A 72,089-nucleotide genomic window follows, 5' to 3' on the forward strand; every position below is an offset into this window, starting at 1 on the left:
GACATGGAGGAAACTTAAGTACTTAATTACCAAACAACAGAAGCCAATTTGAAAAGGCTACATACTGTCTGACTCCAACTCTGTGACATTCTGGAAAAGGCAAAACTAAAAGATCGGCGGTTGTCAGGAGTCAGGGGAGGGACGGAGGGATGAACAGGCAGAGCACAGAGGATTTTTAGGGCAGTGAAGATTCAGTGTGATACTGTCATGGCAGATACATGTCATACATTTGTCCAAACACAGAATGTCCACCACCAGGAGAGAACCCTAATGTAAACTATGGGCTCTGGGTGACGATGTGCCAATGGAGGTTCACCAATCATAAACAGCACCACGCTGGTAACTGGGGAAGGCTGGGCTGGGCATGTGGGTGGGGCAGAGGATACATGGCAAATCTCTAACTTCTCCACACTGCTATGAACCTAAAACTGCTCTAAAAATAAAGTCTATTAAAAAAATACATGTTAACTCAAAAGTGGCAGGAGTTTCAAATACTCATGAACTGTTGAGGCTTCCTGCAGAAGCCATGAAGCTGGAGTCTGGAGGGAGGTATGGAAAAGGGCCAGTCGTCGGTGAACAGTCTTTTTAGTACCCAGTTTGAAGAAGGACCTGGAAGAGTCAGAAGTGCCTCACTCAAGGTGCCATCAGCAAGTCAAAAGATACACCTTCCCTTTTGTGGTTTAGCCCTTAACACCTGAAATCTATCAATTTCATTTGAACTGTGTTAATGCCAAGTCAAGAATAGAGGGCAAGCCAAGGAGCTCAAAAAGCCATCATTCCTATGCAGGTCCCATGGCCCACACATGGCACACCCACCCACGTCTTCATCCTGGCAGAGCAAAATGAGAAATGGACTGCTCTGCCTGATGTAGCCATTATAACGAAATTAATCTGCCATTTCTGTAGGCTCAAATTGATGAGCACACAAGAACTCATTTATAATTGCTTGTTTCTACTTCACAACATCCCTTCCAATATTTCTATTCTCTAAAATAAAGTCCATTAACACTGCATTATTTTTTAATAACTTTTGAAATTAATGTTGATTGGAAATATGCCCTTGTATCAACTTAAGTAAATCCGGCCATCCCCATACACTGGCTGAGTTCCACCCTCCAGGCTGAGTGGCAGACAGGAGCCCTTGGTTTGCTTCATTCCAAGTTCTGCTGCAAGGGCTACGCGGCCTGCACAGCGCCTGGCGGCTGCACCAGTCAGAGAGCAAACACCTCTGCGGCAGAACCAGAGCCACCCAGGGGCTGGGATGGGAAAAGAAAGAGACACATTCGCTTTAGAGTTAAAAGAAAGGAAGAAAGAAAGAAAGAAAACAAGGTTAAAATGAAGTTTATTATTTTTTTGATTTTTTTGTTTTGTTTTTTAAATAAAACTGTTTGTGAAACAGCTATTTTATCCCCACGGCAGAGTGACCCCTGAAAGATGCACTAACCCCTTCTTAAGGCCTTAAGATTTTTTTTGTACTTTTTTCTTTTTTTTAAAACTCAGATATTTAAAAATTATACAATTTACAAAACAAAACAAAATACAACATAAAGAATCATGTAGCATGGGGCTGCTCAACTGACAGACCCCCTTTTCCTTTATAAAAATGAAAGCAAAAGAGAAAAGGGTGGAGTGGGTGTTCCTGGTCAGCTTACCCCACACGATCACACCCAACACTGCCCTTCCCCGTGTCCACCCCTACAGCTTAGGCTTCCGTCCTGTCCGTCCTGGGAGTCAGGGCACAGCTGCTTGAAGTGTGCCCAGAGGAGGCCATCCCTTGACCCTGCTGGCTGAGCCACTTAGTGGGATACTTGGGGCTCTCACTGGCCACAGTGACCCGGGACATAGCTGTGACCTTGGGGCATCTGCCAATTTCACCTCCCAAAGAAGAAAAAATTAAAAAATAATAAATAAATAGTGTTTCTGGAAATGAAAAAAATTTATTTTTGTCTTTAAACATCATTCTTCCACTCCTGAAAACACAGACCACCTCCACTTCCCTCCCCCTCAACTTTCTCACTTTGAGACAAATTAATGACAAAAGAATGGTTTGGTGTGGTTTGTCCGTTCTTTCGACCCTGGGTCTAGAGTCTCTGAATTGTGTGAGCTGGGCTAAGGATTCAAGCCACCTCTGTCCCTGTGAGATGAGAGTTTGTTCAGTTCAATTTCACATTTAAATTTCACTTATTGGAACAAATTTGGAGTTCTTTAACTAGATAATTTTAAAATAGAATCAAAAGGGATAGCGCACCTTTCATTTAAACAAAGTCTTTCCAGACTAAAAATAGATTTATATATATATATTTTTATCCCTCCCTTTTAATTCCCCCCACCCTTTCCCATCATCCCAGCCCTCCCCCCTCCCCCCAAATTGTCACTATGGAGATTGTGTCCATGGAAACAGCCATTCCAACTTCTTGGGTCTTTCTTTCCTGTGGTGTCACCGGTTTGAGTGATGTAAGAACTTAGGAAGGAAGTGCTGGCACGGGCAGGCACGCGGGGTGGGGCAGGGTGGGGTGTGGCTGCACAGGAGGACCATTTCCATTCCATCACGAGTGTCCACCACCTTCTCTCATCTCCACAGTCTCACCTGCAAGACAGAACAGACACTGGGTGCTAGGGACCTTCACGCGGTGCTGCAGCCAACAGCCCTTGCTCTGTGGTGGTCCTGAGGTCGGGGTGGGGAGGCTTTCTGTAGGGTCCAGCAGCCGCAGACCCCTGTGAACATGGTGCTGGCACTGCAGATCCCCAAGGCCAGTGGTGGAGTCACTGTGTGGCTCTCGGTCTGGGACAGGGAAAGGCAGCAATGACCTGACCAGCTGTGCAGGCCCTGGACTCTGAGTGCCCCTCATTGCATGTCTACCGCCCCAGGCATGGAAGGAATCGAGACCAGGAGAGAATTCCCTGACTCCCCAGTGAGGCGGCCCTGGAGTGGGGCAGCTCTCGAGTGACCCCCACTCAGGCCCATGCCTCCTGGGGCCTGAGGCTGGGCTCAGCACTTGGTGGCAGGGACCAGTGCTCACAGAGGTGGCTGAGCACCCAGCCCATCTAGAAGAACCGGCTCAGGACCACTTCACGGCTGCTTCCAGTCCAGGTAGTCTTTATCCATAACAGAGAACACTCCCCCAGGGGCTCTGACAGGGAGGGCTGGTCTCAGCTCATCCTCTGAGTCTCCCCAGGCCCTTGCTGCTGGCGTCTCCTCTTCCAGCCCAGGCTCCAGGCTGAGGAAGACTATCGTGGTGACTGTTGGTACGTGGGGTTGTACCAAGGGCCTCCTCAGAATGCTTCATGGGTCATTTATGTGCAAAAGTCTCAGAGAGACACAGCAGTTTCTTAGGAATTCAGTCCAGAAAAATTAAGCCAGAAGCCAAGAGTGGTGGCAGCCTCACCCTCACTTGTTTTCTGCCAGTCACAGAACTCTTAGAAACTGTGTGGGGCTCACCTCGCTTCTTCCTCAAACCCTCTTTGGTGCCCTCCTTTAACAAATAAAGCTCAGGAAAATCCAGGCATCACTATCCTTTTTCTGTTTCTGTAAAAGTTACTAATATGCAAAATAGTTAAGAAAGTTGGTCTGTCTGCACGAGCTAAGAACAGACATACTTACCTGGGCCAGAAAGATATTGCTAACTGCTTGGCAGAAAACACAAATAAACAGAAAGAGACTCGTGGAGACAGTAGGACAATGGTGCCACCCTCAGACAAAAGCAACCCTGGGACTCCAGGTGCCAGGGCCTGGGGATGTGGGCCAGCGGCTGAGCCATCCATCCTGCCATTCTCAGGATATTCACAGTGACAGCGTGGCTCTCCTGGTACCGAAGTTGCCTGTGGGCCCAGGAGGTTGCCTGCATGATCCATGCCTCCTCCTGCTCTGGCACACTCTCCACCCCTGACTCTGGTTTCCTGAGGCCACGGCTGCCAGGAAAGGGGAGAGAAGCAGCCTTCTCTGGTGCCACCCCAGGAATCAAAGGCCTTTTGTAAATGCAATGACAAGGGGAGAGCTAATGGGGCAGCTCAAACAACGACCAGAGGGTCAAAATCTTGCTGGGGATGTGGGCCACTGGCATCAACAGAGGACAGGTGCCACGCACACTCTGCAGGGAGGGACAGCACAGGGCAGGGTTTGCCCTCCCCCCAGTGCCCGGCACAGTCTTTGGTCTGCACCCTATCCCGCTCATTTCTCAGAACAGCAGGCCCCCATCCTCAGAATGAAGGCTGTCTCGGCACCCAGGGTCCACCTGGCCAGTAGGTTCTTGCAGGCTGCTGACTCTGACTCCTCCCTTGGTGCCACAGGGGTGGCTGGTGGTCAGGGGAGCCCTGGCCTTTCCGCACCTCCTGCCTGGGGCTCTGTCCTCTCACCTTCTCAAAGGGTACCTCCCCCCAGGTTCTGCTACTAGACTGGCTCAAACACATGATACGCTGAATGTTATGAGACCCTAACTTCTCAGTTACTTCTAAAAACTGTTCCTTCAATGAGGAGAATGGGAAGAAAATTCTTTAAGCATCTACTAGATGCCAGGCACTATGCTAGGAGCAGTATACACATTATTTCATAGTAACACTGAGAGGCCTGACCCCCACATCTTGGAGATGAGGAGGTGGAGGGAGGTGACACACATGGTCCAAAGCCACGTGGCTGGCTAGAGCTGGGACTGGGCTCATATCCAACAGAGCTCTTCCAACTGCCCCAGGAACTCTGCCTTTGAGCCTCCATTGCCTCAGTCCTGTCCAAACGCACAGGACGTGGCCGAGAAGGCAGTGGCCTGAGCAGAGCCACAGAGCAGCCAGCGGGAGCCGGGGAAGCAGACAGCTCTGAGGACTTTAACGGTTCTCTGTGAAAAGGCAACCACATGTCTGGCTGCCTCGGAACAGGATTTCATCTCAGGCTAGAGCCTTCTGCCACCCGCCCCTACCCTGGTCGTGCTCCCAGCCTCCCTCCTGCTTCGCCTCTGCGGCCTGAACCCGGCTGTACTCCCCATCCTCTCCACCTGCAGCGACTCCGCCACCTCAGCCACACCCAGTCTGGCCAGGACTCCTCATCCTAGGAGGCACTTGTGGTTGTCACTGCGGTGGGTGTGGAGGGGCCTCCTTCTGAACCTGCATCCATCTGGGCTCTCCTCCCCGTGTGCCCCTTCCTGTGCCCTCTCTGGGCCAGCACACAAAGGGGCAAAGACAGCGGTCCCTGTCCTCAGGGGCAGGAAGTCTAGTGGAGATGCAGACAGTAAGTGAACGAACAAATGACTCAAAACTGTGGTGACACCAGGAAGGCTGCAGTGCGAACAAGGGGTGCTTTCAGTGGGGACTTAGCAGGGAAGACCACTGTGAGCAAGTGACACTGAAGTTGAGACCAAGAGAGGACACGGAGGCACAGAGCTCAGGTCCAGGGAAGTAAGTGCACGTGCAAAAGCCCAGAGGGAGATGCCGGGCCTCTGAGGAGACGAAGGAGCCTGGCCGGAGACTACCGCAGGCCTTCGGAGGCTGAGGAGTCTGGAAGCAATTCTAAGTGTGATGGGAACCCCTGAAGTTGAGAGGAGACAGGAATCTGAGCTGAGCTGCAGTGCGTGGGAGGCAATGAGGGGCCACCTGGGCTGCGGGTGGGAGGGAAGCGGGCGCTGGAAGCCCCCCTCCGAAGGTGTAATCCCAGGACGCCCCCCGAGCCTGCCTGGGGGAGGGGGGCCCAGGACACGACACTTGCTTGTACATGTGCGGGCCGGGTGACCATCTCCAGTGTGACATTCCGACCACAGAAGCTGCTCAGGGAGGCCCAGCTCCAGGGCAGGGAAGCTGCTGTGTGCAGGTGGCACTGCCTGGCACCCAGGACCAGGCAGCAGCTGGATGGGGGCTACAGGGGGCTGGCAGGGGAGTGGGGTCTCCTTGCTTACTAAAAGCAGCAGCAGAAGACAGGTCTAGGGGTTCCGCTGTCAGAGCCCTGCCCACGAGCTGCCCAGAGCCAGCGAGATGCCGGCAGCACAGGGCGAGGGTGGGCACCCTGCCCTCGTCCTCAGACCCGCCCACTGGATGCTGCCCAAGGACCTTTCCCCTCTGGCACCGCTGCCCTGTGCTGGACAAGTATCAGGCACCTCACATGCTGGCAGGAGGGTGGAGGAGATAAGAACTCACGTCTCCCGCCCCCAGCCCTGGGGCTCTCTGCTAGGCAGGGCAGCTGAAGCGCCCAGTTCGCGGCCTTGACCCCGCCAGTGCCTGCTGCGTGAGGCAGACAGGCTGAGAGGGCAGTGCGCCCGGCACTTGCTGACACTGCACCCCAAGCCAGGCTGTGCTGGGCATGTTGGAGACATTCCTTAACTGAGTTCTCACAAGGTTGCCCATTGTTACTTCCCTTTTTACAGAAAGAGAAAGTGAAGCAGAGACATTAAGTGGCCTGACTCTGGTCACGCAGCATTTTCCACACCACTCTGTGAGAAAGTGGGGCACCAGGAATTTGGACTCAAATGTACGATCCGTGCCCCTTCCCGAGACCCAGCGTCCCTGTCCCTGATCACTGGGGCTCCCGCACCACCAATGGCACCTCTGGGCCTGAAGGATGGCAACTGCCCCCCGACAAGTGCTGAACCGAGAACCCAGGACAAAAGGTCCAGCCTCGTGGGGAAACATGGATTTGAAAAGCACTTCAGGTGGACAAGCCTGGGTGCGTACGTCTGCCCTTTTCCCTACAAGAGGTGTGTGTCTGACCTCAACAGACTCAAAATTACCCCAAACTGGGGGTCAGGCCACTTAATCACTCAGTGCCTCAGTTTCTTTTGTATAAACAGGAGCAGTAACATTGACCTTCTGAGGAAAGAATGATGAAGCTTATTGCTCCACGAGAGCTCAGGAAGAGGCAGAGAGGATGGAGATGATGAACAAAATTAAAATTTCCAAGAGGAAATCTGCCCACCAGGCCAAGGGCCCAGACTTCATCTTCTTCTCAAGTACAGGCTGGGACTTCAGGACAAGGACAAAAGGCTGAGTAACAAACGGCTCTCTCCCTACCCGGCTCTTCCCAGACACTGCCAGGAATATTCTGCGTGGCCTCTTGTAGAACTTGGCACTAACTGCCTGGGCCAGGAAGGTGGCAGAGCCGCCTAGAAACAGTGACATAGTTAAGACCAGGGTCACGCAGAGAGGCCAACAGAAACATTCTGGAAAACCACGCAGACTGCTGTCTTGCCTGCGGGTCAGTGCCCCCTGGCAGATTTTAGAAGTCCACAGGGCTCCATGTGATCGTTTGGCTCCTGTGGCCCAACCACCGATCCTGCTCTGCTCCCTCCCTCCCCAGTCCCACTCCCCGGAAGAGGGAGACAGAAAAGCTCGAGTCCAAGGCCTCACTCGACAGCCCCTCAAGAAAGCCCAGCAACCCCCGCTGGCCCCACAGACTCATCACACAGCGGAGGGGAATTCCCTGGAGGTCGGGCCTGGGACCCACCTAAGAAACAAATGACTTCTCAGAGGAAAACCTCCACATTCTGAGAGGAATTCCTCAAATTACTGTTAGGTATTCCAGAGCCAAGCAGACCCCCCACCCCTGCCTCAGCTGTAATAGGAGGGAGGGAACTTTCCACAGAGTCGCAGGCGTGTGGTGCTGCCCCAGAGGGCCAGGCGGAACACACCTGTGTGGGTCTCAGACGGCTGGAGTAAACCCAGAAGCCCTCATCTGAAGAGAAATTAATCCTTTAAGGAACATTTGAGACAAGCGGCCCCCCACCCCATCCTGTAGAAGCAAGTGCCTCAAGTTACATTTCAGGTTTTCTTCTCATTATAACCTGTTACCCTTTTCCCTCAGTGACTCAGTGAGGACGGGGCAGTGAGGGAGCCAGCGGGGGCACAGGAGGCCTAAGTCCTACAGTCCTGCTCTCAGCACAGGCTGCCAGCCCTGACCACGAGCCCACAGACACACTCACAAAAAGCACAACTCAATCTCTTAAGGTTTTTGAAAGTAAAATTAAATGGGATGCTACAGTCTACTACATTTTTGAGGGAATTTTCCTTTCCTTTGTACTTCTGTGAAAAGGAACCCTTCACAGTACTGGGGGAAAAAAGATTTCAAACCACCAAACTTGAGGAATTTTTTGTCTTTCAGAGAAAACCCACCATAAGCTTTAGAGATACTGAGTAAATTGAAAAGAAGAGCCCTCTGGCAAGAAGCCTATCTGAGCCTGGGAAAGAGCGAGGGCTGCTGGCAGAAGCCCCCCTCCCGAGGGTCCGACTCGGAAGGCGCTGCATCCTGCCCTCAGGAGCTCCACACACAAGGCCCAGCTTCAGGAAGTCACCATGAACCCCAATGGGCGATGGTACCATTTTACAGCGCCACACCACCTTTCCACACATATTCTGGGGAGCTAAGCAACAAATGGGAAAACATTTTATCCACCTGTGTCGGCAGTCCACGCTGGTAGATGCTGCTAGTGCAGCCTGGCCTGGGCTGCGCAAGAGGGCACAGGCCACGACACCCCCTGGAGTCCGGCAGGGGCGGCGACCCAGACTCACCTGTGCTTGCTGTACTTTCCATTCCCACGAGCACACTGCCCCCCTCACCCCCGCTCCGACTGCTCTGTGCTCAGGCTGCCTTTCGCTGTCTTGTTCTGCAAGGAGGGGAGAGGGCATGGGAGGGGAGGCTGACTCCGGCAAAGCCAAGGAGACAAGACAGGAGGGACGAAGAACGAGCGTGGGGTCAGGGTGGGCAGAGGTGAGGAGAGGAACGCACATGGAAAAGGAAAGAAAAAGCAGAGAGTCAGTACTGAATGACAAACAGGAGATACTCAGACAGGGTTTTCTGAGGCAAAATGTGACCATTAAAAAAGGGAAGCTTTTTAAAATAAAAACATGTAAATTTAAAACAGAGAAAACTGTAAGATCCTATGATCCACCTCTGGAAATAATCTTTAAAGAAAAGCGTAAGTAAGCAAATTTCAGAAGCATTTGAGAGCAGACCCAACAGGATGACCTCTTTCTAGTACTTTTTGGCCCCACTTGCAGACCGAAGGCTGTGAGCACCAGTGGCCACCAGGTGTCAGTGTGACCTCAGCCAGAGCAGAGTGGTGCTGCAGAGATCCCAGGTGGTCCTTCTCTACATCCTTCCCTTCCCCCACACACGAGGTGTCTCAGAAACAGATCATTCACCCCCCCTTATCTTTCCTTTCCTAAATTTAAGAGGCAAAAAACAGACCATCTCCTGAATCAACTACAGAGACACTACCAGTTGCTTCTGCTGAAGTAAAACCTGGAAGAGACTGCATTTCCCCAAAAGCCTGGAGTAACTCTACTTCTAGTCAGGGAAGATGCCTTTGCTCCCATTCAAGGCGGACAACCAGTCTTACGTCCCGTCAGCCTGTGAACTGGAATTCCATTACGCTAAGGGGGAGCCGGTAGTTTTACTGCTTTTGATCTTCCAATTTCCCTTAATAGACAAAACACCTTCCTCTCCAAAACATTTCCCCTAGTCCCCCCTCACCACGGGAGCACCGATACCCACGCCACAGGGCTCCCTCCCCAGGTGCCTCTCCTCCCCCCAGGCCAGGAGTGGGTGGCAGCCCCCCAATGTCTGGTCTTCAGGTCTTTCAGGAGAAGCCCCCTGACCCCCTAGCCCTGCCGGGAGTGTGGGCTCTGACTCACCTTGTGCTTGGGGCACCTCACCGAGAAGTTCTCTTCATGGAGCAAACAATCTGCAAGACAGAAGGGGACAGTCAGGCGGGGGCTGGCGTGTGGCTCAGCCCGAGGGGCGCGGGGCCGCACTGGTCAGGACTGACGAGGCCAGACATGGAGATAAGAGGTCCGCACTGTGACTTCTAATAGGAAAACATGAGATACCCCCCAATAAGCTACAGTAAGTACCTCAACACGATAGAGTGTCAGTCCAATGTTAAACAATGAACATTTCAGACTAGTTACTGCTACGGGGGAAACACAATGCAAATTGTTCAAAAAGCCATAATACACATAAATGTGTAAGTACAATCTCACTTTTATCAAAATGCTTTTTAAAATTTATTTTTGGGGGGGTCATTAGGTCTACTTATTTATTATTAAGATTTTTTTTAATGGAGGTACTGGGAATTGACCTCATGCATGCTAATAAGCATGAACTCTATCATTTAAGCTATACCTTCCCCCCTCAAAATGCTTTTTATGCATTAAAAAAAGACAAAGGAAATCTACCAAAATATGACAGTGGTTCTCTTGGGTAGTAAGATTATAGGTGATTTTAATTTTCTTTATTTTTATCTTTATTTCCACGATGATATCTTTATTATTTTAATAATGAGAAACAATCTCCAATAAATGTTATTTTTAACACCCCGTATCCTAGGCCAAGTTCACTCCACAGGCCACAGCAAAGCCTCCTGATGAAAACACTTCAGATCTGCAGGCGTCTTTTCTCCTCATGGAGAGCCACACGTCAGAGAAAGAAAGGAGGCCTGGGGCCCTGCTGCCACGTTGTCCTACAACCCATGGAGTCCCGGAAGCCCTGTAACCCACGCTAAATGCTCCAGAGGAAAGTGAAATCCCATTAGGAGGCTATTCATCCTTGGAGCAAAATGACGCGTCCCAACTTTTAACTCGGAGACATCCTCCGTGACAGCGAGGATGCGCGTCTGCCTCCAGGTGAGCCGTGCTCCGTGGCACAAGCATGGTGCATTGAGCAGGGCGAGGAAATCTAATTAACGGGTTCACTCCGCACACCACAGCTCCCAAAGACCGACAGCTGGGTCGCTGGTGCAAGAAGCAGTGGCAGAATGTTAATAAATATTGATCACACGTTCTCAGAGAGCTCCCAGGTACCATGGCGGGAGGTGGCCCTGGTACTTAGCCTTGTTAAATTCATAATTTAACTCAGGTTTAAAGTGAGGCCCAGATTAGCTGCCTGTGTGCCCAAAGATTTCAAGTGAAATAGTAATAAGCAAGGGAAGACACAAATGAAACTTTTGAGGTCCTATCTTAAATACATGAAAAAGAAAAGAAAAGAAAAAAAGACCCTGCCATAACCTGGCTAAGTCTGTACCATCACCGCTGTGCCTGCTCCCCCAATCCCCTAGCCCTGGAATCTCTAAGATTGGGTGGGTTCAGCCTTCTCTGCTCTGGGCCAGCCTCAGGGCACAGGAAACTCAGCAAGTCCTGCTAACCTTTATGTCCCTCCCCACCAAAAGCAAATAGCCTGGCAGTAAGTGAAATGTGTTAATTTAAAATCCACAAGTACATGGCGTGACCAAGACTCCTGCTGCTCCAATCTGCCAGAGAGCTTATGAACAGCGGGAGACAGACAGCTGGAGCTCGGGGGAAGCGCCTTCTCCTTACCTGGGCTGAAGCAGCAGTGCTTGCTGGCAGAGTCTCTAGTTTGGGCCAAAGAGAAACAGCACAGGCCATGTGGGGCAAGGCCACCCTTATGTCACAGGGGTTTACAGAAATGAGGAGGGGGACCGTGTCAGCTGGAAAAGATGCCATTAGAAAGGTAGAGGTGGCTCTCAGCCACAGAATAATGACCAGCTCTGATGCACCATTAGTAAAATTGTCTTTTAAAGTTAGGAAACGTATCCCCTCTAAGCTAGAAAGCAGAAGAGATAAAACAATGTAGGTACACACTAAAGAGAACTTGGAACGAACGCCAGGTACTTCTGAGAGGGAAATCTAAACAAATCTATGAGACAGGGCACCCTCTGGCAGGGCCTGCGTGCAGGAACACTGTGAAGGTGCCTCTCCATCCTCGTGGTGCCCACAGGACACCAGCAACTGCACTTCCCATTCCTGGCAGGGCTGAGACCCACAGCCGGAGAGCTTGGCCACCTGGAGGCGGCATGGGGAGACTAGGCTGCCTCCAACCAGACTCTGCTGGGGAAAGAGTGAAGAGTGGTGGCAAGTGTAGTAAATGCTTCTGAGGTCTCTGAACAGACTCTGGCCCCACACCACCGGCCAGCCGGCCCCTCACTGGTTTTCTCCAAGCCCCTGGCAACATGCTGCATGGTGCAGAGGACCTGGTCAGCACTTCCCTACAGTGAGGTCAGAGTAAACAGCTCGCTGGACCACTGCATAAGGTGGAGGAGACTCACAAGGTTATCAAGTCAACCTGGTGGCTTCCAGACACAAACATCACACCCCAGAAAAGGACCCCACTTTCATTTCTCTCTTTAGGCTTAAAGACAGGACTTAGCTGGGCTCCTCATAACAAGCTATCTGAAGCTTCAGAGACCCACATGCATTCACACATAACACTTAAGACTCATACTGGCAAAATCCAGGCTGGGACTCGGGGACTCGCCAGCCTTGCCCCCGCCTCGCTGAGGGGCAGTCTCTGGAGAGGCAAGCCCGGTTCCTGGGGCCAAAGGAGGGACATAAGAGGGAAGAAGCAAGACCACCAGCCGTTTCATAAAGACCCATCCTGGCTCCGGACCCTCGGCCACAAGATCAAAGTCAGCAGCAGAGAGAGCAGCTTGAAAATGCTGTGGAAGGGTGGCTGTAGAAGTAAAATCCCAGCTGTGTTTCTTCATGAGGGTAAAAGAAAACGCCTCTCTAGGCAAGATTCCTTACACACAATGAAATTATTAATGAGCCACCACAGCTCTTTTCCCCTTTAGTCTTAATTGCTATGGCTCATTGCATTAAATATATTAATTTTTTAAAAACTGGTACTCATGTTCTTATTACTGCATCTGCCACCTGGAGCCAAATCCTGTGCCTGTGACATACAAGGAGCACAGCACAGTGAACCACAGTGTCACAAAAGTAGGGTCAGTATCAGGTACGGGAAAAGCTGCAGGAGCCACCGCTCCTCATGAAACAAAGATTCTGTTTCCATGGAGATGTCCCTAGTGATAAAAGTTTTCCCTTAAACATCAATAGCTCGCAGCTGACAGCAAGGCACAGAAGAAAATGTCAAACTGTTCCTTACTCCACACAGAGATGGGGGACTCACAAACTCAGGAGCTTATTTTTATGGTAACTAGAAAAGTCAATCAATGAACGCCTTTCCTGGATACAAAGATCTACCAGATGGAGAACAGAATTCCTGAGAAGACCATGTGGGATAAATACAAGCATCAATCCGCACAGAAGTGAAGACTCTGGATCATTGTGACTCAGGTTGTCAAAGAGATCAACAAGCTGCTTTTTTGGTCCCAGCTCCACGTGGAAGAGCAGAGTATGCAGCAGCTGGACAGCAAAGCCAGAGGCCAAGGTCCCACTGACCCAGGCAGCCTCCCTCTTGCTGGATACTCGGCAACCAATTTCTGCCAAATAGAGATGTGGCCAACTTACCTGGACAGGCCACGGAAGACAGGATCAAACGGAGAGTGACAAGTATCACTTACTTCCTAACCCTCAGCTGGTACAGCAGGCCCTGCTTCCCTGCTGGTTGGGGGCCGGGCGAGCCTCTGCTGGAGGGAAGAGGGCCTTTCCCAAAAACCCCCACTGCCCGGCTTGACCAAGGCGGCACCAATCCTGTGCTGCCAGCCACCAGCTGCACATGGCTCCAGGAGTTGAGGTTAAAATAACATAACATAACATAACATAACATAACATAACATAACATAACATAACATAACATAACATAACATAAAAAACTCAGTCCTTCCTTCTAACCAGCCATCTTCCAAGCGCTCAGTGGTCACACATGGCCTGTGGCTACTGTATTGGAGAGCGCAGATGTAGACCACATCCATCACTGTGGCAAGTTCTACCAAGCAGCACGGCTCAACCCCTGGAGAAACCGTGGCTGGAGGCGGATGCCCTGTGTACAGAGAGGGAACACACTCCCAGGGGGACGGAGTTCCCTGCCTGCTGCTTCCGGGCAGAGCCTCCATGCAGGAGACCACCTTTCACCTGGCCACTGGCAGGAAAGCCAGTGTTTGCAGTATTCCCCATGTAAAAATTACAAACAACTTCATTTAAAACCCACAAAGCTTAAAATAGAAAAGGAAATAAAACATTCTGGTGTAACTTGGGGCAGTATCAGGAAAATGAGAAAAGGCAACACTTGGCTCTTAAGAGAGGAGGATTTAATGACTGTACTGTAGAATATGCTAGACCACGACCCAGGGTGAATTACTGCTCAGACTCAGCTTGGAAACGTTCAGGGGAGGAAAGAGAATGTAAGGGACAGGCAAAAACCCAAACTCCCTGAACTGACACTTCAAGGCTGTCTTCTTACTCGCCACTTATCCTTCTGGTCAAATAGCACCCTGGCCACCAGTTGCCCCTCAGCACAAGCAAACACACTTTTATGAGACTCTAACTTTGGTATAAGCATTATCTTTCTGTACGTTTCTTGCTCTTTTTAGCTGCTGCTCCAGCAGAAACCTGGAAAAAAGAGGAGAAAAGAAGGGACGACGAGAAGGACATGAAAGGCAGGGGGGACGTGCTTAAGCAAATGTCAGGAGCGCTGGAAGGAAGGGAGGTGGGGACGAACTCAGATTCCACTCCACGTGCTTTCTCTCTCTGTACCTGCTCCCATCACCCAGTCAGCCACGGCCTCTCCCCTCACTCCTGCCAAATCCAAACTAGACTCCACCTCCTGGAAAAGTGAGGCTGCCCCAGGGAAAGCCACGTTTCCCCCCGGAACCTGGGAAGAGCTTAGAGAGAGCAAGCAAAATGCGACTCTCATTTATCTCCTCATTTTCTCTCCCTCCTCCCTGACTGCAAGCATTCTGAGGGCCTGCGAGGTGAGCCTAGACCCATCTCATGTTCAAAAAATAACTGGTAAAAACACCCACCGAAGAGTCAAGAGTCCAGTGGAAGAAAGAGGATTTTCCCAGGCTGCTGAAGCTGAGTCAGAACTCAAGTCTGCATTGCTAACTGATGGCACTTCCTGGACAAAAGGTGTCCCTTCTTTCAACAGTTACCACACCACAAAGCACTGATGTGATCATCTCAAAAGACCAAAAAAGACAAAAATTCAACACCTCTGCCTGATAAAAATGCACAACAAACTAGGAATAGAAGGGAAGTTCCTCAGTTACATCAAGAACATCTATGAAAAACCCACAGCTCTCGTAAGGGTCGGAAACAAGACAAGGACATTGGCTCCTGCCAATTTTGTCCAACACTATAAGTTCTGGCCAGGACAATCAGGCGAGTAAAAGAAAAGGTATCTGATTGGGAAGAAAGAAGTAAAACTGTCTATTTGCAGATGATATATCATATATAGAAATCCATGAAACAACCGTCAGAACTGATCAATGGTTTGAGTAAAGCTGCAGGATACAAGACCAATATACCGAAATCAATTCTATTTCTATATACTCACAGTAAACAATCTAAAAGTCAGATTAAGAAAACAATTCCATTTATCATCACACCAAAAATAATAAAATACTTAGGAATAAATTTAACAAAAGAAGTGCAAAACGTGTACTCTGAAAATTACAAAACACTGTTGGAAGACATGAAAGACTGAAATAATGGAAAGACAAGATACCCTGTGATCACTGGTAGAGAACATACTATTGTTAATATGGCAAATCTCCCTAACTTGTTTTGCAGATTCAACACAATACCTATCAAAGTTTTAATGGCTATGTCTTTTTTTTTTAAAACAGAAATGGACAAGTTGATCCTAAAATTCATATGAATAGCAAAGGATCCAAAATAGAGAAATTAAGCTTGAAAAAAAGGAACAAATTCGGGAAGACTCACACTTCTCAATTTCAAAACCTCCAGTAATCAAGACAATGTGGTGCTGGAAAGAGTCCAGAAATAAGCCCACACATATACACTCAACTGATTTGCGACAAAGGTGCCAAGAATGAGGAAAGAGTAATCTTTACCACAAACGGTGCTGGGACAACTGGAGTCCATATGCAAAAGAATGAACTGGACTCCTACCTCACACCATATAAAAAATTAACTCAAAATGGATCAAACACCTGAGTAAGAGCTAAAACTATAAAACTCTTAGGAGAAAACATAGGCATAAATCTTTGTGATTTTTAAATGTAAAAATAGCAATAAGCAACAAAGAGATAAGCAGCAAAAGAAAAATGGATAAACTGGACTTCATCAAAGATGCTCAATATCATTAGCTATCAGTAAAGTGCAAACTCAAATCACAGTGAGACATCACCTCATGCCCACTAGGACGGCTATAATAAAAAAGACAGATGAAAACAACTGTTAGTGATGAGGTGGAGAAACTGGAACCCTCACACACTGTTGGAGGGATATAAAATGATTTAGCCACTTTGGAAAACAGTCTGACAGCTCCTCAAAAGGTTAAACACAGGGTTATACATATGACCCAGGAATTCCACTCCAAGGTTTATATTCAAGAGAAATAAAAACATTAAGTCCACACACAGACTTGTATGTGAATGTTCATAGCAGCATTATTCACAATCAAAAAGTGGAAAACAACCTAAATGTGCATCAACTGATGAACGATAAATAAAAAATACAGCATGTCCTTACAATAAAATACTGTTTGAAAATAAAAACGAATTAAGTACTGACATGTGCCGGAATGTGGAAAACCTGAGAAACAGGTTGCTAAGTCAAAGAGAAGCCCGTCAAGGAGACCACATGTTGTGTGATTCCACTCATATGAAATGGCCAGAATAGGCAAATCTACAGAGATAGGAAGTAGATAAGTGGTTGCCAGGGGCTGGCAGCGGGGGAGAGAGACCACCAATGTGTAGGAGTTTATGAGGCGATGACAAAGCTCTAAAATTGCTTGTGATTATGGTCGTACAACTCTGTGAATATAATGGCAAAAAAATTACTGAATTGTACACTTAAATAAATGAATCTTTTGTGAATTATATCAATAAAACTTATAAAAAATATCACCCTATTTCATTCCTTTTTATATCTTTTCTGCATTCCTTCAGAATTTACAAACAGAACAGAGTCAGAAAAGACAAAAGGAACCATAAAGAAGGGAGAGAATCAAAGCATCAAAGGGTACATCCTACCCTTCAGATGCTCTGAACAAGGGTCTGTGGTTCCATCTTACCTGCGTCAATGGCACACGGGTAATGGTATCGGAAGGAGCAGCCTTTGTTGTAGCAGCCCAAGGTGGCGCCTGCCTCCTGGCAGTGGGAACATTTCTGAAAGGAAGGAAGAAATCAGGTGTGTCAGCATCCCAGACTCATCCCTCTCCTCCAGGCCTCCCCTGGACCCCACCAGTCAGACCTCGGCACATGTCTCTGTGGTTACAGGAGTCTGTGCGGCAGGACAGGCTGTCAATTTCTAATCGCCACTCATGGACCACACCATGGAAGGAATCCAGCAGTAACGTTTTAGGCCAGGCCTCACAAATAAATTAAACGGAGCAACACAGTGGGGCGAGGGTGAAGCACCCAGCTCTGCCTCTGGTGTTCCTGTTGTCCAACTGCTCACATGCCTGCCTGTCCTTTCCTTACTCCTCACCGCTCTGGTGAACTGCCTACAGATCCTGCCTGTCTATTTCTGCTGTGGAAGTCTGGGGTAGGAGGGGATGGTAAGATAGTAGAGTTATATATAAACCTTTTAGAATTAAAAGTGGAATCAGGATTCTAGTTCTTATATTTGTAAGATTTTATTTTTATTCTACTTATCCCAAATGCCCAATACAAGCATATTTCTCTTTTCAGAAAATATGGGCTCCTGTAGGCAAACGGTATTTTTATACACAAATCCTATTTTAAATGCACTAGGAAACCTGCCATGAATTTCTGGCTGAGACGTTATTCTGTAATTGAGATGCTCCTCCTTATTTGGTCAGGTTTTCGTAAAGTGGAGCACATCTCTATCGTCCCTGTGATGTGGCTGCTGTGAGCACTCAACCCCATGTCCTACCGCAATATTCCTATTTCTAAAATGCAACCATACTGGCCCTACAAAAGATGGATGCAGACTCTTGTGGTGGCAGAGGACACCTGGAGAAGGCTACCTGGATGATACAGACCCTCGCTCCTGATTCTAGGAAAGATAAAAGTGCTCCGTAAGCAGTTACACTTATGGAGAATTCCCCCTTCCCACTCCTCGCCATAACCTTCCTGGGACAAACTGACTAAAGGGCTTCCCTGTCTCTTCTCTTTTGCCTCTGATAGCAGCCTGTTAGGGAACGTGTGGCCGCAGGCCTGTAGCAGTCAGCCTCACCTAGTGGGGGTGAAGCCCACCTGGACGCTGCCATAAAACAAGCACTCTAACCCAAAGCAGCAGGAGCAGGATGACAGGGAGCTGGACCAAGCTCCTAACACTGATGCTGTTGGAAAACCACAGGAAGACCGGCAGCAACGCAGCCCCCGTGCTGGCCCTGCGTCATGTATCGGACATCACCTGATGCAACTGACGTGGACCAGCTCGCTTCTAACTACCTTGTGACATCGCCACTCTACAGGAGAGGTGTCTGAAGCACCGGAAGGTGAAGTAACCTGCTCCAGGTCAGAGCTGAACTCTGCAGACCAGGCCTGGCATCCTCCAGAGGTAAATGGGGCAGGGACAGGGCTCTAAGACAGTCGTTCAGGAGCCCTGCCTTCCCCTAGAAGACCATCCTTCTGAGTGCTGATAACCAGTAAATGTTTACCATGTGCCCTCACACCCTGCCAAGAAATAAAAGACTACTTGGCCTGGAGTGAACCAAGGACAGGTGGCAGCTTCTTGGGCAGCCTGAGGCTTTATCTGCTTTTGTCAGTGCCACAGGGCACCTTCAGAACAAAGGTCTCATCATCAACCAGGGGAACAGACATGGCTGGTTGCTCAGTGGTCACCCACAGCCATTCCTGCTACACCCCTTGTTCCTAAAGGAGCCCTGAATGGTCAGTTATCCAGAGGGCTCAGCTACTGCAGGCCCTCCCCACCTTGGGGGATGAATCTCAATGGTGGCCGTTTAGGAATGGGTGTGTCAAGCATTTCTGGTAGGAAAGTCTGCAGGGAAAGGAACTTTTGGGAAAGTTCTACTCCTCTTAACAAGTGACATGATGCAGGAACCGGCCGTCTTCTCACTTGGCCTCTGTGAGGATGGGATGGTGAGGTCTGTTGCAACCATCTTGTCACCACAAGGGGACAGCTCTGAAGACAGAGCCCAACCCACTGAGGACAGCACAGCAACAGGATGGAGTGAACCCAGATTTCTGTAACATTGTTAAGCCCTAAAGTAACCAACCCCAGGACCACCCCATCTCCAGACTTGTTAAGGGGGAGGATACTCTTCTTTAAAAAAAACAAAAACAAAAACAAAAAACAATTTTTAGTTTAATTTTGTAACTTGCAATCAAAATATCCTAACTGATAAGAAAGGGACCTAGTACCTGAGGTGCCCTCTGCTGTTTCAGGTGAAGTGCAGGTGCCCTGGAGCTTAAATAACTCCCTGTAAGGGATTCCACCACTTCCTATCTTTGTGTTACTCTTGGCCAAATTCCTAACCTTTGTTTCTTTAGCCTGCAGACATAGACCTGATGATGTGATCTACTTCACAGAGATGTTGTGAGGGTTAAACGTGTTCCTCCAAGCTTACAATAGTGGCTGGACAGAAGTGCTCAGTAAATGTGACCCAAGACGACCACAAGCCAGACACATGACGCGGACCATGAACAAACAGCAACCTGCACAGCAGGCCGAGTCATCACCTGGGTTTACAGACAAAGAGAGGCGATTAAGCTCAGATCCGAACACTGTCCATTTCCTTCCTACCTCAACACATGCCCTGCTGCCCCTGGCAGGGCTTCTCAAAGCTCCCTGCCCTGAACCAGCCTACAAGCCCCATTTTTCTCATAAAGAAAGCAAACTCATCCCTTACCAGGAAATCACATCAATAAAATGATGACTGTTTCTTTCAATTTGAAAAGCGCAATTAATTTACTATGTTACATTAGAGGAAAAAGGCATATTAAGGCCTTAGAAAAAGGGCCTTAAAGAGTTTAGGCCAGTGGTTCTCAAAGTGTGCCTTGGATCAGCAGCATCAGCATCACCTGGGAACTTGTCAGAAATGCAAATTTTGGGATTCTGGGAAGACTGCAGAGTAGGTAACACCAGGAATCTGTTTCCCCACCTGGACAACAATTGCACTGGCAGAATCTGTCTGATGTAACTGTTCTGGAACTCTGAATCAGTCTGTTCAAGGCCTGCAACTTCCAGGGTTAAGACTTGGATGGTAAACTGCAGTTGTTTCTGGTCAATTTCAGCTCTTAGCACAGCAGCACTACCCATCTCCTACTCCTAGCCAAGCAGGAGGCAACCTAACCTTACAACTAAAGGAACAACAAAAAGAAGAACAAATTAAACCCAAAGCTAGCAGAAAGAAGAAGTAATAAGGATTCTAACAGAGATAAATGAAACAGAATAGACAAACTATAGAGAAAAACCAATGATACCAAAAGTTGGTTCTTCAAAAAAGATCAATAAAATCAACCTTTAGCTAGATGGATTAAGAAAAAAGAGAGGACTCAAATTACTAACATCAGAAATAAAAGTGGGCCATTACTACTGATTCTACAGAAATAAAAAGGATTATAAGAGAGTACTATGAGCAACTGTACACCAAGCTGGATAATCTAGATGAAATGGGCAAACTTCCAGAAACACAAAACCTATCAAGACTTAAATCACAAAGAAATAAAGATCTGAATAGACCTACAAATAGTAAGGAGACTGAATCAGTAGTCAAAAGTCTCTCAAAAAAGAAAAGCTCTGGATCTGATGACTGCTTCACTGGTAAATTCTACCGAACATTTAAGGAAGAAGTAATACCAATCCTTGTGAAATCTTCCCCCGTAATTTAAGAGAAGGGAACGTTAAAAAAAAAAATCATTCAAACAAGGCTAGTATTACCTGATACCAGAGTCTGAGAAAGACATACGGGGAAAAGAAACCCTACAGATCCATATCCTTTATGAACACTGATGCAAAAAATCTTCAACAAAATACTAGCAAACAGAATCTAGCAGCATATTAAAAGAATTATACACCATAACCAAGTGGGATTCATTCCTGGAATGCAAGGATGGTTCAACATACGGAAATCAATCAGTGTTATATGTCACATCAACACCATGAAGGAAATAATACACAACCATCTCAACTGACGCAGGCAAAGCATCTGACAAAATTCAACACACTTTCATGGTAAAACAAAAACAAAAAGAAAAACAAAAACACACAACAAACTAGGAAGAGAAGGAAACAAAAGCCATATATGAAAAACCAACAGGGAATATCATATTCAATGGTGAAAGACCAGAGATGTTTCCCCTAAGATGAGGAATAAAAGCAAGGATGCTTGCTTTTACCATATCTATTCAACACAGTACTGGAAGTTCTAGCCAGAACAATCAAGAAAGAAAATGAAATAAAAGGTACCCAAACTGGAAAAAAGGAAGTAAAATGATCTCTATTTGAAGAAGATATGATCTTATATGTAGAGAACCCTAGAGTTTACCAAAAAACCTGTTAGGACTGATAAATGAATTTATTTAGCAAAGTAGCAGGATACAAAGTCAATACAGAAAAATCAGTTGCATTTCTATACATGAACAATGAACAATCTGAAAAGGAAATTATAAAAACAATTTGATTTTCAATACCATAAAAAAAAACACCTTAAGAATTAACTAAGGAAGTGGAAGACTTGTACAATGAAAAATACAAAACACTGCTGAAAGAAATTAAAGAAGACATGAATAAATGGAAACACATCCCATGCTCATGGATTAGAAGACTTGATATTATTAAAATGCCTACAGGGTGATCTACAGAGTTAATGCAATCTCTATTAAAATCCCAATGACTTTTTTTTTTTGCAGAAATAGAAAAACCTATCCTAAAATTCATATGGAGTCCTAGGGACCCTGAATAGCCAAAACAACCTTGAAAAAGAACAAAAGTAGAGGACTCATACTTCTTATTTCAAAACTTACTACTAAGCTACAGTAGTTAACAGGGTGGTACTGGCATAAAAACAGAGATACAGCCCAAAGGAATAGAATAGAGAACCCAGAAATAAACCCTTCCATATAAGGCCAAATGATTTTTGACAAGGGAGCCAAGACCGTTCAATGGGGGAAAGGACAGTCTTTAAACAAACAGTGCTGGGAAAACGGGAGATCCACACGCAAAAGAATAAAGCTGGACCCTTATCTAACAGCATATACAAAAATTAGCTCAAAATGGATCAACGACTTAATTGTAAGACCTAAAACAATAAAATTCTTAAAAGAAAACATAGGACAAAAGCTTCATGACACTGGATTTGGCAATGATTTTTTGGTTACGACACCAAAGGACCACATAATATAACAAAAAGAGATAAATTGAACTTCATGAAAATTTTAAAATGTTGTGCATCAAAACACACTATCAACAGAGTAAAAAGGCAACTTACAGAATGGGTGGAAATATTTACAAATCATATATCTGACAAGGGATTAATATCCAGAATATAGAGAACCCCTAAAACTCCATCAAAAAAACCTCCAAAACAAAACCAAACAACTCATTTCCAAAATGAGCAAAGGACTTGAATGAGACATTTCTCCAGAGAAAATAAATAAATGGCCAATAAACACATGAAAAGATGCTCAACATCACTCATCATTAGGGAAATGCAAATCAAACCCACAATGAGATACCACTTCATACACATTAAAATAACTACTATCAAAGAGAAAACAAGTGTTGTTGAGGATGTGGAGAAACTGGAACACTTGGGCACTGTTGGTGGGAATGCATAAGGGTAAAATGACTGTGGGAAACAGTATGACAGTTCCTCAAAAAATTAAAAATAGAATTATACAATCCAGAAAATTCCATCTTTGAGTAAAAATTCCCCCCAAATGAAAGCAGAGTCTGAAAAAATTTGTATACCCATGTTTATAGTAGCATTATTCACAACAGCTAAAATGTGGAAACAACCCAAGTGTTCATCAACGGATAAAGGAATAAGCAAAATGTGGTATATGCATACAATGGAGTATTATTCAGTCTTAAAGTAAGGAAATTTTGGTGCATGCTACAACACAGATGAACCTTGAGGACATTATGCTAAGTGAAATAAATCGGTCAGTAAAAGACAAATACTGTATGATCCAACTTACATGAGGTATTTAGAGTAATCAAATCACAGTTACATAAGTATAATAGTGGCCGCCATGATCTGGGGGGAGGAGAACGTGTGGAGTCTTTAGTTTAATGGGTGTAGAGTCTCAATTTTATAAGATGAAAAGAGTTATGGGGATGGATGGTGATGATGGTTGCACAGCAATGTGAATGTGTTTAATACCACTGAACCATGCACTTAAGAACAGTTAAGATGGTAAAATTTAAGTCTACTTCACAATTTAAAAAAAGAGGGAGGAAGCAAATTCTCAAACTCCATCTCAATCTGTAACAAATCTCCAGGCAATTCTGATGCCCAATTCAGTTTGAGAACTATTGGTCCAATTTCAACTTCCCAACTTTTTAGATGAGGAAGACAAAGACCCAGAGAAATGCAGTGACTGGCTGAGCTAGGATTTCAGGTTTCCTGGGAGCCATTTAGTACTTTCTTCACTATACTTCTGTCCCTTACAGACTAATGCAGACCGTAGGGCATGACAGGCAGAACTGAACCTGAAAGATGTCAAAGGTGTTCAACTTCAGCCTCAGAATCTTTGCTTTAAGGCAATGTAGCTCCACAGATATGATTAAGTCAAGTCTTAATCACCTTGAGATGAGGAGAGTATGCTGGATTACCCAAGTGGCCCCGTTTTAGTCACCTGGGTCTATAAAAGTGAAGAACCTCTCCCAGGGGTATCAGAGTTGCAGGTTTTAGGGAGATGTGATGATGAAAGCAGGGTCAAAGAGATGCAACACTGCTGGTTTTGAAGATGGAGGAAGCTGGCAAATGGCAGAAGCCCAATCACCAAAAAGCAGTTCAGTCCGTTACTGAAGGAGAATTCTGCATGCCTCTTCATTCACAGAAAGGTCTTTCCTATGAGATGTAACAGCAAACTGAATGATCGCTTTGTTTAATGAGCATCTCGGAGCTGCCTCAGTGCACCGAAGCACCTGGGTCAGCGTATTATTAGTGTTGACGATGATCAGTTCTCTTCCAGCCGTCATGATCATACACGTTGCCACTGTGCCTGAGATAGCCTCTGTCCAGCACTGCACATGCTTCTGCCTGTGCTTATAGCATTAACTTTTCACATTTGTCCACCTCCCCTAAACTGCGAGACTCATTCCTGTATCCCCAGGGTCTGGCACCCTGTAGGAGCCGTAAATGTGGGCTGATGGAATGAATGCAATGCCTGACACATTTGAGAGTGTGGAGAAAACTAACGAGGCTACTCTTCAACATGAGTTAAAAAGCTGATGCTGACAGAACCTGGAGAATGTGGAATAAGGTATGTGTTAACTTTTGGCCACAAGCAGCAGCTTCTTTTTCCTTTTAATTATGCCTTCCATACCCAGGACAGAGGCCTCTGCCACCTGAGCAGTCTACTCCAGCAACATAGCAGTGACACGGTCTACCTGCAAGGAACTACCCTTTAAGGCCCAGGAGCAGCTTTCTTTGATGCACCTCTGCACCCTATCAGTTTTCTCCAAGAGTACTTCACGGTGCCAGCCAAAGCAGTACATATAAAACCCTCTATATTTTGAGGTCTTGCCTCCGCAGAGCTAGGTAATCTTGTTACGTTCCCTGAAAGCTCATGAGACTAGCTGGAACGACCTGCTGCTGCTCGCCATTCCCACAGACTCGGAAGAAGGGTCTGGCATCACACCACAACCGAGAGCACCACCGAGGCTTCAAAGCTCACCTTGGAAGGGAGACGCCCAGTCTTTCCAGGTCCATTTACTCAATACTACGCAAGGTATGTATTTTAGTAAGCAGCATTATGTCCCATAGCTGTTCCAGCAAAAGCATCAATTCCAGAAACCAAATCCACTTCACACCTTGAAAAATAATGATTCCAGTGTAGATGCCGCCAGTCACGCTTGCAGCACTCACTGGCGAAGGCTAACTGTGTGTCCCTTAAGACGAAAGCTCCAGGTTGGCCTGGCTTTTCAGAGCAAACATGGATGGTCCAATGTGAACATGACCCATATGTGAAGCAGCACAAGGGCCAGTGGAAAAAGAACCTGAGCTTTTGTGTGAAAGCCAAAAAAAGTTACCATGTCAATTTTATCATCTGCAAAAATGAGGATAACAATACAGCTGACTCTTGAACAACTTGGGTTTAAACCGCCTGGGTCCACTCTTTTGTGAATGTTTTTCAGCAGTAAATATTGCAGTACTACACAGTCCATGGTGGGCTGAATCTGCAGAAGCAGAGGAACTGAGGATACCAGAGTGGGGGAGGAGGGGCGCAACTTTAAGTTATACTTGGATTAATGCCGGAGTTGTTCAAGGGTCAACCTTATCTGTTTTACCTTCCTCATAAAGTTGTTGCACAAAATAACTGTGAGAGTGTTTTATAAACTATAAAGTTATATAACTGTTAGGAATTATAAAAACATATCTTCATCTTTAATTACTGCTGTCAAAATTAAACACAAAACATACCAAGTGGGTTCTATTAAATTAAGGCAAACTAAGTTAAAAAATCATTTTTGGAACTAACTTTTTCCTTTAGAATACTGCCTGAAACAAGCAGACCTGGGTGGGCCTGAGCATCTGCTGTCAGGCTTTCTGTAACTTGAGTTGCTGTGTGTACATTTCAGTAGTATTCCACCTCTGAGGGTGTGTATATAGTCAGCTCTTGGCCAGATCTCTGAACACTGCATCTCTTAGCTACTATTCACTATTACTTTCATTTATTTCTCCTCCTAATTCTATTATTGAACAATACAGATTAATGGGAATTATTTTTAATGTTTTGTGAAACACTTTTGCATTGGAAGGAAAGGTACTAAATAAACGAGGTATAAAACTACACACAATCAAGTGCAAATTAAACACTAGCAGGAGGTCAAAAGTGTGGAAAACTGAGCACAACCAGAATGAGGAAAAGGGCCCTGCACGCTGGTTTGTTGTGTTTTCAGGTACTGCCCCTGCCTGGTATGGGCAGAGCAGACTCAGGCCGTCTATACCAGTGTCACCTGCCATGGGCTCCTAGCCACATGCTCCCAGCCTGTCCCCACCCTTGCTATGCAAGCCCCACACTCACAGTAGACTAACCGAGGATAATTTCTCCCACTGCTTCAGGACCCGCCACTGCTGTGAGGGGCTGAGGCCCAGCAGGTGTACTGCTCCTCATAGCACACCCAGAGCCTAAAGTAACAGCTCATCTTCTCTGTTCCCAGGACAGAGTCATCTGCTTCCCCTCAAAACCAGGAGAGAAAACACACATGCAGAAACTTCCTTTAATCTGATGGTCATTGTTTAGATACAAAAATTGGAATAAAATTATCCACTTAGACCCCCACTCTCCTCCTGTAAAACCCTCAATCAAAAAGTGACTCTGCTGCTGACCCTGAAAAATACTGGTTTCTTTGGAAAGCTTTTCAAACACATTATAAACTTACAAAAAAAAAAAAAAGTCTGTGGCTGAGTCAGGGTTGAGGGGTGGCTGGCCCCGAAGTAGAGCAAAAAGCACAACAGCCTGAGCAAGGTCAAACCTATGCACAGCTGCTCAAATGTCTCTGGCTTTGTCCCTGGCCTCTGTTCCACGAGGAAAGCCTGTTCCCTGAATTCCCTTCCTACTGTCTTTGTACTCACAGATGGCTTTACACTGAAGTTATGATGCTTTGAATCAGGCTAGAAGGCCTGGGATTAAATGACTTTTTTCCTTCATTAACAAAGTCCTTTCTTATCTTTCTGCACTTTGTCTGCCAAACAGAGGAGGCAGAATTTAGCCACAACCTTGACCACATGAAAACACATTTAGAGTACACATGCCTTTCTATGATGGATTTGTTCACTTTATCATTCAGCAAACAATAAAAATTATTAGGACTAAGATGCAGCTGGGGAAGGGTGTCTTTTCTCTAGAAGATTCTATCACATGCATCTCTATTTCTGTTGTTGCTGTTTTCACAAATCTGGATTTTCACATGGTAGGTGTGTTGAAGTAAGATACATCTGGTGTACCTCCATCAGATGTGAAGGTTAGTAACCACTGGCTAACACTAAAAAGCCAGGCTGGTGCTTCTTTACAGAATCACGTAATCAAGTAATTCTATTGAACATGAAGAAAGAGTCTGACTTCCTAACGAGCTGTTCTTGGGACTGTTTTTTTTTTTTTTTTACTGAAGTACAGTCAATTACAATGTATCAACTTCTGGTGTACAGCACAATGTCCCAGTCTTGGATATACATACATACATTCGTTTTCATGTGTTCTTGGGACTTTTAATTTGCCTTATTAACATGTCAATTTTGAGTCTACAGCATAAAACTGCAAAGTTAAGAAAGTGGAAACATGGGCTGGAAGAAAATTAAGAACTCAGTTTCGTCTTTATCGGCTCAAGTTTTCTCTATTTCTTATCTTTCCCTCTAAATTCTGGTTTCTCTAAAGATCACAAGAGTCTGTATGATCAAGGTGTTTTTGATTCTCTGTGGTTTCTGCTTTGACTATTTAAGTTTTCTTAAATGGTATCAACTTCAGAAAGGTAATAATCTTTCCTTTTTAGTCCTTCAACAAATTTTTATTATATGCCTATGTGATCAAAAGTCTGCCCTCAGGGAGCTTATAGAATGGCCTGTAGTTACGAAACCAAAACTGTGATGTGTTATGATGTAAATAATACTTAAGAGCTTAGAGGTAGTGTCCCTGACCAAGTGAAGGTCAGGAAAGCATTCAGAAGTCAGGACAGAAGGGATAAACTACTTTACAGAAACAAGCACTCAGGGTGTGGAGGGCTGACACAGTGGAGCTGGATTCTGAAGGGCGGGGAGGTGATGAGCATGAATGTGGGGCCAACAATGGGTTGTGGGTTAGGGAGATCTGGAAGAGTTTGGGTATGGGGGTAGAGGTAGAAATGCATACGAGAGGCTGCATTTAAAGGTACGGAGGTAAAACCAACAGGACTTGATGATAAGCTACAGGCATGGGGGTCTGAGATGAGCCTCTGAGCCAGGTGTCTGTGGTGTAAATGGCGGGGGCCCTCACTTGGCAGGCACAGAGGAAGGGGGGCCCTCTGGGCATCGTTGCAGCAGGATTCTGACAAGGAGAGGGCACACATGGCCCCTGCTCTAAAAGCTACTTACTCTTAGAAAAATTCCATTTATAGAATAGAACGTTTTGGACACAGAGCAAAATCTCAACTGGAATGATCAGGAAAGGGTTTAATGTCAAACAACACTTCCTGGTTCACTGTGGGTGAAAGCTAGAAACTCCTTCTGGGACACCTGAGTCTCTACTATTTTGAATTAAAATGATTATTTACTGTTGCCTCAGAGTGATGATTCTATCACTAGGACTACACTTGTAAGATACTAGGTAAAGACTAGGCTTTTTTTTTTTTTAATCAAAGTGACCCCAAGATATAAAAAAACTTGCTTTTAAAAATAAATCTCTGCTAGCAAGCTTTTTTCCTTATCATTTCCTTGTTTATCCTAAAGTGGAGAGGGAAAAAATACAGTTAAAGACACGTTCCAGAGGACAATACAGATGGCCAATAGGCCCATGAAAAAAATGCTCAATACCGCTAATTACCAGAGAAATGCAAATCAAAACTACAGTAAGGTATTACCTCACACCGGCCAGAATGGCCATCATTAAAAAGTCCACAAACAATAATTGCTAGAGAGGGTGTGGAGAACAGGGAACTCTCCTACACTGTTGGTGGGAATGCAGTTTGGTGCAGTCATGACAGAACACTATGGAGATTCATCAAAAGACTAAAAATAGACTTACCACATGATCCAACAATCCCACTCCTGGGCATATATCTGGGGGGAACTCTATCTTGAAAAGATGCATGCACCCCAATGTTCACAGCAGCACTATATACAATAGCCAAGACATGGAAACAACCTAAATGTCCATCAACAGATGACTGGGGATAAAGAAGATATTTATTTACTTCTTTACTGGAATACTATTCAGCTATAAAAAGGAATAAAATAATGCCATTTGCAGCAACATGGATGGACCTGGAGGCAGTCATTCTAAGTGAAGGAAGCCAGAAAGAGAAAGAAAAATATGATATGATATCACTCATAGGGAAAAATTTAAAAAAAGAAAAAAAGAAGACACTAACGAACTTACCTACAAAACAGAAACAGACTCACAGACATAGTGAACAATCTTACAGTTACTGGGGGAAAAGGGGGTAGGAAGTAATAAACTTGGGGTTCAAGATTTACAAATGTTAACTATGTATAAAATAGATAACAAGTTTCTTCTGTATAGCACAGAGAACTATATGTGTCTTGTAGTAACCTATAACAAAAAGAATATGAAAATGAATTCATGTATGTATATGTATGACTAAAACATTATGTATGCTGTACACCAGAAATTGACACATTGTAAATTGACTATACTTCAATTTTAAAAAATGACATATTTCAATTTAAAAAAAAGAACAGGGGGAGGGTATAGCTCAAGTGGTAGAGCACATGCTTAGTATGCACAAGGTGGTGGGTTCAATCCCCAGTACCTCCTCTAAAAGTAAACAAATCTAATTACCTCCCCCCTACCAAAATAAATAATATAATACATAATAAATAAATAAATAATTTTAAAAAAAGATATGTTCCAGTTGGTTGCTGACATCTCCTGGATTTGCTTTTTTTATATTCAGTGGGTTATCTTTTTCCTAGTTCCTGCCTCAAATATAGGCAGCCTAAAAAGAGACAAAGAAAGACACAAAAAGAGAAAAACGGAGAGAGCTAGGCTGGAGAGGAGGCCCTGAGTTCTTCCCGCTGAGCCGAGCTGTCCAGGCACTTGGGTGGGGGTGGAACCGCAGCAGAGGCTCCTCAGAGAAGGGAGATGGGATACCAGCGCGGGCCCTGCCTCCACCAGCTAGACAGGCTTGGGACAGTTAATTAATTTAAGCCTTGATTTTTCTCAACAGTAAAGCAAGGGTAATACCCAGATGGGAAAAGAGGAGGAGGGTGGAGAATCTTTTAAGAAAATTAACAAAACAAACCAAAACCTCCCCCAATCAACCCTGAATGTGCTTGACAATGAAGAAAAAGAGTATTTTTTAAATGACAAGTACGGTATTCCTAAGACACCCTATATAAAAATGGAAGGAAAAAAAGTTCCAGCAGCCACCCCAGGATGGCCCCCTGAACAGAGGCCCTCTGGGCTTATCTGCAAGGCTCTGGGCAGCACAGACATCCAGAAGCCAGCTTTTAAAACAATCCACTGCTAGTGCTTACACCCAGCAATGCTGCCACTTATGTGCACTGGTTTTGAACATTTATGTTTTTAATACAGCATTTTTCACAGGCCAGGCACAGCATTTAACCACTTTTCCCCCCACCCTCGATTGTCTGTTTTAATATGGACACTGTATTGATGATAATGTTCTCTAAACATGTACTTGTATCAGTACAGGTACTAGTAATTATTTTCTATCAAGATGCCCACAAAATTGAAAGTTTTAATTATCACATATGGAATGAACTCCAAACGTGGATGTGGTGGGCACAGATACTAGCCATTCACTATAGCTTTTAAAAGCTCTGTAATTCCCTAATTTTAATTCTCCTGGGTTTATAGTCTTCAGGTTTGGCAATAACAAATTTAGAGAGGCAAAACAAAGCAATTTCCCAAATAAAATGCATCCACTTACCACAATTTAAGTTAAAACCAGTCATCATCTCCCCTTTCCAGAATATTAAATAAAGCGTTACAAAAGAAGGCTTGGTTTAATTGTTTTTTTCCCTCTTGTTCTTGAAACGTATACTGCTATGTTAATATACATGTTTCATAACTTCATTTATGAGAAAGTCAACACAGGCCTCACTAATGATGTTTCTTTGACTTAAAACAGACCTTGGTTTTTTTCCTGAAACATAGTTTTGCACTTTACCTTACCCACAGGTACATATACTCCGTTTAAAATAGTTCTAATCAGAGGCTTTCTTTTACAGCCAGAGAAGAGAACTGTAACTCTGTTGAGAACCTTATATATTTTGTCTAAGGGGAGTTTCTACATGTTAGGAAGAAAAGGGATGTGTGCCTTTAAGAAGTTAGAAAGGAAGTTTAGGCAGTAATTAGCAGGTTTGCTCTGAGTAGAAGCTGAGAACCTGAGAAAGGCCAACCCAGCAGGAGGAGGAGCCCCATGGCAGCCCAGTAAGAAAGAGAACAGCCTTTTCTCCAAGTGTAGAGACAAACGCTTTTATTTTATAGACAGTTTAAAACATTGAAATTTAAGTTGCACAAGACTATATCCTAATTTTTTTTAACTCTTTGCTCAAACAGCGGATTGCCTTTTGAGCTTTCTGAATCTATAATGGTATCTTTTTAAACGTATCTTTCCCACCGGGAAAGTGACTCTTGGTATAATAACCCTGCTCCTCTCCACCGCCCGTCCCACCCAGGAGCTGGGTCTATGCATCCAGAAAGCTGCTCGTCCACGAGGAGCTCATATTTACCTGTTTACAATTTTAGTGGCAGAAATGATGACTGTGCTGCCCCAACAGCCTCCTTTAATGACATCTCAAATCTGTGCAGCTTACATTGACTTAAATCTCCAAAGAAGTTCCAAACTCTTGGAGATCTTTTCCCTTCTTTTCACTGCCTCTCCTCCTACTTGCATCTGTCCTATTCCTTCTTAGCCAGATCTGCTTCCACCTCAACCATCCCCATCTTTCCAACAGAACAACTGAGTTTCCCAATCAAGAGCTTCTCAGCCAAGGCCACCCTATTCCTGGAAGTGGCAAGTTCTTCAAGGGCAGGGGCAGCCTGAAAAGGGGCAGACAGCAGAAGCACTTTCACATGGGGGCAGAGTGCCAGCAGAAAGGAACTTAAAAATGAGGATGTCTTAGCATATTTAAGCTACTGCCAATGCAACTACCCATAGGGTCACTGGTCCCCACACCCTAAAGCCAGCCGGCCAGATCTCTCCAACCCTCTCAGCATGCTTTATGGGGCCATTTAATGAGGTGATAATGTGTGAGACACCTCACAGGGCATTTCAGGTCACTCACAAGCCTTTTCTTCCCAGAACCTCTTCACTGAAAGGAAAAACTTGGTCCAAACATAGAATGGAAACTTTGGTACCTAAGTTAGTTGAATAGCTTATGATCTAGCTTTAGTTGACTAGCTAAACACTGAGTTTTCAGAGTTGACTTCAGTCTGTCACCTGCCTGGCCATCACCTGAAGTCTGTGGCCACCACCTAGAAAGACTAAAAGAGCAGCATCTGAGGGGATTCTCACCCACAAGAAATTCTAACAAGCGTTGGCTCAATCCACCTTCGTGGATGTGGACATTTTCCTTCTTCCAGAGCAGGAAAATACTCAGCAAGAAGCCAATCCTCACTTCAACAGATGAAGAAAATGTGAACTTGAAAGTAATATGACCAAGAATTAAATCCAACACCTACCTTCCCCACCTACAATTTTTAACGTCAACTGACATTATGACAGGTATCATTTTTCCCCTTACAACAACCTGATGGGTTAGTCCAGAAATTATGCTGGGAGAGGGGAAAGTGACTTGTCTACCATTACAAGAAGTCAATCCCTGTGAATATCTGGATGAAGAATAAAACGAGACCTACAAGGTTCTGTAGTCATTACTCCTTCCCAACAGTCTCTCTGGTGTCTTCGAAGACCATCTGTTGGGGAAATCCAAGAGCTTCTGTTGCTCTCTTTCCGGTCCTTGTTTCCTTGTTCTCTGGGCAGCCTGGTTAGGGCACAGTGTTTATGTGATGAAAGGTGGTTCCATCATAGGGTTTTCTTTCATGAGTGAGATTGCAAAGCAACAGAGGATGGGATTAGCCAAATTACAGAAATTTCCTTAAGATAAATTGATGACTAAGAGGTTTCAGAATCCCAGGTCAAATTAAGGTACTAAAGGCAACAATTGGTTGTTTGCTGCTGGTGGTGGTGATGGGGGGGGGGCAGTGAGTATGTATGTGTGTGTTATTTCCTGGGTTTCTGAGAGTTGATTTGGAAGATCTTGAAGGGAGAGTCTTCCAGATCTCAGTAACAAGATCTTGTAGGCAAATTCACCTTAAACGGCACTCATTTCTCCAAAGTGGGGGTGGACTGGACAGTTGGGACAGTTACAGGAGAACAGAATTCCCTTGCTGGAGAGGAAGCATCCTTGGAGGTAAATGGCTTTAAGGAGGAAAAAGCTTGCAGCACTGCAAAGCCTCGCTTGCCAGGAGGCAGCAGCAGCAGTTTGTAAAGATGCTGCCCACACCCACATGGCAGCCCTGCATAACGTTCCTCAGTCTCCACTGTGGATGCTTAGCCTACACCCCTGGCCTGATGTGTCAGACAGAGGAGCAAGTCTTTTCTTGGAGAGTACCTGGTCCAAATGATTGTGTGCAAATACTAATGGCTGTTTTTGTCCACCTGTGAGGGATGAGGGGCCCCAGGCAGTGACACTGAGAGAGCCAAGAAGGAGCTGCTCAGAGTAGAATTAAAAGTGTGCTCCAGGCGGATTGTGAGTTTCAAAGGGCCCGATGATGGAGGGCTTGGGAAAGCAGGAAGGTGTGGATCCTGACGTGTGCCCATTTCTCCCACCCCTCACTTATCAAATCCCTCATCATTCTGATCTTTTGGCAAGTCCGAGGGCACCATGACGATGGACGGGCCCAGCCTCCAAAGCCTTCCTGACTCACCTTTCCCCTCACCCAAGTTAGGTGCATCTTGATGCTTACACAGATCCCACACCCTTCCAGCATGTACACATGTGCTGGTCTAAGCTCAACTGGAGCTGCGCTTAGCTGTAAGAAACTACCCATCAGAAATTCCTTAATTCAGAAATGGTCACTTACATGTCTAAGAGGGAGCCATCTCACACTTAACATGGACATAATACACCTCCTGATTTCCCCACCAAACCTGTTCCTCCTCCTGGGCCTCCTGTTTCAAATGGCACCACATTCACCCAGTTGTTCCATTTCCACTCCTGCCCACAGCCACAGGGGTTAGTCCTGCTGACCTCCCCAACCTCATTACCCTCTCCTCTTATCTGCTACCGTCTCACCACACTGGCTTTCTTTCTGTTCCTCAGATCCACCAAGCTCTGTTCCTCCCTGCAGCCCCCGTACCCTCTATAAATACTCTCTGATCTCAAAGTCTACCTCATATTATTCCCACCTCAGGTCCTCTGGGGACTTTACCTGGACCTCTGATCTAAGGCAACTACCTGGTTACTTTCTATCACATTGTCTTATTTTAATTACAGGCACTGACTTGTTCCCACCACAGAACAGATGCCAACTAGTATAGGGTCCAAGTAAATCAGGGCTGTAAGCTGGCATTGGCATAGCCACACTTGGGTATTAGAAGGATCACTTTAGAGGATGGATAGAAGGGGGTCAAAATAAAGGGTAGGGAGACCAATTAAGATGCTACTGTGATGGGAAAAGATGATGGTTTGGCCCAGGGGTGGTTGACAATGAAGACATGCGAGATTTGAGTTATTTAGGAAATAAGAACAGTGACGGCCTGAATAGGAAACAGGAAGGAGGGAGAGGAGTCTGTGATGGCTACAAGGGTTTTGGTTAGGGCAGAAGAGGGCACAGAACTAGGCAGGGGACACTGGTGTCTGCATATGTTGGTTCTGAGTGAGGCCAGTGGGCAGCTGGACAGACAGGTCTGGAATGTGAATTCTGAGTGTCATTAGCTCATACTCTCATACAGGGACTGTTCCTCTCCCTTCTGAGTCAAAGTGGAGGCTGCCCTCTCGGTGGTCAGTCTAGGATAATAATCACCAGTGTTAGGACTCTGAGGTGACAGACCTCTGGATCTCACATTTCTGTCGCAAAGGACACACACTGAAACTCACAACAAAACGTCTGGTGATGGTTCCCTGTATGCTGTGTCTCACGGAGAATTACGGGATGAGCAATGAATACTACCACGGTTGTCCATCTCTCAACCATTATTTTTTTTTTGCTAAAACTATAAAATAGCATATAGAAAAAACTCCATCTCACTATCAAAACACACTTCAACATCTCTCTTCAATTTTTTTAACAGAAAGATTAAAATCCTAACCAGCATTTCCACAGATGATTTCCAATTACTACATGCTTTTAAAAATACTTTAAATAACACCTAAAGGCCCATCTTCTACCACTGGACATTATGTTGCTTGTTACACATCTCCTTCTTAAGTCACAGGGTCATGTGTGCTGATCAGCCCTGAGTCAGGCACTACAGAGGATTGCAGGGCTGACCCAGAGAACTGATCTGGTGAGGAAGACAGTCACAAAATACAGTACTAAGTGGCACAACACTGGGGACTTGCTGCTTGGGGAACCAGGTGACAGGTGAGATGGCTTTTTAAATCAATGTGCTTTTCATGAATGATAGGTGGATTAAAATGCCCAGGCATGCTGGGAGGTGCAAAGTCTAGTGTCAGCAAACAAACATATTTTGAGGGGCTGCCTTTTCAAAGCATTAATATATTTTGATTCCTTCCAGAGAGAACTCTCCCTAGAAGCAAGCAAAGAGAACCACCTGTCAATTATCCTATTGCTTATCTTGACCAGCTTTAAGTATTTTTGAATGAAAAAACAAAATAGCTTTCAAGCAAACCAAGGACCTACATCTAACATCCATCTGAACCAAGATTTAAACCTCACAGGCACTGTTTTCAAACTCTGGAACCACCTGGCATCTCCACAGAGCCAGTAACAATGAATATGCCTGAGAGATGTTAAATGAGCATACATTTTACTGGAAACTCTTCCACTAGCTGCTCAGTGAAACAGGTAAGAAATAAAATGCCTCCATAGCCGATGTCACTGCAGCTGGGCCGCACTCCTGCAGAAGGGACCAGTACCACTTCAGACTTGGAGTTCATGATTTTGTTGACATCAGTTTTGTGTGTCTGCTTATGTGGCAGCTGTTGCAGTTCTGTTCTGGACAGCAGTATGCCACCAACATACTCAAATCAAGTCAGTCATAAGCACACACAGCCAAAGTCACTCCACTGTACCTGGCTTACTGGGACAGGTCACATAGAACTGAATTTTCTCTTTGGTTCAATTTCTACTCAATTAGCTTAATGACAGGAACACATCTTCACTAAAGTGACATGTGAGGACACTTTCCAGGACTGACACCAGCCCACAGTACTTAAAAACCACCTCAATACAAAAGCCTCTAGGAGTAGTTTGGAGCACACCAAGGAAGCTACCTGATCTCCAGCAAAGTTAATTATACCCCAACTGTCCTCTGTTTCCATCCTATTTATAGATGAGAAAACTATCTAAGAGCTCTCCCGATGCCTCGTTTAGGTGGCCCTCCTGAAGAAATGACTTCTACACATCTGAATTTTTCAGGTAACTGAAGTTATTCAGACCAGGAAAAATATGCATAGAAAACAGACAACAAATTGAGGAGAAACACTGAAATTCCAAATTAATGATCAATGGACATAAAGCATTAAAATAGGAAACAACAGCAATATCACTAATACAAAAATGAAGTCTAAAAGAAACTAAAAGTTAAAAAGGAATCCAGTGCCTTTGAGACTGTAGTAAAACGTGGACTCACATTTTTGTGGATGATCCTAGTTCGATATGATCCTTTCTAGTCATACCACAAGACAATGCCTACCAAAAACCATAAAATAGTCACACTTTTTGATTTAGCAGTTCGACGTCTGGAAAATTTCCCCCCAGAAAAACTCCATGAATAAAAATGTTTACACTGAATAACTAACTGGAAACCTTAATGTTTGGCAGTGTGGGAATATTTAGATAAATTCCATTACATATTAAAACAAAAAACATAGATTGATATGAAAATTAAAATTACAAAATTAGGTGAAAAAAGCAACATGGAGACCTGTACCCATAGTGTAAGGGTAGAATCATAATGAGATCCATTTCAGGTTTGTTTCGAGGTTTGTATGTGACAGTTCATGTACAGTGCTTAGAAATACACATTAGCAATCATTATCACATCTAGTAAAATAAGCCCATGGACAAAATCTAGAAAAGAGGCCAATTTGTTGGGTTATCAGAATTGGGACTGACTTTCTTTTACTTAAAGTATTAGTCCATCAATACGAATAACACTGTTGTTATTACCTTCATGTAAATAAGCAATAACTTTATGAAAGGTATTTCATCTTTTCACAACTTGGGAGTAAGACTGGGAACCTCAACCCCACAGACAGTGCCCAAGCGCCTCCCCCAGATCCCATGGCCCATCTGCCAGGCCTTCTCTCCTCCCCTTTCCTATGTTTCCTGTCGTCTCCTCTAAGCAGACCTTCCTCAGGTCCTCAAAAGACAAGTATCCATCCACAGTGACAATCTCAACCTCAGAGCCCACTCTGTCTGGTCTCAAGTCCACACATAAGACCTTAAGCCACAGTCTGGAAGTCTGAGAATGTAGGGTGCTGCTGTGCACAACAGAGCTTTTCTCAGGCCCACACATCAGCCCTTCCTCACTGTAGTCAAGTGCAATCTGCAATTCCACTGTGTGGTCAATGAAGTCAGTATCTTGGAAAAATTACTAGAAAACCAAAACCAGTACACTACCCTTCTGCTCCCCCATCATATTTTAGGCAATAATTATAATGATAAGCTTAATTTCTTTCTCTGACACCTTTTAAGGGTTCTATGCGGGATTTTTTTTTTAAATGACACAGATTTCATGATTTCCTACTTCTCCCCCACTTTTTTGCAGCTTGAATTTACCAGTCTTACATCTACTCAAAAAGCTAAATGCAAATCAGGAAGTACTTACTAAGAAGACCTAGAGTGCTGACTGAGCTAAAGTGCTTTCACACCTGATACTTCCTTCCGTCTGCTACACATCAGCCACAAAACGAAATGTCTCCTCTTTCTCAGTCCCTTCTGTTGTTAAGTGTCCCGCCCGCCCTCACACCCACACTGAGTTGCTTGCTGGGCTAGAAACCTCAGCTTCGTCCCTCACTTTCCTTTACTTGTCAGGTCTAATCAAGTTTCTAAATTCTATCAACTTTAAATTCCAAAATGTTTCTAACATCTGCCCATCCCTTCTGATTCCCTTTACTACCGTTCATTCAGCCCTTATCATCTCTTGTACAAATTAACGCCACAGCCTCTCACCTGGTTGGCTCACTTCACCTCTCCTCACATCCTACCTGAGCTTTCTTCATAAAACAAAGACCTGATCGTGTAATTTTACATGCTTACAAATTGCCAGTGGCTTTGTATTGCCTATATATGAAAGGCTAAATTCTAAGACGACAGTAGTCTTCCGTAGTCCACATACACTGCACATGGTTAACTATTTGGGGTGGGAGGTGGAGTGTGTGTGCCCTGAATCAATCCATGAATTCAGTTATTCTGGATCTCCCTTATAGTGCTGACCTGTCAAAAATGCTTATTTAAAAAACTTTATCACTGGGTAGACTCTACTGTGGCCTTTAGTAATCACTATTAAAAATTAACCAACTCACAAGAATATTAAATGCTTTTTACTTAATGTGCAGGCAGATTTTATTCCCTTCCATTTGCCTCCTCTCCTTTGAGAAATCTAATTCCTGAGAGTGTTTATGTGGACTAATGCTATTTCATGAGGTGGTAGTTAATAGTGCACCTTAAATACCACACACCCTGCTTCCCCCAAACTTGAGTTTCCCACAAGAGTAACAAAAATGAGGAGAAACTGTTTCACACACAGGACAACTTAGCTATCCAGGAGGATATGTTCTGAGACAGACCACTAACTGTGCCAGGATGGAAGGACACACAGTTTGCAGCTGACTGAGGTTAACAACAGGAACACGTCTTCACCAAAACAACTGTGAGGACACCACTCTAGGGCAGACACCAGCCCACAGTACATGCCAAGTATTTCTCTACATATTTTCCAAAGAATAACTCATTTAATGCTCAAGACAACCTTCTTTACAGCAGGTGCCATCAGTTTCCCTAAGGCAGAAAGGTGAGGAGGATCTTTGAGGGCAACTACTAAGCTGACTGGATTTTCTCTTATCTGACTTCTTACCAATACATAGGAAGATGGGAAGAAACTGGTCTGCAGCTGTGTACTTCAGGGTCCTGCAAAACTGGCCTTGGCTTGGGCTGAGGGGGCAGGAGCTCCACTTGTCTAAGTGTTGGATGAAGGAAGCTCAAGCCCTCGTGCAGGAACTGTGTGGGGCAAGGCTTTGCTTTCTGCACGAACCCCGCAAACCTTCCTGACAAAGCCCAGGAACTGCGTGCCCCAGTGATTCTCTTCACACCAGCTGGGGAACCTGGGTCGAGGCTCACTCATCTGTGGAGTGAAGGTCTCTCCCAGCACTAACCAGACTTTTACTGGTTTTCTAACAAGGCTCAGATGTTTGTTGAATTGAAATGAGTATCTACTTTCACATACTATTTGATCATCTCAGTTCTTTGAACATACAAGCAATAACTAGTTTAACATCTCAGGGATGAATTATTTGATTTAATAAACAGGATTTGTCAATATTCTTATTTATGATTCTTTAGTATTTTCAAAGAATGGTCTACCCCCTTAAAAGTTTTACTTAGAAACAAGTGTAATACTTCTCTCATCATCCCGCCACCTCAAAAAGAACTAAACAGTCTAAGGAAATTGAAAGTCTTTCAATTTGTCATGATTCATCCGGTAAGGTAATAAAATTCAAATCTGCATATTTCATAGGAGGTTCCTCAGAATTTAGAAAAACCAAATTCTGAAAGAAAATTAACCCTTTCTCCAGAGGTTCAGTGTCAAGGCCATCATGCAGTGATATAAAAAGAGATACCACACAGCTAAATGTTAAGAAAAAATGGTAATAAGACAATCACACAACTTTCTGCTGTATGCTAAAACTAATGGGACTAGAGAGATGAACAGGCCATGGTGCCTCACTGCATCCAGCAGACAGGCTGTGACAGAAGTGAGCACTGTGATGGCAAAGACCAAGTGCCTGCCAGCGAGGGGGCAGGGACGGGAAGGAGGGAGTGTAAGGAAGGGGGGAGGGGAATGAGGAGAAAGGATGTGGGAATGAGAGAGGGAGGGGGAGAGGAAAGTAGAGGGGGAAAGCAGAGGGGTACAGGGGAGGGACAATCACTGGAGAGGAAGATACTGGAGTTAAGGGCAGAGATGAGGAGTTTAAGGAAGGCTTCAGCAGGATCTGGGCTGGTGGCAGCATCCCTGCTGGGCTACACACTCAAGGATGTAAGATGGGAGGGGTGCCGCCAGCCCAGGTAGTGAAGGTGGGGAAGAGAACAAGCACAGGTCAGCAAAGCTAAGAGCTGCAGCCTCAATGAGATCTCTGAAGGCCTTCCCAGCCCTAAACCTATCAAACAGGTTTTCATACACCAAGTTATCTGCATGCCCATTTAGAAGCAATTACCTCTGTCATACTATCCATGTCAGGGGCCATTGTGGATTCACACAAGCACACCAAGGTAAATAAGCAGAGGTTAAAGTTAGACAAAACCAAAGAGGACTGTGCAGTCCCACACTTAGAAAAGGAAAGAGAGTGAAGGCGGCTGTTTGTACAGGAATGTTCTGGTTTTCAGCAATTTTCAGAGTAGTGTGATGCTTATGGGGAGAAAGGCTATTGTCTCTTGAGGACTTTGTATTATTTTGTTATAATATCATGCTTGTCAAAACACCTGATAAATACACAGGCCAAAACGGATGTTTAATCAAATATATGTGGCCTTATCAACATAATAGGATTGAGAGCGTGCTTATTAAGCAGACCAAAATTGAAGGCATCTGCTAAAACCTATGATAAAACTAGACTCAAAGTGACCTTGACAAATTGAAACAGCATCTATCAAATTAAATTTAAAAAGGCAAGTTACTGTAATTTTAATTTGCTCTCAAATACATTAAGAAAAAGAGAATAAAAGCTAGGCAAGTAAAACAGAAAAGGATCTTGTAGTCATAGCGGAACATCAGCTCCAAGAGCCAAGAAGCACAATTTTATAAACCATTTTAAAAATCAACACATCGTGGGGCTATACTACCTGACCATGTGTCACTAAAGTCAAGTCATCCTTTATTCTGAGGGTAATGGAATGGTTATCTTCCCCTTTCCTATCTCACTGGGTGGCTTGTGAGAATAAAACAGATGCACAGTGTATTGAAAAACTAAATTCAATATACAAAGCTGGCATTCTATTCTAAAAAAGGGATATAAAATAAACAGAATGGGATCAAGGGAAGAGAAAGTTAATATTTCTAAAGGGCACTGATATAGTGAGTGAGCACAATATAAGGAAATAAACTTAAAGCTGCAGTATTGAGATTTACGTAAGATTGGTCACAAAACTAATAGAATGTTATATGTCAATTACATCTCAATTTTTTAAAAAAAAGGTTGGTCAACTGTTCTGAAATGTTATTAAAGGAGATGGTGGAGTCTGCAGCCCCGATGAAGCCGTCACAGAACCCCAAAACCTAAGTGGAGAGCCTCTACAATACAGAAATATAAGGACAAAAATACCCGTTTTTATGCCTTTTACCTTTAAAAGGAAGCATTCTAACTTTTTATCACCTAGAACATATAATTAATTTGAAGCACTTCTGAAACAGATGAGGCTTCAATCAATATTTTAAAAAACAAAAACTACTTTGAAAGACTACTACTTTTCCCTGCCTAATGTGCTTCATGTTATTTTAACCATTTAGTTAATGAAAGCTGTGAGGAATGAGTTAGAGAAAGAGACTGATTTATCACAGTTAGTGTATTTGTTCCAATTACGACATTCCAGATTTTATTTTGGGATCAAAGCTGACAAGTAATAGACTAAATTGTCACTTCCTGAAGACATGATTCCTGATGAGAAATTTTAAAAGGGAGCCTGTTTTTTGGCTTTTTCGGGGATGGAGGGGCTGTCATTTGGGTGGTTGCGTTACTATCAGGTGTCTTCTACTTTTTATAAACTAGACATGGACTGAGACACGGGATCCAGTGATTTGGTGGGAAGGATTTAGCCTGCTGATTACTGGTTACCAGTTACTACTAGAGAATGTTCAAAAGTTTACACATAAAAATTACTGAGATGTTAATAATATTCTATGTTGAAATAAAGAAAACACTGGCAGATGGACAGGGACATATACCAAGAAGTACCAAGTAAACAAAACAGATCAACCCACCAAATACTGTAACTTTCAGAGGAAAGTTGGCAAGCAGGCCATCAACCAGGACACGATGATGATCAATGGATTACTGAGTGCGCAGAACTGACTAAAGAATGTTGTACCTTAGGATCCTAAACGTTATGTCCCTTTAGGACTTTTGCATTTTAAAATGCCACTGTGTCTAAGAAGTAAATCTATTTTAAACTTGGGGTTTGGGAGTGACACTGATGATGGAGAAGGGAAGGAGGGAGAAAAGAGATCCTGCGTGGGGTTGGGGGTTGGGGGTTGGGGGTTGGGGGGAAGGTCTTGGAGGGAAAGGCAAGCTCCTTTGTGTGGATGAATTAGGATGTTCTAATTTAAAATACATGCAAATTTCACATTAATTACATTTTGATTATACTTTACTAGCACTTCCTTTTTTTATCAGACACTGTTATCAATTCTGGGGATAGTGCAATGATAAAATATAGTGCTGTGTGGCGAGATGTGGTAGGGAGGGAGAGGACAGTATCAAGTGTCCAAAAACACTATAATCCTGGCTTATAAAATCATTATTTAACTGTGAATGAAAGTCATCTGTATTTGTCAAGTATGGTAAGTTTTAAATATAAATTAACACAAAAAACTCTCATCTGATTAAACATAACAGACAATACACATTTATATATGTTTCCTTTCCATAAAAAAAAAAAGGGGTAAACTTATAAGACAAATTCATGAGGATGTAAAGAATGGGAAAGGACACTAACACACAGACGTCCAAATTCTGGAAACCAGAAATAGAACAGACAGAGCAGGTGATTCAGCTGACTGAAAGGAAGCAGAGAGAAGGGTACACCTTGTGGCACAGAGCCTAGAGGCACAGGTGTCTCAGAAAGTTGGGAAACAAGAATGGGGCCGGAAACCAGAACACTGGCTCAAAGATTGCATGATGAGTCAGGCCCCCAACTCAACCCAATCTGACCAGGTTACTGTCCCCTCAGAGGGATATTCAGAGAAGAAAAAGTTGCTGAAAACATCAGAAATGAAGATAAATAAAGGTTGGTTAGATGGTTGAAGAAAGCATGGAGACGTTAGAACAAACAGACAGAGAAAAAGAACACAGAACAGGAGAGAAAAGAGGAAGCCAGAAGATCAACCTGGGAGGTACAATTCCTGGTTAATAGGAATTCCAGGAAAGAACAGAGAAAGCAGAGGGAAGTGACACATGACAAACTCCCTGATCTCAAAGTCATGAGTTACAGATGGCAAGATCTCACAGAGCAGCCACACAATGAATGAAAAGGCCAACCTCCAGGCCCATCATTTGTGATTTCGGAACCAGGGACATGAGAAGATCTTTAAACCTCTAGTGGAGAAAGACCCAACACATATGAAGGCCTGAAAATCAGAGTGGCTCCAGTCCCGCAACACTAGAAGCTAGAGGACAGGCCAGGAACTGTGACTCCAAGACAGTGAGAGAAAACTTTTGCAAATCTAGACCCTATATCCAGCCAACACCCCGTTAAACATGAGGAAAGAACAGAAGTGTGATCTCAACGTATTTACCTTCCATGCACCCCTTTCTTAGGAAACTACTAAAGAATGAAGCACTCTACTAAATGAGGGCCCAGACTAAGAAAGGTGAAGACATGGGATTCAGAAACAGCATTCAACTGAGGGAAGAAGTAAATGATGACGATGATGACTGCCGCAGGATAGTAGTTATGAAACAGACCTGGAGAACAAATATCCCTACTGGAAAATATAGATGTGGAAAGATGTGGTCTAAGAAAATAAAAAGCAAATAAAAACATGTATTAATAATTCTAGAGGAATGAAAAGTTTCTAAGAAGGGTGTTATAACCATAATATATACTTCATAAGTATTACAGAGCCAGATGTTGAAAAATGGAAAGAAAGATCAATAGATAACATGGATGCCAGTAAAAGTTTACTGTTTAGAAACAGAGGAAAACCAGCAGAGGAATCAGGTTTGAGGAGGGGTGGAGCAGGTTTGATGCATAACACTATAAATTACAGGTGTGTAACATAGTGAGACACAACTTTCAAAGGTTATAGTCCACTTATAGTTATTATAAAATGTTGGCTATATCCCTTGTACATGGGCCTAGGGGCTTTAATTTGGAGGAATTTAATTTGGAGGAATTACCATGTGATACAGAAGAATAAAAAGTAAGGCTGAAACAAAGTTTGTGGAAGAAACAAAACCAAGAGGAAGTAACAAAAAGTGCATCTGGTAAGGGATTTCTCGTACTCACCATCTCTCTGGCTATTTCCAGGGCTTCCTGCAGGCCGTAGAGCCTGCCACAGACCAGGTAGATTCCATTGGCCCAGAGAATACAACCCTCATGGACCCAAAATTCATTGCTGTCAAGAGGTAGTTCAGGGATTTGTAACTCCAACTCGGGGCCACCTTCCGAAGTGGTGGACACAGAGGGCTTTGAGTCCAAAGCAGTCTTTTCGCTGCTGCCCTCGGTGGTTGCTTTTTTACAAGGGAGCCCCCTGGACAGGGACCGAGGGCCTCCGCCACAGTCTTCTGAGCGGTGCCGCCGCTTAAACCTGGGGTGGGTGGCCAGGCTCCTCTGCTCTTTCTGCTGCTGCTGCTCCTCCTCCTCCTCAGTGTCCGTCTTGGAACCATTCGAAGCGCTTTTGTGCCGTACCTTAACTTTGCTCTGCATTTCCGTGGCCCTCTTAGGAGGCGGATTTTTGGGGAGAGTGGCTGCATAATCTTGGGGATAAAAGGGTCCAAAGAGGTCGCCCATGTTCCGGTAGCTGGCCCACTTGCCACACAGACAGCAAACGAGGTGCCCCATAACAGAAGACTCTGTCACAACAGGTCCCTGCAGCATGAAGGATGAAGCTGGGAGCGCCTTGCTTTCAGTGCTGCTGGGTGGAGGGGTCAGGGACCTCTGACCCTTCCGACCCCTCACCAATTTGGTCTGTTCTTCTTCCTCGGCATTGATGATTGTACAAACGGCTCCAAGTTCACACTTATTTACTACATGGATATAAGGGAAAAAAGACTTGTTCTTGGCATCAGTTTTATCCAGTGGCTGGGTGGCATACTTCAGTTTGATTTCAGGTTCCTGGGGTTCTACGATGGGAACGGCTTGTTTGGTTTTCCGCTTCCTTGGCTGCGCCCCAGGCTTCCTTCTCTCCCTCCTTTGCCTCTGCTTTTTTGGCTTTGGCTCTCCATCTGCAGAACCTTCTGGTATCTGAGGGGGCTGTGGGGGGGGAGGCGGTGGCTGCTGTTGTTTCTTCTGCTTATTCACACTACCAATGGGTCTCCCCTTCTTCTTTCCTGATGGGAAATAACCCTTTGGGGGGAAACTCTCCTGTTTGGGGGAAATCGTTACTGTATCATTCTCTTTCTCTTCAGCCTTGGGGTTTGCCTCAGGGGCCAATATGCCTGCTGGAGGTACATTCTTTGAGTCAGGAAAGATTAAAGGTGCTGTCCCGCCCAGGGAACCATCTGGTCTCCCTTGGTTACTCCCAGGCTTCTGTGAGGTTGCAGATGTCATGGCACCAGGGGGTTCCTTTCCAGCAGTGACCCCGTCTGGGTGCATCTCCGTCTTCACTTTGTCATCCCCACTGCCACGCCACTCCTCCGAAGACCGCGCGAGAGGCTTTTCTATGCTCAACTCCTGGTTTGCTGGACAGACAAGGTCAGATACCACCTCACCTTTTCTCTTCTCCATCTCAGCATCCTGAGCAGCAACACTCCCACCTTCGGGAGGGCCGCTCTTCAAAGACAGGATGTCATCGAGAGTGACCGTGTCTCCCCCAGCCTCCGCACTGTTCGAGGATGCACTCCTCCTAATGTTTGGGGATGTGATCTTCTGAACGATAGCTTCCAACTTCAATCCCCGTCCTTTCCGTGGGGGCAGTATTTTGGTCTTAGCAGGACTTGTGAGGGTAACAGCAGGGCAGTTTCTACTATCTGGACTTGGAAGCTCCTTGGAGGATTCTCTCTTAGGGATGGACTTGATCTCCTGACTGTGGGAGAGATGGGCATAGGAATTGAACGCTTTATCAGTGCCTTCTTTTGATGGGTGAAGGAGGCGCCCTTTATCTTCAGTGTTGCTATTCTTCACATCTTGTGACTGTCTCTTACTGGGAATGGGAGAGATAAAAGAACGGACACGCCTCCTCATGATTAAGGGGTTTTGAGAAGAATGATCCTCTTGCCCTGGAAGCCTTAGCATAACATTACTGGGTTTGGATGACTGTGTAGACTCAGCTAGCCCATGTCCGTCAGTCTCGTGGGGTGGTCCATACCTTTTCTGATTGGACATTCCTGGTGGACCGCTGCTTTTGGCTGGAGAAGTTTGCCGAGAAAGATCCCAACAAGATTCTTGTTGTAATTTCTGGGAGCCATGCTTCAATTCAATGCCTTTGTTAGAAAGACCATCACTAGACATGAGGCAGCGTCCACCTTCCTGACCGCTGGGGTCATGGTAAGTCCCCATCGGTGGGCCATACATCATGCCATCTTTGTCATTCTTCAGAGGGCTCCGCACTCGGTCAAGAAACTGCTGCTGCCTTGGGCTCTTCCGGGGTCCCTCCTGCCTGTGCTGTGCCGCAGCGATGACTCCCTGAGCAGAACTGCTGCTCCAGTCTTTATATTCCTCTTGTTGCTGTTGGTACATCTGTCTCTTATAATGGAGCTGAGAATTCAAGCCTGCACTGGGGTCTCCATAAGCATGAGCCCGAGTGTTTGTGTGATAAGCAGAGGCCAGGCTTTCTGAGTTGGGAGAAAAGGGAGCATGCAAAGAACTCCTATTGGCCCTCTCTGAAAAGGTCACGTGTGGGTTCATATGATGAGGGTCTCCCCCTGGGCCTCTGCTCCTCCCAGGAGACATCTTCAACTTTTCTGAAAAGTCATGATACTGAGAAGGGGACCGACCTCTCATGCCCTCCCGACCACCAACTCTGCCAGGGACCCGGCGCATTGGCGTGGGTCTGCCGTCCTGGGGGCCATAGTCTGAGATGGAATCATGGGCTGCTGCTCCAGGGCTGGCGTTGCCTCGGTAAGACTCATGCTTGATGCTAGTAGGGTGGCAGTGGTCTCCAGATTTCTTGTTGTTGAAACTAGCTTGGGATTTGGATTGTTCAAAGTCTTCCTCTTTTATCTGCCCACTCTGGGATTTCAGCTTTGTTTCCATGGACACCAACCCACCTGGAAGAATGACCGACTGACTTAAACTTGGATTGAGACGTTCATTCCTCCCAAGTCTGGTGTCAGCACCCATGTGCCCCAGTGAGTGAGCCCCTGGGTCCCTGACAATTTGTCTTAGTGGAGAAATATCACAGATCACTGATCTTCTTTCAGAGAGGGAACCCCCAGGCTCATGGGCTGACGACTGAGGCTCTATTTCAAATTTTCTGGGAATTGGATAGTCAGCCAAATTGATCTGTTTCATTTCTGGAGCTGTGCCACTTGATTTCCTTTCCCAGGGGCCCCAGTGGGGGTTTTCCAATAGGGATCCAATGCTTTTGTTCAAAAGACCCCTGCTAGCCAATTCATTGGTTTGACTAACTAAGACATTGGGCCTCGTGGCTCCTTCTAGGCCAGCAGCCATGCCCTGGTGCTCCTGAGTACTCCTGGAATATCTCCTGTCAGGGTGGTGGTGGTAACCCTGAAGCACTTCCTGCAGGAGGCTGGGGAACTTCTCATTTCTACCCTTTCGCTCCCCATGGCCAGTGAAGTCCCCCTTATCTTGTCCTGTAGGATACTGAGGAAAGCCACTGACATTTCTTGGCACAGCTGACCCAAAACTATCTTTGTAACTATAGCGCAGGCTTCCAGGAGATTTGCTAGGCTCAGTTCTGCTGATAAAACCAGAGCCCCCGGCAGAGTGCCCGGTCTGGCAGTTTCCCTCTCCATTGTGGTTGGAGTTATTATCTCCATTCTTGTTTCCTTTACTCCCTCCTCCAGGAGGCTCTGGCTGTGGAAGTGACGTGTGACCGGTTTCCTTTGTCCCACCAGTGCTGGGTGGCCTTTGAGTGGCTGCAGGATCATCCTCTTGGGAGCCTTTTTCTTGTCCACCAGGCTTCTCTACCCGACTTGTCATGGCTTCCCGGGAGACAATCACCCCAACTGTCTTCTCATTGACTTTTGGGTTGCCATCGGATGACAATGGTGTGTCCTTAGCACCTGGTGAGGCTGTCTCTTCTCTGGCTGCAGGACTGGCACTGAGTCTGGGGGCTTCGTTCTGAGTGCCCTGTGCTGGTGAGGAGCCCGCTTTCTCTGAGGCTCCACCCTTGTAGGTGGTGTCAGAGCTGGTGCTCTGACCACTTAGCTGCCTCACCCTCTCACCTTGATCCTCAGAACTGCTGGAGCAGCCTCCATCCAGCGACTCTGCCATAGGGGACTTCAGTTGTTCTTCAGCCTGTGAGGAGCCTTCGGAGTTTGTACAGCTGTCTGCTTTCTTAGAAGAAGAGGAGGGCCTCTTGGAGGTCTTCTTCTGAGGTGTCAGGGCATCAGAAAGTAGCATGTGCTGAACAGTATTAGGAAGATTGGCCACTTGAGTACTCAGGGCACTCAAACTACTCAACCCAGGATCTGTCAGCCGCTTTTCTGGCACCCCTTCTAGTCCAAACCCTTTGAAGCCTGCAGCATGAGAATTAGGACTGGGCATCATTGATGGGGTTGGGCTGAGCTGAGGCATCAGCTGCAGAATTCTGTTTCTCGAACCCATGGGCACATTGCCTTGCCCACACTGGAGATTCTCCCCACTCTGCATAAGAGGAGATGGGGTAGAGCTACAGCTTGGAGACTGAACCACGGAGGCAGCTGGGGAAGGGTTAGAAATGGGGCTGAAGTTCTGGTGAAACTGCATGGGGGACCTCACAGGAACCTCAGGCTGGCTGTACTGTGCCACCTGGCCTTGCAGGGGCATCTTGGTGGCACTGTTGGTGTACTGCATCACATGCTGAGCAGGGTGCTGCTGCTGCTGCTGCTGCTGCTGCTGCTGCTGTTGCGGCTGTGGCTGCTGCTGCTGCTGCTGCCCCTGCTGCTGCCCCTGCTGCTGCCCCTGCTGAGTCCCTTGCGGAATCTTGGCCTGTTCAAAGTTCTTCATAGATTGAGGCTGATAGCTGTAATTCGACTGTGTTCCATAAGCCTGTGCATTAGAACCCACATTATGTCCCTCGTACTGAGATCCGGCATTCACACTGTAACTGCCATCATAGCTCTGTCCAGACTGGCTGAAACGCTGTGGTGAAGGGAAGGAGGAAGAGGAGGAGGCGGCGGCAGAAGACTGGTAGTGTTGGCCAAACTGGCCCACTCTTAACTGGTAGCCAGCAGCGGAGGCTGGCAGAGTCGAGGGCCGCTGCATTGGCTGCAGATGGGACGAGCCAGATGCTGGCTGGCCAGTGGCTTGTGGCAGAGGCTGATGGGACTGGTAGAGCTGTTGTCTCAGCTGCTGCACTTGCTGCTGCTGCTGCTGCTGGCTGGAAGGCTGCTGCTGGTACTGAGCACTCCCTGGGGAGAAAGGCCCCGTGTAATCCTGCTGATAATGAGACACACCACCAAGGGCAGAGTGCTGTGCTGGAAACTGGCCCACATGACCCTCACTCCCATACTGATTGCCGAAGCTGCTCCCCTGAGGGGGTCCATAGCTTTGCACAGGCCCAGAAGGCCTTCGCTGGGGAGGCTGCGGAGTTCCTGTCGCCACAGGGTCTTTGTTGCCTGCCATGTAGTAAAAGTCTCCAGTCTCTTTCCTGAAACCCTGGTAGCCTTGATGGCCAGAGGTTTCACTAGCCATTGCTGCAGCTGCCGCTGCTGTTCCCCGTCGTCCACCACCACTGCTGCCGCCGCTGCCGCTGCTGCCGCCACCTGCACCCCCAAAATTCTGGAACATCTGGGCCTGACGAGGGCTGAATTCTTCTATCCGGGATGAGCCGTGTACCTCCTGTGGGTAGCTCTGCTGGTTTCCGTGGTAACTGCTTTGCTCCCGAAAGGACTGCATACTGTTCAGCAGCACAGCAGCAGGCCAACAGCCCTCCTGGAAATGAAGAAGAGAAAGAAAAATATCAGACATGCATCTCCTCAATACAACTAAAATTAAGTCTAGAGATGGAGGGGACACAATAATTCAGATGCCCAGGTGAATCTGACTAGTTTGAATTTCATCTCCTTTAATCCATTTCTGAAGAAGTAAGTAAGCAGAGAAATGGCCTAAAGAGTGAGTCAGGAGTCTATGGTAGTATGAAAAGAAACACTCCGTGTAAACACAAATTCAATACGATAAAAACATCACATTAGATAAATGAGCCTCAAAATTCAACTGGGTTAAAGTGTGGAGCTGTATTATTACTACCAATAAAAAAACAGCAACTTTAAAATAAGTCTTTCAGTTATGGCGAGGGAGGGGTGAGAAGAAAAACACTTCCATTTATTTGCTTTCATGTATTATTGTATCGGACTGATCACTGAACTGAGAGTCTCACATAGTGATAAGCAGTCACACCACTGGCCTACCCCTCCCCGACTCTGAGAACAGAAGTCAGCCCCTTATCCCCAAATGCATGGTACTGCAGGTTTACTGTACTACAGATATCTGTGACGATGGGTGATCCCGGGAACTCAACTCTTATCACTGCATGGACTCCTTACTGCTGCAGTCAGCCACACAATCTGAGTGGTTAACCTCTTAACACATAATGATGTGCAAGGCCCCCCCGCAACCCCGCATCCTCATTCCCAGGTACAAAGGGCTAGGCAGCGTAAGCCAGAGTAGCAGTGACTATTCTTCTAGATTCTTTCTGGAGGTTTGCAAGGAGTTTTAGCACCTCTAACCCTCATTAGAGTTTTTGACTTGCCAATCTAGTATTTACAAAGTTATTACTGAATTGGCCTATGAAAGAGGGAATTGAAATAGTCACATAGGGGGACAGCAAAAGATAGAGGAAAATAATGATTCATGAACCCTAGGACCCAGACTTTTCCCAAAGTCATCTGATTAGGTCAACACCTTGCAACACTTTTGCTAATGTAATTAGCATGTAATGCAATGCTCCTCTCAAACAATTAATCCAGGACTGATTTTATGTTGCCTTTTGCCTCAGCCATCTCAGAGTCAGAGATGAAAAAGGCAAGGCCAAACTGCTCCAAATGACTTTAAAGTAATTCTTTCAAAAAAGAAGTTATGAAACACACATGGGCTAGGGTAAGTTATGACAAAGTTTTCCCACAATGGCTTATGAAACTAGTTTCCTAATTCCCTCTCAGAGGAAGCTGAGAAAGGAGTTGTGGGCAGGAAAGTCAGTGATCCTTTTAAAGGATTCCTTATCTCCAAGCCCTGCAGTGGCTCCCCATCTCATCCCAACTCATAACCTCCCAACCTTCTCTACCACTCTCTGCTCCAGTCCGGTTGTCTCTTTGCTTCTGGGATGGGTCACCAGCATTTCTACACAGGAACTTTGCTCTTGCCAGTGATGCTCTTCCTCCGTAGCCACTTGGCTGGCCCCTTTACTTCCTTCCAGTCTCTGGGCAAATGTCACTTGATCATTAAGGCCTTCCCCTGGCCATCCTATTAAAAAGTGGCTAAATCTACACCCTCGCCCTGGCTTTCCCGATCTCCCTTCCCTGCTTTATTTCCTCCCCAGTATTTATTCCCAACAGGCAAAGATATGCTACTTAGGTACTGTCCTTCCCGCTTGCCCACAAGAAAGTAAAATTCCTAAAGGGCAGAGACCTTGTGCCTTGCTGTAACCCTAATGTCATTAACAAAGGAAGGAGCACACAGCAAGCACTCTGTAAAGCACGAGATGCACAAGAACTAGGCTGCAGAGAACCAGACTAGACCTTCCATACTCAGAAGTGGTGGTGTGGTGGTGAGACGAGGGAAATGCAAGAAGAGAAAACGGACTAAGACTGATCTGAAAGCAAAGCTAGATGATGCCCAAGACTCTGCCTATAAAATTCTCCAGTTCCAGGGCAAAAAACCCAATTTAAGTCCACATGAGAGCTGTGAGGAGACTTCAGAAAGTTAACATGGATCACAGTGGAAGATGGTCAGTAGCTCCAAACTCTGAAAGCTTGACCTACTTCTTCCTGAAATATCTGAAGTCTAAAACAGCTAGACAAGAGTCTACTACTTTGATATTAAGTTTGATTATATAATTACACGACCCAAAGTCACCTTTAAACATTCAAGCACAAATAATCTCAGAATCTAAACGAAACCGCTTCTCATCCCTTCAAAACACCTCTGCACAGACGCTATCTTCTGTGTTGCAGTGAATCTGTGGGGCAGTGGATAACGGCCACTGCCTCGGTTACTGTAACGCTTGCTCCGGTCCCAGTACTTTACACCCACTAACTCACTGAGTCCTCACAACACCAGTATCCTCATCTTCCAGAGATGGAAACTGAAGCAGAGTCACAAGGCTCTGTGGGGCTGAGGGCCTGCCCCTTCAGGCCGCGCTTTTTACACTACACCACCCAGAGGATCTAAGATGCGGTCAGTGACAGCTGCCACTTGTCCTGTCAGAGGTCAGCCTTGAAAGTGGGTGGCCCCTCCAACAATACTTTGAAGTATGTGCCTTCTCTGCTTCCCTCTCACAAGGACCACCCGCCAGGACCTGCCCACTAAGCCACTTAGGGTAAGTTGGTAACCACCTCAGTAACAAAGACTGTGGAGAATGATTCTGTCCACACGGGCGTTTTCCGTTTGTGATTTGCTTCTACCCTAGCTCTCAGTACCAAGGGCTTTCTCTACACCATAAAAGGCGGTCAATGGTTAAACTGAACAAAGACTAATCCTGGCAGTTTAATGAAAGACTTCCTTAAGAAATTTTGCTTCTGTAAATAAAATCAGGCTTCTGAAAACTCCAAGTGTACAATGTTGCCACTTGCTCCAAGATTTTCCTAAACAGGAGCTGCCAAGAACTAAAGAACCCTTTAACATCAGCACTTTCAGCCTCAGGCTACCTGGTTCCTGAGAGAATCCCATCTCCAGAGAGGCAGACAGATTTAGGTTCAATTCCTTCAGAGGTCTGTCCTCAGCCCTGCTCTGGAGACCTCCTGTCCTAAGTGATGCCCTCCTCCCTGCTGTTACAGTTCTGGTTTATGGACTAGACGGCAAAAAATTCACAGCCAGACGCTTTTGGCAGGGTACTAGTGAGGTTAAATACTCTTAGTACACATGAAGTATTTGCTCACCAGCAAGTGGGAGCAAGTTCTTCTTTTTTAGGAGTTTCGGATAAAGCAATTAGGAAAACCAAGTATACCAGCTATTGAAAATGCAAACCCAGAGTATTTTAATGTTAGCATTAGTGTATAAAATAAGCTACTAATAGGAATCATTCTAATACTATCCCATCATTCAAAAAAACCAAGGCATCAATGTAATCAGTTTTAAAGAATTGTGATTAATAATGACAAATGCCTGAATCTCCTTGTTCGCATGAGTACAGATATAGTAAAGAAAATCTGACACTCCAAAAGAAGTCAGTCAGCCGTAATGAATTTGTATACATACTCCGAAAAAGAGGTTTACCAATGAACATCCCTCTCCAATGCTCCCTTCCCTGGTTTTCTCCCATTTTCCTAGCCTTCTTGGTGGCTTCAGAAGGGCAGTGGAGGCATACTGACAAGGTCCAGAACTTAGTACCTTTATAGTCTACGGTCCAGACTCCACACACCAACCTCATGACAACCACTTTTCCCACCTGCAGCCGCGCTCTCCATCCTATCCCAGGGCCAAGAACCTGCCTCTCACAGAAAGCCAACATTAGCTTTCTTTGTCCTTATTCCTTCCTTCTTATGTCCAACATCATCCCACTCCCCAATCCATTGCCTTCTCCACAAAGCTCCAAACTGTCTTCAACAGTTTCCTTGAGAGATCTTTTCAAGCACCTGCTTCCTCTTTCATTTCAGGTTTAACTTTGTATTTTCTGCTTATTCTCCTTCCTTGCCTTGAAAAAAACGCTTCAACCCACATAATATTAACAACATGTATGCTTCTAGTTATGGCCCTTGATGGATTATTCTGCTTGCCCTCCAACCTTACTCCTCACCCATCTCCACCATACTCTCTACACCCTGGGAGAGGGCGCCACAGGGACTGTCAAAAGAGGTGCCACTGCCCCTCTGGCTTCTGGCCCAGTTGGCTGGCAGAGGCAGGAGGAGGCTAAGAAGGAAGAATTTACTCTCCTGGCTCCCACCCTGCAGTCACTGAGATGGTCCACCCATGGTCAGGCTCCGGTTGGCAACCTAACCAGCCACCTTCTACAGGCTCTTAAGAATGGCTTCCTCCTCTTGCGTTCCAGGCTCGAGGGTAGTAACAAACTCCTGCTACTGCTAGCCTAGGAGACGCTACTCTCTCCACTCTGTCCCCAAACTCTGCTCACTCTTTGTAAACAGTCCCTGTTCTGCACTGTGGACAACTCAGCAGCACTGTGATTACCCTCTTTCTAAGTGCTCCTCTGCAGATTGGAAGCTGGGCGCTACCTTTCCAGAACCCGCTTTCCAGCATGGTCTGGATTAGAGTTTGCAGAGAAGCACAAGAGAGATTTGAAAAATGGAAGAAAAAGGGAGGTTAATGCTCCCAGAGGTAGCAGGAGACACAGATTCACGGTGGCTTCCCCAGGACTTCATGAGAAAATCACTCACAGTGGTGAGATGATTGGCAGCAGCTTCCCTGACCTTCCCAACCCCAGTTCTTGCAACAGTTGGGTAAATCCTTAACTCCTCCATCCAAACTCTTCATAGCTGGGACAGAAAGCTTCCCTTTGCCTGAGTGAAACAAACGCTCCTTAAATTACTCAGTCTGAGAGTGCCATCTGTTTCCTAGCAGGACCCTGACTAATGCCACTCTTTTCTCATTCCTAGGATTTCAGAGTAGAATACTGTCACTTGGGAAGTGAGAGACCTCTATTTTGTACAATGTACCAGAGGGACTAAATCCTCCCACAACAAAATACCTAGCAATGTCAGACAAAATGCACAGCAAAGCTGCAAGAAAGTAAGAAATGCCCAGGGTTCAAAATTGGTTGGGACTCTGACCACCAGCGATGGAGTGGGTGGGTTTGCAGGACTTACTAACCACACTTTAATGGTTTTAATGACCACACAGGGACAGAAGACAAGGCCTCCAGCCCTCTTTTGGTGGTAGTGGGGAGACGGAACAGTCACTTGGGCAAGACTCTAGGCAGTATCACTTGTGGCTGGATTAATTTCAATAAAGATGACAAAATATGTTTTTAGGCAGAAACCAACTCATTCTCAATGACAAAAATGTTTTCAACTGACCAAACTCCCCATCTGACCCCAAGAAGAACCACGATCATCTCTTGGATACCCTCAGCAAGAAGCTTCATAATAACCCCAAACTCATCTCTTCCTTAACTTTGTATTTAAGATGTACCCAATCCTACGACTTCTCCAACTTTCTGTATTTGCCCTTTACCTCTCCAGCCCTGTCACTGCCATTTTCATCGTTCTTGGACTAGAACAACATTTCCAGAAGTTCTTTTTCCCAGGACCAATCACCTGAAACAGCTCTTCTTCACCTGCAATTTTGACAGCATAGCCTCCCACATGGTTTGAAGCTCTCTGGCATCTTCCCAACCCAATTTCTGCTCCTCTCCAACCTCTCATACCTGCTACTAAGAGCTCCTGAAATGTGACCTTTTCCATAAGTCTTCTTAAAGCAGATAATTTGTTGGCTTTTCTCTGTTAATAAAAACAACTTAGTAAAGTGCATTTACCTTTAACCACTATCTAAAGGTATGTGCTGTTGATATAATAATAATTACCATGTATTCTATGTGTCAGGCACTGGGTGATTTTACATGTATTTCAATTTATGGATAAGGAAAAAAAAACCCCGATAAATTATGTAATTTGCCAAAAGTCACCCTTGCAGGGTAAATTGGGGCTGATAGCCTATTAACAAAAAAATTCTTTTGGCTCTAAACCCCATGTTCCCTTCTTTCATTATACCACAAATTGAGTAAGAAGCATTTAAATCTAGGTTTTGAAAAACTCTTAACACTTGCATCAGATCTGCAGTAACTGTAGACGTTGCCTACTTCCTGCATGTCTAATACACTGTATCAGGCACTTTAGGTAAATATTAATGTATTTAATCCTCACATGCCCTCATAAGTATTAGTGCTCCTTTTTGTAAAGTAAGGCTCAGAAGTTAAACAAGGAAAACATTCATAGTAAACAGACAGGTGGGATATGGAATGCCCAAACCAGAACCCAGTCTGTACTGGCGGAAGCCTTCCATGAATTAGTAAGCAAGACTTTCACAGGCTGGGAAGCATTTTAGAAGAGAAGCTTGAAATCTTCTAGAATTGACTGCCTATACTTGGATATGTCTATGTTATCTGCTTTATGTATGTGCAAATGTGGAATCTTCCTAAGTAGATGAGGCAAAAAGATTTGCTCAAGGACTTGATTTGATATTTTAAATTCTATATCCTGTTTGTGAATGAGCAGAGCCTAGGTTTTGCTCAGTGACTGACAGGTGTCTCAGTATAATTAGGCCTTTAGAATAAGATGATGTACTGATGTTGCTGGATTGCTCCCTGGCTTGGGAGCCCAGAAAGCAGTTTAAGGAACCAACTCAGTCAAAATTTGCAAATCAGTCACCTAGAGGAAAAAAACCCAGTAGAATGCTATAGATCTAAAAAGTTCACTCTGAGGGTCAAAATCTGTATCATATATTAGCCACGTAAGCAGAAAATATCCACCTTTAACTACAATCAAATACATGCTGGCAAAAAGTGGAGGCACAGATATATAGCTATAAAATTTTCCAAAAAAAATTGAAGAGATGATATGACATCTGGTGAGTTTGGGATAAAGTTGGTACAAATAATAATAAAAGCAGCATTAAGTTATTACAACTCTTTGGAAAAGCAATTTGGTAATGAAAATACCAATATCTTTTGACCCAGTCACTCTATTTACTAGATTATCCTAGGGAAATCTCAAAACCACACAAAACCCAAGGTACCAACATACTGGTTCCAGTGATAGTTGTAAGAAAAGATAGGCAAGAACCTAATTTGTTATCATTTGAAAATGAGTAAGCACATTATGGTATATTCATAGCACATACTCACTGAAAACAACTGTGAAGACTCTAACATCATAGAAAGTGCTTATTTTATATAATAAGATAAAGAAAAGTTACCATACTTGTGCTATGGTTACATCTATCTGGAAATCATTCAGTCCAGGGTAAAAGAGAACAGTACAGAAAAATGAAAACCTTTCAACTATTCAGGGTGTTGGGATCGTGGATGTATTGTCTTCCTTTTCACTTCTACTGACATTAATACTTGTGTAGAAAACAATCACTTTACAATTTCATTAAACTTATTTTTAAAATATACCTCTCACACTGTCTCAAAAACATCTTTGCTCTACTGACAGCAAAGCATTTCCCTGACCAAGGCGGGGAAAGGAAGGCAGAGGAGACCCCACAAGTCCAGAGGCAAGGTGGGAGGGATAGTCACCTGCCAGACTCCTCCAAGAAACCTGGCACTACCACACGTGCACTGTGGTGCCCAAGCGAGTGTGCACACAGAAAACACCAGCTCTGAGCTATTTTTCAGGATTAGGCCTAAAAATAGCAGAATTCTACCCCACAGTAGAGTCCTATTTTTAGAGATAATCTCAAGCAGCTAAGAGACTGAAGCATCCTATCACTGCATGCTCTTGTAACTACATGGAAATGCCATAAATCTGCTCCTGCACAGGCTGAAGGGGCCTCGACCCCATTCCCACTGGATGGCTGCCTGTCTCATAGTCACAAGATCAATTTAGATGATCACATCTGTGGGCAGAATGGCCAACAGTTCTTGGAAAAGGGGCAGGAGAATGGTGCAGGGCCAGAGGTATCTCTGGGGCTAGCTGGGGCTCCCTGTGGGTTTTTTCCAACTGTTAAGCCTGAAAGCTTTTGACCTATTAGTTTGGTTTTTTTTCACTGAAAGGTTGTATGGGTACATAATTTCTGAATCTTTACAGACAAAAAGGATCATAGAAAGCAATCAGTGTTGCCACTTACAGGCAAAACTGTGTTTCATTTTATAATGGCAACAAAATTAAAGAGACCAGGGAACTAATCCAAAGCAGAAGTGGGCAAAAGCTATCTGATGAAATAAACTTTACTAAAGGATCCCAAAGAGCTCAAAAACAAAACAAAACAAGCAGAGAAACACATAATGTATCTAGATGAAAAGACCCGTATCATAAAGAGGTCAAGTCACCACAGATTAGTTTATAAAATAATGTTCCAGTCAAAATCTCAATAAGGTCTTAATTTATTTTTAAATAATTTCAAATGTACAGAAAAGCACAAGAATAATACAGTGCTAACACCCCCTTCAACAAGACTCCCCAACTGACAATGTTTTATATCATTAGCTCTATTACCTATATACACATTACTTGTACAGCCACCCTCCCAATCCAGGGGCTCTGCACCCACAGATTCAACCAACAGCAGATCAAATATATTCGGGGGGAACAAGTTACAAAAAGCAAAGCCTGAATTTGCCATGTGTCCAGCAACTATTTATACAGTACTTATGTTGCACTTAAAATTATTTACACAGCATTTACATTATACTAGGTACTGTAAGTAATCTGGAGATGATGTATGGGATGATGTGCACATATAACACCATTTTATATAAAGAACCTGAGCACTCAAGGATTTTAGTGTCCGAGGGGGTCCTGGAACCACTCCCCTGCAGATACCAAGGGATGACTATATATACGCTATATAAATACCCATTGGCTTTTTCCTGACCTCTTTGAAAGCAGGCTGAAGACATGAAGCCCCATTATCCCTAAATAGTCCAGTGAATATTTCCAAAAACAAGAACATTCTTCTACATAACCAGCATACAACCCTCCGTATCAGGAAATCAACATTCACACTATACCAGGAATCCAATCCACAGACTCCATTCAAATTCTGTAAACTGTCCCATAATGTCTCTTTTTCCTTTCTGGTTCAGGATTCCATCCAGGAACACAATCTGTCACGTCTCACCAGTGTCTTGTCAACAGTTCCCCAGTGTTTTTCTGATTTTTGTGTACTTAACAGAGCACAGCCCTTTCATTCTGTAGGATGGTCCTCAACCTGCATGTCCAGACTCAGGTCCAACTTTTGTGGCAGCAATACCAGAGATATGATGTTCTGCTCTTTCCAATGCACCATGTCAGAGATGGATGGCAAGCCGTCCCTCCACTGGTGACGTTAACCACATTCACTTGGTCAAGCCCAGCTCCTCCAGGTTTCTCCACTGTAAGTTACAACTTTACCCTTTGTAACCACTAAGCATGATGCGGAGGAAATTCCGAGATTATGCCAATATCCCCGTTTGAATCAACCACCTCCATGATGGCTGCCACATGGTGAACCTCTATCTTAGCAGGCAGAGCTTTCCCTCCTCACCCACTTATCCATCAATGTATTTGATTCTCAAATTGTTGCACACTTGATCAGTGGAAACCTCTTCAAACTGCCTCCCGTACCTTTCGGACATGTTCCATTCCTTGAGCATTCCCTTACTTCCTGGCGCAAGATGTTTCAGGTTCATCTTGTACTTTCCCTGCTGCCGCCCCTGGAACCAGCCATTTCTCCAAGGTCACCTAACTCATTTTAGAGGAGGATCATATTTAGAAATAAAGATCTGGGTGCTAGGGTTGTTCACTGCCACTGGAATGTCATTGCTTCTAGCTAGAAAATACTATGCACATACATGAACACCCACATCTATAACGACTTCTAAACCTACAGCTATATATATGTTAAAGAACCACAAGTCCATCCTGATATCTCCAATTCCAAACCAACACCCTCAGGGCTCTTTACAACTTTCCATCTTTCCATGTTTGTAATCTCCTCCTCAGACAGTTGAGAAACCTGCTTCCTGTTATCCTCAATATGTACTTACATACTTGCTTAATCAATATATTTATTTTGCTCAATATAACTAATCTCCCAAGTTCTGCAGCCTCATCCTTGGTATCTCCTCACCCTCACCTCCTCAACCACAGACTCTCCACTCTCTATGGGAGGCTTTGATAAATGAATTCTAAAATTCAATTAAAGAAAATGTGTGAAGAACTTTTCATAGTTTCCCAATGCAAGAAAACTTAGGAAACTATGAAAAGTCAGAAGGTATTTGCCATACTATGTATCATAACTTTTCCTAAATTATAATTAAAATAAATTAAAGGGTATTGAGATAACATGCTACCTTTCTGGTATTTTTCCAAGAGACAAACTGTGTTAGAACTCATCTCGTGATATCCATAATAATAAGCTAAACATCTCTCTCTCTCTCTCTCCCCACCTCACAGAGGCACAGTAGTTTTGGAAGAAAACACTGATAATCCTAGGAAACCAAGGTGACAGTTTTGAGTTCACAAAGGCCATTCCTTACTAAACGGAACTCGAGCTTCTTGGAAAAATAGCTGCTTCTCCAAGGGGAAGGCAAAGAACAAGGTGTAAGCCTGTAAACTGTCAGAAAGCCTGGTACTTTCAGCCAAATGCAGCTGGCTTCAGTCAAACCAGCCTAAAGGGGTACTTGCTGATTGTACAGGACCAAGCTTTTACTTCTTTTACTATATTAGATGAATCAACAATGGAAGAACTCCAAATTAGCTCTCTAGCACTGTATGCATGAACACAGATAAATTTTAGAAACAATATACACGAAAAAGCATGGTGTATGGGAACACGGATCCAAGTGGAGAGAGGGAGGCACTCAGGAGGATCCAACAGTGACGTCTGTTAAATCTGGATGATGAGTACATACGTGTCATTAGTCTCTGTGCTTTTCTGTATGTTTGACATATTTTACAAATAAACAAAATTCTGGTTCCCTACTTAACCAGTCTGAAAAAGTACCAGAGTTCATAGTACGGAATTCAAGATTCTTCAGCTTCCAACACCAACAGAATTTTCAGCTCCACCTCTCATGATCTCACTTCAATCCCACTCCAGTGACACCGAACTTCTCCCCACTCCCCAAATGTGCTTCAGACCTCCAAGTCTTTGCCCAAGCTATCAGCATGTCTGGAACATTAGTTCCCTGCCCACTTTCACCATCTGATCACCTCAGACTCCTCTGAGAAGACCCTCAAATGGCCCTTCTTTGGGAGCCTTCTTCCTGTGAGTCAAGCACATGTTTTTCTCCCCACAGCTCCTGGCAGCAGGAAGCAGCAGAAAGAGCACGTGTGGATTCTGAACCCAGGCACAGATTCTTGAGTTGAGCTGTGCAGCTTACTGCTAGTGAGATCTTGAGCAAATTACTCACTTCTTTTTCTCAACTGTAGAACAGAAATGCCCTGCAGTTTACCCTTGATAAGGTGAATGACACAGTGCACAACTCCGCCAAGACCTCTCCTGACACTGGAGGAAAGCCCCATTTTTTCTTTTATTACTGATAAATTTCAAAATAATAAGTAAGTTCGGAAAATGGCTGGAAAGGATATATAACAAAACATTAACTAGGGGAGGGATGACTTTTTCACTTTTTTTTTTTAAAGTAAGACTATAGTCATGTGTTACTTACATAAAAGATTTTAAGACAAATTTGGTTATAAGACAAATAAGGTTACAGAAAGCCCCTAGCAGAACAGTCTGGCAAACAATAGCTAACAATCGCTCAGTACTGATGCTATGAGGGAGAGGAGGGGCAGGAGAGGACCAGAGTGAGGACTCAGGCTGAACACCTATAAAGCAAAAAGGAGGAGTAAGGAAGACCCTTCCCTTCAAGGGGCCCATGTCTATGCGGAAACATTTATACATGTATATATTCATCATTTAACACACATTTGAGCAAATATTACATTCCAGGAACTTATTCTAGGTTCTGTGAATACAGCTATAATGAAGACTCACAAAGTCCCAACTTTCCATGAAAACAGCAGATAGAGATAATTACAAATAGATAAATACCAGGAACTAGGAAATGCTCAGGAGAAGTAAGGAAGGCTATAGGGACAGGGAAAGGGGTGTAGGGAAAGGTTGGGATTTAAACAGGGTGGTTTAGACAGGAAGGCGAGCTTCCTTGAGGAGGTGACATGTGACTGGAAGGAGATGAGGGAATAGGCTGTGCAAAGACCTGTGGAAAGGTGAGCACAAAGGCTAGAGGCAGGAAAGAGCTTGGTGAGAGGATTAACAAAGTGGCCGACATGGCAAAAGCCAAATGCAGGGAGAGCAGAGGGACGCACAGCCAGAGAAAGGGGCCCCTGAGCCCCAGGCCTCCCTATCTCGGGGTCCGCAGACCAGCGGCACTGCCATCTGGGTTCCTGGTGGAGGTGCAGAGTCTCAGGCCTTGTGGACCTACAGTTAACAGCTTACCAGTGAGTCACATGCACACGACAGTCTGAGAAGTACAGATGAAGCGCCTGTTAAAGCGCCACAAAGAATGCTGGATTTTATTAGAAGGCTTTGGAGGGTTTGAGCTAGAGAGCAACATACTCTAGTTTCAATTCTCAAATGGCCACTCTGGCTGTTCTGTGGAAAACAGTCTCTGGGAGGGGTCGGGGCAGAAGCAGGGAGTTAAGAAGCTATTTTGGTCATCTGGGTAAGGGATTATGGATGCAGAGATGAATGTGGTGTTGATGGAGGTGGTGATATGTGGTCAAAGAAAGGACACATTTTGAAGTCAGAGCCAACGGAAATTGCTAATGGATCAGAAGCGGATGTGAGGGACACAACAACGATGACAGACAACAGCAGCCATGTGCTCTTTGTCCTTTGCAGGTAAAATCCAATCAGTCTTCACAACAGTCCCAGGAGAAATGTACAGCTGAAAACCCCACCTTTCTCAAATGAAGCCAATGAGGCGGAGCAAGGTTCAGTAACTGCCCAAGGTCTCAAAGCTCATCAGGTGGCAGCGCCAGGACCAGAACATGGGCTTGGGAGCCTGCATCCCAGAATTGTCCCTTACTGAGCAACTGTGAACACGGCATCATTCATGGAGAGCAATGAGGCAGAGAGGGGGACGGGCTGAAGGGAATCAAGAGGCTTTGCTGGACATGTTAACTTTGAGATTCCTAGTGGATGTCCAAGCGGAGATGTCAGGTAGACAGCTGGCACGTCGGTATCTCAGGGGAAAGGTGGGGATGGAGATATAAACGGGAAAGTCATCAGCACAGAGATAGTATTAAGAGTCAAAGGAGTGAATGAGATCAGAGAGCAGCTCTTCAAACTGCAGGTTGTGAAATCAACTTACTGGGTCATGAACAGCACTTTAAAAAAGAACAGAATGGGAAATAACAGAGTCCATGGCTCAGAGTAAGGTGAAATTATGAGAACTTTCTTGTGAAACTTTTGTTTCAGGCACAAGTGTCTATGTGCACAAGTGAACGTAGTGTGTGTACACCAGGCTGGCAAGTGCTTTGGTCAAAAAAGGTTTAAAGCCACTAGTCTAGGGATTGTGTGTACGATTGATCACTCCGACATTCAGAAACTGGGAAAGAGGAAAAGAAGTTAGAAAAGGAGAGTGAAGGGAAGAAACAGCTAGTGAGGAAGGAGGAAAGGCAGGTGGGGTCCCGGAGCTGAGAGAGTGTGACATGCTAGACACCAGGTGTGCTGGGAGGGTCAAAAAGAGTCATCCCCGACAGGTGGACAGAAATGATTACGGGATGGGAGGCATGCACACAGTGCTGGGGTAAGTCCTGGTAGCTGAAGGCAGAATGAAAGAGGGAGGGGAGAGAGATGAGATTAGGATTTGTAGACTCTTTTGAGTTTGAGGAAACAGCAGGCTATCTAGTCTATAATTTCCATAAACAGTAAATATTCAATTGTTCAATTTTTTTTTTAACCATATATTATGTGCTGGGCTCTTTACCAGGCCTGAGAACACAGGGATGACCAAGACTACTCTGCCCTTTTGAAAAGGTTTACACTCTGGAAAAGGAGACAACTGCAATACAGAGAGATCAGGGTCACAGGCCAGGTGGTAACAGGTCTGCCAAGAGCACTGGCAATTCTCCTTTCCAACCACACTCCTCACTGCTGGAGCCCGAGTCCACCACTCCATCCAGACCGTGTAGCAATCAAAACTTGTACCTCTTGACTGGTGCTTTGCTGCTGTCCAAAATGTTTCCCAAATCTGAGTCATTCTTCAAGACCTGACTCACATCTGGCCTCCTCACTGAAGCCTTCAGGAAACACTCAGTGATCTTGCCTTCCCTAAAGAGATACAGCATTTCTTGTCCATATACCTCTATCAGGTGCCTGGCCCCTGCCTTGTCCTCACTTCCCTGCTTCATGTGAGCACCTCATTTCCCCAACTAGGCAGTACACAGTTGAAAGCATGTAACAAATGTGTCTGATGCCTGCATGGCATCCTAAACCCAAGTAAATATTCCCTTCCCCCCCACCACAACCAAACTACAACCCAACTCATGTTTCAGCGTTATTACTGAAACAGATCTGATCAAGTCACTCCCTGACCTCTAAAACTTTCCTTGGCTCCTAATCATTTAAACAACACAGATAGCTCAGTCCTGTCTTCTAGGAATGCCACACAGCCCTCCCTTTCCCTGCCTCCCAGACACCCTAAAGCTGGAACAATGGCAATCAAAACAAATACAAAAAATCAGAGATGCACAGAGATGAAATTAAAAAGGAGACATTCATCAAACTGCTGACAACAGCTGTCTTTGGGGATAGTCACCTTTTAGGAACTGGTTTAATGAACACGTTAACTTTAAAACAAATAAAATTTAAAATGTAAAGAAATTTAATGATTGCAACTATTTTTACTGAGTGCTCACACTATGTGTCAGGCAATACATTACAGTCTCATTTAATCTTAACAAGTCTAGGATGTCGTTATTAGCCATTCTACAGATGGAGGGACTGAGGCTCAGAAAGTTTAAGTAACTCTAACAAGGTTACACAGCTACTCAGTGAAAAAATGCTGGGATTTAAACCCAGGTCTAAAAAATTTGAAAATGAATATATTTTTGTGTGTGCATCACTGGGACATTGGGCTGTACACCAGAAATCGATACACTGTAACTGATGGTATTTCAATCAAAAAAATAATAATAAACCCAGGTCTAATAAAAATGTGCCCTTAACCTCTCCTGTCCTTAGTCCCGTTCTGTGTATTTCCCAGCACGCACTCCTGAAGGTATCTCTGCAGCCTTTCCTTTCCATTGTTCTAGCTGGTTCTTCGGCCTGAATAATGTTAGCTTTGCCTCACCTTTAAAGCCTAGTACAAATTCTGTTTTTCCCTTAACTCCTCCCTAGAGCACTTACCATGGTCAGCACATAACCTGAGTTATTAACCCCTCTATTTCCCCAACAGCTGGGACTTTGGCTCTCCTACTGCCATGCCTGTAGCAAGCATTCAAATGCTGGCTGAATTAAGCTGACAATATAAATTCTCCTTCTGACAAAAGCAAAGGTAAGAGATGGAAACCAAAAGTTTTCATCTGTGAGTAAGTTAATCCCCAGAACGAGTTTCTATGATCCCTCCCCCTCATTCTCTGCTTTCAGCCTCACCTCTCACTGGACCATAAGGAGAGACAGGTTGATCTGCACCTCTTCCACGAAGGAGCTGAACATAATGGATCACCACTTCTGATGAATAAAGCCACTCAACTTACTATTTAAAAATGTAAATATTGGGGGGAGGGTATAGCTTAGTGGTAGAGTGCATGCCTAGCATGCACAAGGTCCTGGGTTCAATTCCCAGTACCTCCATTAAAAATAAGTAAATAAACCTAATTCCGCCCCCACTCCAATGTAAATAAATATTGTAAGCTGAAAGGTTTTTTTAAAAAGCATCTTAAAGAGTTTCGAAAATTAGCTACCTTTTCCCAAAGGCTCTGAACTTCAAAAGAAAGTACTTTTTAAGTTGAGCATAAAGAAATGTAAAAATATTGAAAGTTACTTTACATAGACACAAGCATGGAGACACCTGAGTTGATGAATCAGACATGTTTAAAATGCAAAAAGCTCTTTTAACACCATCTGATCACACCTGAATTTATGAGCAGAAGTTGAGTTCAAACAAATAACACATTGTAAAACAAAAGCACTGCCCCAGCAATCTTAGAAAGGAAATACAGGATGGGACAAGCAGATTTTAACGTGTCTTTGGCCTTCTTGGGCAAAGCGATGAGAAATGCAGTCAACCAAAGCACTAAGGCTTGATTTTATTGGAGATTCCAACACCATAGGTCAACCTGTCAAATGAAGCAAAAGGCAGAACTGAGCTCTATGGGTGTAGTCCACTCCAGATAAAAGCCAATGGACCTTTTTACAGTTTATGGGGTCCTCTCCATATGGCTGGGGATACAGGCATGGGAGGAATACAGTCTGGGTGATTAATTCCTATGAAAGAGCTCAGGAGTCAGGAGCTCATCAGGTGAGCAGAGTGGACACACTCTACAACTTGCAACACTGCCTCAAACTCACAACTTCAAAATACTGGGAAACAATGCGTTACTTCTTATTAAATGCATCTATAAATTGAGCCGTTAAGTTAAGCATCCTTCTAGACATTACTGAGCTTCCCAGTTAAAAACACAGAAACAAAAAATGAAACAAAAAACCCACAAAGATTTCTATAATGAGACCAAAGGATTGCTTCAAATACATTACAAACTTCAAAACTCCAACTCCAAACTAAATAAGGAGAAAGAGTCACCTCTAAGTCTCTAAGAAGAGCGTCAAGAATTAGCAAATTTGGGATTGGAAGATTTTAAAGAAATAAAAAGGCAGATCATTTCAGTAGTGTAAGATCTTTGTGAATGGGCTTTAGCTCTAGACCATATTTTAGATGGTTCTCATTTCAGAAAGGAAAAAAAGGTGAGGGGAGGGACAAGCCATAACCATAACAAGGAGGGTGCCAAGTAGACAAACAATAGGCATGAGAGACAGAAGAAACTACTCCTGACTACTGTTTGCTGTCTTTCCCAAGAGATTTGGAAAGCAATAACCATAAAACCCTTCTCGACTGGGGTCCAGATCACCACAACCATCTCTCCCCTTATGGGGCAGCGAGAGCATCAAGTGTTGCTTCCTTACCTAGAGTCAAACCAAATGCCTTGAAGAAAGAGACCAAGAAAAACATGCTTAAAAAAGCTTCTGGAAATAGAATTTTATTTCAGCAAGCAAAATAAGCAAAAATACAACTTTATTTTTGCAAGGTGCAATTGCTTTCCCTATTAAACCTATTTTCAAATGGATTCTCCCGGATGATGCACTGGAAAAAAATACTATATTTGGGACCAGGAAACCTATATTTAAATACTAGTTTTGCCACTTGTTCTATGACTTGGGCAAGTTTCTTAACCTGGAAGTCCCACTTTCCTCATTTTCAACAATGGAGTTAACTACCTTGCTGCCTCACAGGACTGTTCCACAATAAATCTATAAACTTTTAAGTACCATATAAACTAAAGTCATTGTTATCAGTATTACTATCATCTCTCACTTTCTCAGGTAAAAGTCTGAACCAATGAAAAATAGGCAAAACACAAGTAACAAGGAAAAAAAACTCGGAGAGTTAGCTATCACTCGCCCCAAACAAAATACAACAAAACAAACCCTAAAAAACAAAATGATCAATTACAATGACTGATAGAAAACCACTCTTTGACATTTAATTTCTGTGTCATTCTCTAATTAAGAAAGCTCCCATACCCTGGGATCTACATAGTCCATTCATTAAAATCACAGCAGGGTTAAATCCTCATCAATCCTCGTAATTCACAATCAAAATGCCATACGAGCACATTCTTACTCTATAGGCAAGAGCCACAAGCCACAAGCCCAATTCCCACCCTCCTCACTGAGGGACAGCGGCTTGACTGCTGGAGACCCAATTGGAGACAGTTGATCTGTGACGTGCAGGGGGGCGTCTCTTCCTTCCTTGACCATTGGCATGGAATTAGCAAACACCAACTTCAGTCATTCTGAAATTAGCTTAGAAATGAGAAGGCATCACCACCTGAAATTCCAAATTTTGAAAATAAAGCCAAAACAATATAATCATCTTCTGAAAAATTAGCTATTTCCAAATTTTCTAGATGGTTTTTAATAATTAAAATTTATCTAATGATTACTGTGAGTCAGGCAATACTCTAAAAGCTTTAGCTATCAACTAATTTAATCACTGCAAACACAGGTGAGTACTATTCATATTTTCATTTTTTAGACAAGAAAACAGAGGCACAAAACAGTTATTTGCTACACTTCTAGTAAGTGGCAGAGCTGGGGTTCAAAAACTGGGAAATTGGCTTTGGAGACTACCTCTAGAAACTGATTCTTAAAGAATCCTGCCATCAACATCGCATGGCTTTCCTGACCAGTTGTGCCAATTTGTACTCAGTGTCGCACGGAGATGTAACCAAGACTACAGTGTAGTGTCTCACCTTACGGTCACTTGTTTCAAAGCGAATGTTAAAACACACAAGTCCATGAAAATAAGGTCTCATTTTCTGCATTCCATAATGATGAATTAAATAATTTGGGAAAAACTGGATAAAATGTATATACACATCATTTTAAAAGTAACAAAAAGCTAACAGTATAGTGAGGAATTATCAAGTTAATATCCGGGAAATAATGGAAACCCAAAAAACTGAGACCTAGGGGCAACTGCTGATCTGCCAGAGGTGGCCAAGGGTCCCCAGCGGCATGCCTGCCCCTCAGGGTCCTGCACAGGGAGATATTCCATAAGCCCACAACCACCATCAAACCAGGGGACTGAGGCCCTAAAGGGCTGCATCCTAGGAGTAATAGTGAACTAGAAGTAAATCAGCCTTCCTATGGGCTCAGCTTCAAATCACCTGGATAGTCAGAAAATCTCAAACTCTCAACTTGGATTAAAGTAATCCTGGTTTGCTAGTGCACACCACACATACCTGGAAAAAGCAAATGGAAATCCTCCTTGGAAAAAGACATCCAAGGCCTCTAATTATTTCTATAAATAATGTTTCAAATACTACATTCAGCACACAAACATATGAATAGACAAAACACCATGAGTAAGAACTATCATAAACAGTCAAAGACCCAAAGGGACTCTGGATAATGGAACTGAGAGAAGGAGATTATAAAACAACTATATTTACTCTGTTTTAGGAAATAAAAGCCAAGCTTGGAAAAATTTAGGAGGGAACAAGAATCCATAAAAAGGAACAGAGCAAGTTTGAAAGGTCCCAAACTTTTCAGTTTTTACTGTTTATTTCAATTACAATAAACACATCCATTGAGTTCTTGGTTCCAATTAAACACAGATTAGTCAGAGAGAACTGGTTATATGGAAGACAGGTCAAAAGAAACTATCCGGAAAAATAGAGAAGGATAAACAACACAGGAGAAAGTGGTCAAAAGGAAACAGTGAGAAGGTCTATCACATCCATGTAACTGGAATCTCAGAATGAGAAAAGAATGGGGACAAAGAGCAGTGAGGAGAGCTGCTGGGAATCCTTCAGAACAGATGAGAGAAATCAAGCCACAGACTCAAGAGGCTGGGGAATACAAAAGCCGTGATCCTTATTGTACTAGAATGTCTTCTAAAAATGACATGACCCATTCTGTAAGTTTAGTGCCACAGCTGATTAAGCACCCACTGCGGTCCTACTAGGGATCAGGCAAAGAGAGTATAAAGACACAACACTCCCAACCATGTGAAAAGCTCTAAGTCAAGCACTTAGAAGAGACGTAAAATCAATAATCTCATACTCTCTCTACCTATACAGTAGCAAAAAGAAGGAAAAGAAAGGAAGAAAAAGAAAAAGGCAAGGCCAAAATGCTAGAGAAAAGTATTTTAAAGGAAAATGGGTTAAACTTAAAAGTAATAAACTAAAAGGCACTTTCAAAAGTAACAGTAAAGATACTCCAATGTTGACCAAGGTCCAGGCCTAGACGCTAGACATTTCCATTCCTTTCACTGTACTCATTAACTCACCTCACAATTTAAACTCAAAGTCCCTGGCATGAGAAACTCAAAGAAGAATCTTTTCTTCGTACCCCACTCCAAACTTACCTAATGAAAAAAATTTTAATGATAAATTTCAAGACAATTCTTGCTTAGCTCTATTCATGGTGACATAAATAATTTTAATGAGCATCTTTTCCTCTATTATTTGGGCCAATGTGGAGAAGCTGGCTCCTGAAATTAGGCAAAGGAAGGAGAGTTCCACCAGGAGCTGGCTTAGCAAACCAGCAGCCACTGGGGAACAGAGACCACCTACAGCAGATGCAAACAAGTAGGAGAGGAACTGGCTGAAAGGTAAACATTAATGCATAAACCCTGCTCCCAAGTCAGAAGCAGGTGATAACACCAAACAATGGTTGATGAAATAAAACAAACCCTTTCGGAAGCATAGTGCTACTGAAGTTTCAGGATAGGCTATCCATCACTTGGGAGTGCTCCTGTGATTCTGTGTTTGGAATATGACCTTCCGACTAAAACACAGACATGATTCAATACATAACTGTAAATGTCTCTGTCTTAGGAAAAAGTGGCCTACAATATTTTATCCATGCTGGGACTGCTCAAAGCTTGGTTTCTCCAGGTCTCATGGGTCTTGTGAGCTGTACAGGCTTCAAAGACATCAGGAAAAAATACAGTGACTAAATAAATACATAGATAACAAACAAATTTCAAAATCATTCAAAATTTTTATTTCTGGGATTCCAGTACTGTTCAAACCAGTATACTAGCTTATGCACATCTAAACTAATGTCTAAACTAACTTGTTCAAATGATACTAGCAAAAAAGAACCCCAAATTTCCAACGTAAATCACACATCTGATCCCTGCTAAGTCTAGTATCTAGAGTATAGAACTCAAAAACTCAACTGTAAAGAGACAACAACCCAATTAAAAAACAAGCAAAGTATGTGAGTACACATTTCTCCAAAGATACACAAATGGCAAATAAGCACATGAAAAGATGTTCAACATTAGGGAAATGCAAATCAAAACCACAAATTGGGGGGAGGGGGCAGGGAGGGTACAGCTCAGTGGCAGAGTGGTACAGTGCATGCTTAGCATGCATGAAGTCCGGGATTCAGTCCCCAGTACCTCCATTTATAAACAAACAAACAAACCTAATTTCTCCCCCACCAAACAACAACAAAAAAACAGTAAGATACTACCTCGCACCCACTTGGATGGCCATAATCAAAAAAGAGAAAATTACAAGTGTTGGACAGGATGTAGAGAAACTGGAACTCTCATACAATGCTGGTGGGAATGTGAAATGGTGCAGCCACTTCTGGAAAACAGTCCAGCAGTTCTCAAAAGATTATACAGAGTTACTATATGACCCAGCAATTCTACTCCATGTATATACCCAAAAGATTTGAAAACAGAGACACAAAACAGATACTTGTATGCCACTATTCCTTGCAGCGCTATCAAAATGCCAGAAGATGGGAACAACCCAAGTGTCCAACAACAAATCAATGGATAAACAAAATGTGGCATACACATACAATGGAGTATTATTCAGACACAAAAAGGGATGAAGTACTGATACATGCTACAATGTGGATGAACCTCACAAACATGCTAAGCAAAAAAGCCAGGCACAGAAGGTCACATATTGTATAATTTCATTTATATGAAATAACCAAAATAGGTAAATCCATAGACAGAAAGCAGTCTGGTAGTTACTATGGGCTGGCGGCAAGGGGGGAAAGGGAACCAACTGCTTAAGAAGTATGGGGTTTCTTTTGGGGGTGATGAAAGGGGGTTTTGGAACTAGACGGAAGTTATAGGTGTATAATGTTGGGAATGTACAAAATACCACTGAACTGTCGAATCGTTCACTTAAAAATGGTTAATTTTGGTTAAAGGGTATAAACTTTTAGTTGTAAGGTAAGTAAATTCTGGAGATTTAATGTAAAGCAAGGTTAGTACAGTTAATAAGAATGTATTATATCAAAAATGGTTACTTTTATATTGTGAGTCGTTCACATCAATTTAAAAAAGGAAACAAACCAGACCCAAAGGAGGCACCTTAATCTTAAAGAACCTAGGACACC

The 72,089-nt window shown here is 44.4% G+C and overlaps 1 protein-coding gene across 3 annotated transcripts; it reads right to left on the bottom strand.

Moving 5' to 3' along the window:
• Positions 1-2,368: 2,368 nt before the first annotated feature.
• On the bottom strand, positions 2,369-50,042 carry TCF20 (transcription factor 20). Of its 3 annotated transcripts, none has more exons than XM_031671794.2 (5): positions 44,328-50,042; positions 16,928-17,021; positions 9,604-9,653; positions 8,479-8,573; positions 2,369-2,587 (listed from the first exon to the last, which is right to left on the bottom strand). In XM_031671794.2, exons 1-4 carry the CDS (start codon positions 50,040-50,042, stop codon positions 8,523-8,525), a joined length of 5,910 nt encoding a protein of 1,969 aa, XP_031527654.2. In that variant the 3' UTR covers positions 2,369-2,587; positions 8,479-8,522. The 3 variants fall into 3 exon arrangements, with proteins under 3 accessions (XP_031527654.2, XP_031527653.2, XP_031527655.2); XM_031671793.2 differs by having other exon boundaries at positions 8,479-8,606; XM_031671795.2 differs by lacking the exon at positions 8,479-8,573.
• Positions 50,043-72,089: the final 22,047 nt, after the last annotated feature.

The sequence above is a fragment of the Vicugna pacos genome, chromosome 12 (assembly GCF_048564905.1).
Source record: "Vicugna pacos chromosome 12, VicPac4, whole genome shotgun sequence".
Classification (NCBI taxonomy): Eukaryota; Metazoa; Chordata; class Mammalia; order Artiodactyla; family Camelidae; genus Vicugna; species Vicugna pacos.

Coding starts and splice junctions, on each gene's coding strand:
- TCF20 (XM_031671793.2), bottom strand. CDS start 50,042: ATGCAGTCCTTTCGGGAGCAAAGCAGTTACCACGGAAACCAGCAGAGC. Junction 9,654..16,927: donor CCCGTGTGCCATTGACGCAG/GTAAGATGGAAC, acceptor TCTGTCTTGCAG/ATTGTTTGCTCCATGAAGAG. Junction 8,607..9,603: donor TGAGGTGCCCCAAGCACAAG/GTGAGTCAGAGC, acceptor TGCCGGAGTCAG/CCTCCCCTCCCATGCCCTCT.